At 41.5% G+C, this 72,089-nt stretch overlaps 1 protein-coding gene and 3 pseudogenes across 2 annotated transcripts; 2 read left to right on the top strand and 2 right to left on the bottom strand.

Moving 5' to 3' along the window:
- LOC147448919 (uncharacterized) overlaps positions 1–16,354 on the bottom strand; it is an 18,609-nt pseudogene extending 2,255 nt beyond the window's left edge.
- A 36,200-nt stretch (positions 16,355–52,554) lies between these two features.
- On the bottom strand, positions 52,555–53,033 carry LOC147448918 (uncharacterized; annotated as a pseudogene).
- Positions 53,034–54,538: 1,505 nt separating this feature from the next.
- Positions 54,539–60,363, top strand: LOC147448916 (uncharacterized; annotated as a pseudogene). The gene is made up of 2 exons (XR_015189383.1): positions 54,539–54,881; positions 59,941–60,363. The product of XR_015189383.1 is annotated as an uncharacterized LOC147448916 (transcript).
- LOC147448917 (uncharacterized) lies at positions 54,878–56,563 on the top strand. The gene is made up of 2 exons (XM_086521333.1): positions 54,878–55,141; positions 55,227–56,563. The coding sequence occupies exons 1-2, from the start codon at positions 55,028–55,030 to the stop codon at positions 56,277–56,279; spliced, it is 1,167 nt and encodes a 388-aa protein (XP_086377459.1). The 5' UTR covers positions 54,878–55,027; the 3' UTR covers positions 56,280–56,563.
- Positions 60,364–72,089: the final 11,726 nt, after the last annotated feature.

Below are 72,089 nucleotides of genomic sequence, written 5' to 3'. Positions count from 1 at the left end.
TACTAATGATGCTTCAATGCTTGTTAACTATCTTGTTTCTAGGCTTCAACAAGCCATGGGCAATCCATCTCTCCAAAGTGAAGTGCAACGGCAGCTCCGTGCTCACGGGATTCTCCAAGATCATCAACATGACAAGAGAACACCTAGGAAGCCTCCTTGTGAGACTACCAAAAGAGGTCTCTCTCCGATTTGGGAAGAAGAAGAGAATCCATATGAAGGGCTCAAGAATTTACTTCTTGATGATGCATCTCCTTCCCAAAGGAGAACTCAAGAGCCTCCACCGAAGGAACGAGAAAGAAGCGAGTCTCCCTCCACCTCGGCGGAGATGGCTCCACGAAGACGGCGGGCTAAACACTCTCCATCACCACCAAAGCGGAGAAGACCATCACACTCTTGTCCACGCCATAATTCAAAGAGGGATGATAAAAAGCAAGAGAAGAAAAAGGCGAGAAAGAGGACACCCTCTTCTCCATCTTCTTCGTCCTCTTCCTCTTATGAAAGCTATGGTGAAGACGACAAAGATCAAGACAAGAAAAAGGCGAGAAAGAGGTCACCCTATTCTCCACCTTCTTCAAATTCTTCACCTTCTGAAGAAAGTGATGGTGCAACCTTTGAACCATCAAAAAGAAGAGGCCATAGGAAATCCTATGCCGCATGGAAGAGGTCGTCCAAGTTGAAGAAATTCAAAGAGGGAGGGAAGAGCATCTCTTTCCTTACCTATGATGGTACCTTTGGTGCTACGGACAAAGTCTTGGCCTTTATCCAACAATTCGATGCGGCGTTTGGAGATGAGGGCTTCACGGAGTCCTCTAAGCTACGCCATGTAGCTATGCACTTTCAAAAGTCCACCAGACAATGGTGGTCTAGCCTACGAGCCAACGGTGAAGCTCCACGAACATGGAAAGCTTTAAGAGCTTCCATTATGAAGCAGTTTTTGGCCACCGATGCCAAAGACAAAGTACTCACCGAATGGCGAATCTTAAAGCTCTCTCCCAATGAATCTATCCACAAATATGTAGACAAGTTTTGGGACCTACAACTCAAAACCATTGTCTTCAAAAAGTTGGATTTTGGAGAGCAAAAGCAACAATTTTGTGCAGGCTTAACCGAAGAAATGACAGAGTATGTCAACTCCCAAAGACCACGTACCATATCGGCGGTAATACACCACACTATGGTCGCCTCTCGAATCAATTTCCAAACGGGGGCAAAAAGAAATAATAAGCCCCCGGAAAACAAGGGTTCCAATGAGCCTAAGGGGAAGGACAATGTCCAAAAGTCTCCTAAGGGCAACTCCAACAAAGCTAAAGAGAAGGGAGTTTACAAAGGTAAGAATAAACTCTCTCTTGAAGAGCTTGAGAGTTATCGTAAGGATAACCGGTGTTTCAAGTGCGGCGAACAAGGACATGCGTACCGCGCTTCTCCAAAAGAACAACCGCCAAGATCCTCCTAGAGCTTCCTTGGTTGAAATCCAAGAGGAGAAGACTCACCAAACTCACCACAAAGGATCTCCTCTATGCCATGCTTGGGGAAAGGTAAGAGAACATGATGCTTTTATTCTCTTTGACCCTGGTTCTACTCACAATTTTATATCTATAGAGTTGGCCACCAAGCTATGAATACAATCCTACGAGATGGGAGATGTGCTACCCGCAGACAGTGCCTTCAAGGGGCAAGAAGCTTCAGTCACTCCCTTAATCGGGAAATTGAGGCTTCATGTCCAAGGCTATGTGGACAAAGAGGACTTCTTTATCTCTCCTCTCAAGCATGAGGATGTAATCCTAGGGGCACCATGGTTTGACCGCCTGGCTGCCGATGTTAAATTTCCTGAAAGGACAATCTCCTTTAAGTTCAGGGAAAAAGACATGTATATAGATGCTAAGGAAATGGGTAACACAATCCCCATTGTACATACACCATCTTTCGACAAGTCAATAAAGAGCTCTATTTCCATGTACATGATTTTTGCTAAAGACTCTCAAAATGAACCTAATGCTTTAGCAAAAGAAAATAAAAGCAACCAACAGGAATTAGAGTTATCCAATTTTCTCAAGGGGTTTCAAGATGTTTTTATTGACGACATCCCTTGTGAGCTACCTCCTAAACGAGGTAATGATGACCATGCAATTGAACTTCTTCCAGGAAGTTCACCGCCTAATAAACCTCCTTATAGAGTTTCTCAAGCTCAACAAGAGGAGATTATGCGGCAAGTGCATGAGTTAGTTGAGAAGGGTATGGTTAGGCCAAGCTCATCTCCATTTTGCTCACATGTGCTATTAGTGCAAAAGAAAGATGGCACATATCGTATGTGTGTCGACTATAGAGCACTAAATAGGATCACTATCGAGAATAGGTTTCCCGTTCCACGGGTAGAAGACCTATTTGATAAGCTACAAGGATTGACCTACTTCAGTAGGGTTGACCTAAAAAGTGGCTATCATCAAATAAGGATAGTTGATCGAGACATTGTAAAGACCGCATTTTGTACTACATTTGGTCTTTACGAATACATTGTCATGCCTTTTGGCTTTACCAATGCACCAGCCACATTCAACCGCTTGATGGAGAAGCTGTTCAGGCCTCATCGAACCTTCACTCGAGTGTTCTTTGATGATATTATCATCTACTCTAATTCATTGGAGGAACACAAGCAACACCTCCAAGTAATATTTCAAGTTTTAAGAGAGAATAAACTTTATGTTAATCGAAAGAAAAGTGAATTTTTCTTGCAAGAGATTCAGTATTTAGGTCACATTATCTCTCAAGATGGCATCCAAATGGATCCATCCAAGTTAGAGGTAATAAAAGGATGGCCTAAACCAAGGAATCTTCATGAACTAAGAAGCTTCATAGGTATGTGTGCATACTATAGACGCTTCATAGAAAAGTTCTCATAAATTGCGGGACCATTACATGACCTAACAAAGAAAAGCGTTAGGTATACACGGTCTGCTAAGGAGAACAATGCTTTCCAAAAGCTTAAAGAAAAGCTTATCTCTCAACCTGTGCTTACACTACCGGATCTCTCAAAACCATTTGAGGTCCAATGCGATGCTTGTGGTGATTGCCTTGGAGCTGTTTTGCTCCAAGAAGGGCACGCCATAGGCTATGAGAGTCGAAGGCTCGACCCTGTTGAGCAAGCTCTATGCATATACGAAAAGGAACTCCTTGCAGTTCTACATGACTTAGACTCATGGAAGCACTATTTATTGGGGACTCCTTTCATTCTGCGAACGGATCACCAAAGTCTTAAGTACTTCATGACGCAGACCAAGCTCTCCGACAAACAAATGAGGTGGGCAAATTTCCTTTCGCAATTTCATTTTCATATTGCTCACATTGCTGGCAAGCATAATCAAGTAGCTGATGCACTCTCAAGATGGCCGAGAGTGAATGCGGTTTCCATAGCAACTCACAATGATCTATCTTCAATGATAGATGAGTATGCTATTGATCCCGATTTTAGAGATGTGATTTCAGCCCTTGCATTAGGGAAGAAAGAAGAACCATTTACTTTACAAGATGGTTATCTTCTCTATGGCAATAGACTATGCGTTACTAACTCACTACGTGAGAAAGTAATGTATGAATCTCATGCTCCACCTTATGCGGGGCATAGAGGGATTCAGTCTACCTTAAAGGGAATTGCAACATATTTCTATTGGCCTACCATGAAAGTGAAGATACAAGAGTATGTTTCCAAATGTGTGGTATGCCAAAAGACAAAATTTGATAGAGGGAAGCAACTTGGATTGCTTCAACCCTTGCCAATCCCTAATTCACCATGGGAGAGCATATCCATGGATTTTATCTTTGGATTGCCTAAGTCTATCCATGGGAATACGGGAATACGGACGATAGTAGATAGATTTAGTAAACAAGCTCATTTTATACCTGTCAAAAAGACTATCAAAGCCCATCAAATGGCAACCCTATTTATTTCACAAATTTTCAAGTACCATGGCTTGCCCATGTCCATAGTGTCGGATAGAGATCCTAGAATGACCAGTAATTTCTGGAAGGGTCTCTTTGAGAATTTAGGAACAAGGCTAAACTTCTCTTCGGCCTATCATCCACAAACTGATGGCCAAAGTGAAATAGCTAACCTAACCATTCTCGATCTACTAAAAGCCTATGTAACGGAAGTAGATCAAAGATCCCAATGGGAGAAGTACTTACCCTTAGTGGAGTATGCTTACAATAACACTGTACACACTTCCACGGGAAAAGCACCTTTCGAGGTAATTGAGGGAAGATCAAAAAGTCCCTTGCTACTTAAGGTACATGGGAAGATCTTCGTTGCAGATGAGTATAGCCGAGACCTACAAGAATCTTTCCAAAAGATTAAGGATGCTATCTCTATCTCACAGCAAAGGAAAAAGGCTGCTGCTGACAAGCACAGAAGAGCCCAAGCCTTTAAAGAAAACGATTGGGTCTTGTTAAAGTTTCCCAAGGCTCGATTAAGGCACACAACTTGCAAGAATCCTACGGGTCACCAAAAGTACTATGCTAAACTAGCAAAAAGGTACTATGGTCCCTTTCAGATTCTTAAGCCAATCAATGAGTTGGCCTATCAACTCAAGTTGCCCAATCATTGGCTCATACACAATGCTTTTCATGTGAGCCTATTAAAGCCTTACAAAGGAGAGCCACCTCAAGAACCAACTATTGAAGACCCACCGGAGATCGAGGACCAAGAAGAGGTGTTGCAGCCCGAGTCCATTCTCTGACATGAAGACAAGGTACTAAGAGGCGGTAAGACTATCCGACGATATCTTATTAAGTTTAAGAATTATCCTTTTGAAGATGCTAGATGGATGCAAGGCATACAATTAAAGGATAACCTAAACCTTTTCAATGCTTACAATGCTTCCCAAGAGTAAGCAAATGTACAAAATGTTAAAAATGAACAAATTTTTTTTCTTATAAGACTCTCCTTTTCTTTATTTGTGCACAAAAATGAAGTAGTATGCATGCTTAGATCAAGTTTGCGGAGACGACGTCTCCCAAACACCAAGTAGAGCTTGTCACTCTACTATGGAAGACTGATCGGACTAATGTGCAGACATGCTTGCGGCAGCCTCAGGCTCTCAAGCGCCAAATAGACTAGTCATCCATTGTGGAATGATGTCGTAGGGTAACATAGGGATCCTATACCCGCTAAGAAAAGGACTCATGAACATGTTTTATCTTCTCTACACCATAGTCGAGGACGACTATGATTTCAAGAGAGAGGTAATGTCATAATAATCAATATCTAATTCTCCTAAATGATTTTCTCATATTAAACTGATCATTTAATGTGGGGAAGGCCAGGGGAGAAGAACCTAGAATATTGGTTAAGCTAGAAGACCGGCCACAGTAGGGATCCAAAGGAGGGAAAATAGGGATCCAAAGGGGGGCCCATCTGCAAAAGAGCCATGTGCAACAATGGGCTAAAAAGACCCTAAGGTTCAGCCCATTAAGACTTCCAAAATGCTAAGGTTCCAAAATTCAAAGGTTGTGTCCAAAGGTCAACCCTAGGGAAAATTGGATGCTTTGTGTGTGCCCTAAAAGTCTTTGCACATCCCTACATGGGAGGGGGCGAGCCCTAAAGGTAGGGGATGAGAGAGAAAGCCACACACACACACACACACACACACAGGCTCCCTTTACACAAAGGGAATGAGGGACACATGTCAACTCCCTAGGCCAGATGCCCACAAGGTGTGCCCAATTTCTATTGGATGACCCTTGAAGTGGACCAATGAGAATTAAGCTAGAGTAAATCTAGTTTAATTAATTTAAAAACATTTAATAAAAGAAACCAATGAGAATTAAGTCTCCTAGAAGACTATTGGGCAGTCTCCCAAGGGGTCCAATGAGCATTCAGGAGCCCCATGGCTTGCCTGATTCCTATTGGCCAGGAGACAAAGGGGTCCAATGAGAGTTTAGTTTAATTATTTAATTACAGAAAGCTCTCACAAAAGGGGAAAGGGGGACACATGTCAGAAGGCTATCACTTATGCTGCTTAATTGTAATTGGCTTGACTTGGGGAGGGCCAATGAGGCTTCAGCAAGAGCAATTAGCAAGAGGGCTCGCCCAAGAGAGAGAGGAGGGCTGATTTTTGCAAGGCATTATCACACACACACACTCACACAAGCTCATGTGTGAAGAAAGAGAAGACTATCTCTTCCCAAGCTTTAATGGAGAACTCATCACCTACTCCAAGCTTGTGAGATAGAAGCCTACATCAACACTCTCTTGGCATGTGGATGCAAATCCAACCAAGAGCCAAGCTTCAATGCATGCTCATCTCCTCTACCAAGCTAATTACTAAGCTAAGCTATGCTACATATGAGTGATTATGTGAGGAGATGTACATCTTTCTCGTAAGATACTCCTTCTTCCTCTCAATCTACTCTCATACCCTGCTATCTCTCACCATCTTCGAAGGTGTGTGAGGTCTTGGGTCTGAGAACGGGGATAATTCAAGTTGTGTTTGTTAAGTGTTTTGCTTAGTGCATGAAGTTTCCATCTTCATTGCACTAGCTAGTTTTGAAGGAACACAAAGAATTGTATTGTACAATGTCTCTCTTGATGGGAGAAACCATAATACAAAGCCTTTTGGAGGGGGTACCGGCTCCATGAAAATCCGGTCCACAATTGTTGTCAATAGCTTAATTTCTCTCTCTTTTGAAAGTATTGTCGATGGTATCTAACTAGGTGTTATGCTTTTTGTTGCTCTCTCCACCCAAGCACTCTTGTAATTCTCATTAGGAATCTATTCTAATGAAATGCCCACTATGTTCATGCTAATTTCCACTACACATAAGTTATTTGGCCATTAAATGTTACATTGGTATCAGAGCTCAAGGTTTCTCTTTTCTTGCTCAAGAAGAGAGGTCCTCAAGCTAGCTACAAATGGTTGGTATTGTTAATTGCCTGTGAGTAAGTAGAATAGGGATTTTTCAGCCTTGCAGTGCGCCTGCCTTCGTGCAGTTAACGGGGCATCACCGTCGAGAGCTATGGTCTTAATAATGGAGTCCTACGGGGCTTGCCTACGGCTTAACCACTATTGAGCTATTAGAAGCTTGACAGGAGCCGGTGTTGTTTTGGTGTCGAAAGACCCTCTCTTCTATTCCTTGCAATTAATGGTATTCGAGCCACGGGTACAGTAGCTTCAGTGCTTTTTCTAAAGGGGTAAAGAGGAGTAGCAACTAGGGCTTGAAGTTCCAAAGTACACCTAAAAAGTTTACACCTAAAAGTTGTTATAATGGCTGACAATAGTAAAGAGAGTGAAATTAATGTTGATAACTTTGATTTTGCTCATGAGCAAGCTACTAATGATGCTTCAATGCTTGTTAACTATCTTGTTTCTAGGCTTCAACAAGCCATGGGCAATCCATCTCTCCAAAGTAAAGTGCAACGGCAGCTCCGTGCTCACGGGATTCTCCAAGCTCATCACCATGACGAGATAACACCTAGGAAGCCTCCTTGTGAGACTACCAAAAGAGGTCTCTCTCCGATTTGGGAAGAAGAAGAGAATCCATATGAAGGGCTCAAGAATTTACTTCTTGATGATGCATCTCCTTCCCAAAGGAGAACTCAAGAGCCTCCACCGAAGGAACGAGAAAGAAGCGAGTCTCCCTCCACCTCGGCGGAGATGGCTCCACGAAGACGGCGGGCTAAACGCTCTCCATCACCACCAAAGTGGAGAAGACCATCACACTCTTGTCCACGCCATAATTCAAAGAGGGATGATAAAAAGCAAGAGAAGAAAAAGGCGAGAAAGAGGACACCCTCTTCTCCATCTTCTTCGTCCTCTTCCTCTTATGAAAGCTATGGTGAAGACGACAAAGATCAAGACAAGAAAAAGGCGAGAAAGAGGTCACCCTATTCTCCACCTTCTTCAAATTCTTCACCTTCTGAAGAAAGTGATGGTGCAACCTTTGAACCATCAAAAAGAAGAGGCCATAGGAAATCCTATGCCGCATGGAAGAGGTCGTCCAAGTTGAAGAAATTCAAAGAGGGAGGGAAGAGCATCTCTTTCCTTACCTATGATGGTACCTTTGGTGCTACGGACAAAGTCTTGGCCTTTATCCAACAATTCGATGTGGCGTTTGGAGATGAGGGCTTCACGGAGTCCTCTAAGCTACGCCATGTAGCTATGCACTTTCAAAAGTCCACCAGACAATGGTGGTCTATCCTACGAGCCAACGGTGAAGCTCCACGAACATGGAAAGCTTTAAGAGCTTCCATTATGAAGCAGTTTTTGGCCACCGATGCCAAAGACAAAGTACTCACCGAATGGCGAAGCTTAAAGCTCTCTCCCAATGACTCTATCCACAAATATGTAGACAAGTTTTGGGACCTACAACTCAAAGCCACTGTCTTCAAAAAGTTGGATTTTGGAGAGCACAAGCAACAAATTTTGCGGGCTTAACCAAAGAAATGGCAGAGTATGTCAACTCCCAAAGACCACGTACCATATCGGCGGTAATACACCACACTATGGTCGCCTCTCGAATCAATTTCCAAACGGGGGCAAAAAGAAATAATAAGCCCCCGGAAAACAAGGGTTCCAATGAGCCTAAGGGGAAGGACAATGTCCAAAAGTCTCCTAAGGGCAACTCCAACAAAGCTAAAGAGAAGGGAGTTTACAAAGGTAAGAATAAACTCTCTCCTGAAGAGCTTGAGCGTTATCATAAGGATAACCGGTGTTTCAAGTGCGGCGAACAAGGGCATGTGTACCGCGCCTGTCCCCAAAAGAACAACCGCCAAGATCCTCCTAGAGCTTCCTTGGTTGAAATCCAAGAGGAGAAGACTCACCAAACTCACCACAAAGGATCTGCTCTATGCCATGCTTGGGGAAAGGTAAGAGAACATGATGCTTTTATTCTCTTTGACCGTGGTTCTACTCACAATTTTATATCTATAGAGTTGGCCACCAAGCTAGGAATACAACCCTACGAGATGGGAGATGTGCTACCCGCAGACAGTGCCTTCAAGGGGCAAGAAGCTTCAGTCACTCCCTTAATCGGGAAATTGAGGCTTCATGTCCAAGGCAAAGTGGACAAAGAGGACTTCTTTATCTCTCCTCTCAAGCATGAGGATGTAATCCTAGGGGCACCATGGTTTGACCGCCTGGCTGCCGATGTTAAATTTCCTGAAAGGACAATCTCCTTTAAGTTCAGGGAAAAAGACATGTATATAGATGCTAAGGAAATGGGTAACACCATCCCCATTGTACATACACCAGCTTTCGACAAGTCAATAAAGAGCTCTATTTCCGTGTACATGATTTTTGCTAAAGACTCTCAAAATGAACCTAATGCTTTAGCAAAAGAAAATAAAAGCAACCAAAAGGAATTAGAGTTATCCAATTTTCTCAAGGGGTTTCAAGATGTTTTTTTTGACGACATCCCTTGTGAGCTACCTCCTAAACGAGGTAATGATGACCATGCAATTGAACTTCTTCCAGGAAGTTTACCGCCTAATAAACCTCCTTATAGAGTTTCTCAAGCTCAACAAGAGGAGATTATGCGGCAAGTGCATGAGTTAGTTGAGAAGGGTATGGTTAGGCCAAGCTCATCTCCATTTTGCTCACATGTGCTATTAGTGCAAAAGAAAGACGGCACATATCGTATGTGTGTCGACTATAGAGCACTAAATAGGATCACTATCGAGAATAGGTTTCCCGTTCCACGGGTAGAAGACCTATTTGATAAGCTACAAGGATCGACCTACTTCAGCAGGGTTGACCTAAAAAGTGGCTATCATCAAATAAGGATAGTTGATCGAGACATTGTAAAGACCGCATTTCGTACTACATTTGGTCTTTACGAATACATTGTCATGCCTTTTGGCTTTACCAATGCACCAGCCACATTCAACCGCTTGATGGAGAAGCTGTTCAGGCCTCATCGAACCTTCACTCGAGTGTTCTTTGATGATATTATCATCTACTCTAATTCATTGGAGGAACACAAGCAACACCTCCAAGTAATATTTCAAGTTTTAAGAGAGAATAAACTTTATGTTAATCGAAAGAAAAGTGAATTTTTCTTGCAAGAGATTCAGTATTTAGGTCACATTATCTCTCAAGATGGCATCCAAATGGATCCATCCAAGTTAGAGGTAATAAAAGGATGGCCTAAACCAAGGAATCTTCATGAACTAAGAAGCTTCATAGGTATGTGTGCATACTATAGACGCTTCATAGAAAAGTTCTCACAAATTGTGGGACCATTACATGACCTAACAAAGAAAATCGTTAGGTATACACGGTCTGCTAAGGAGAACAATGCTTTCCAAAAGCTTAAAGAAAAGCTTATCTCTCAACTTGTGCTTACACTACTGGATCTCTCAAAACCATTTGAGGTCCAATGCGATGCTTGTGGTGATTGCCTTGGAGCTGTTTTGCTCCAAGAAGGGCACGCCATAGGCTATGAGAGTCGAAGGCTCGACCCTGTTGAGCAAGCTCTATGCATATACGAAAAGGAACTCCTTGCAGTTCTACATGACTTAGACTCATGGAAGCACTATTTATTGGGGACTCCTTTCATTCTACGAACGGATCACCAAAGTCTTAAGTACTTCATGACGCAGACCAAGCTCTCCGACAAACAAATGAGGTGGGCAAATTTCCTTTCGCAATTTCATTTTCATATTGCTCACATTGCTGGCAAGCATAATCAAGTAGCTGATGCACTCTCAAGATGGCCGAGAGTGAATGCGGTTTCCATAGCAACTCACAATGATCTATCTTCAATGATAGATGAGTATGCTATTGATCCTGATTTTAGAGATGTGATTTCAGCCCTTGCATTAGGGAAGAAAGAAGAACCATTTACTTTACAAGATGGTTATCTTCTCTATGGCAATAGACTATGCGTTACTAACTCACTACGTGAGAAAGTAATGTATGAATCTCATGCTCCACCTTATGCGGGGCATAGAGGGATTCAGTCTACCTTAAAGGGAATTGCAACATATTTCTATTGGCCTACCATGAAAGTGAAGATACAAGAGTATGTTTCCAAATGTGTGGTATGCCAAAAGACAAAATTTGATAGAGGGAAGCAACTTGGATTGCTTCAACCCTTGCCAATCCCTAATTCACCATGGGAGAGCATATCCATGGATTTTATCTTTGGATTGCCCCACAAACTGATGGCCAAAGTGAAATAGCTAACCTAACCATTCTCGATCTACTAAAAGCCTATGTAACGGAAGTAGATCAAAGATCCCAATGGGAGAAGTACTTACCCTTAGTGGAGTATGCTTACAATAACACTGTACACACTTCCACGGGAAAAGCACCTTTCGAGGTAATTGAGGGAAGATCAAAAAGTCCCTTGCTACTTAAGGTACATGGGAAGATCTTCGTTGCAGATGAGTATAGCCGAGACCTACAAGAATCTTTCCAAAAGATTAAGGATGCTATCTCTATCTCACAGCAAAGGAAAAAGGCTGCTGCTGACATGCACAGAAGAGCCCAAGCCTTTAAAGAAAACGATTGGGTCTTGTTAAAGTTTCCCAAGGCTCGATTAAGGCACACAACTTGCAAGAATCCTACGGGTCACCAAAAGTACTATGCTAAACTAGCAAAAAGGTACTATGGTCCCTTTCAGATTCTTAAGCCAATCAATGAGTTGGCCTATCAACTCAAGTTGCCCAATCATTGGCTCATACACAATGCTTTTCATGTGAGCCTATTAAAGCCTTACAAAGGAGAGCCACCTCAAGAACCAACTATTGAAGACCCACCGGAGATCGAGGACCAAGAAGAGGTGTTGCAGCCCGAGTCCATTCTCTGACATGAAGACAAGGTACTAAGAGGCGGTAAGACTATCCGACGATATCTTATTAAGTTTAAGAATTATCCTTTTGAAGATGCTAGATGGATGCAAGGCATACAATTAAAGGATAACCTAAACCTTTTCAATGCTTACAATGCTTCCCAAGAGTAAGCAAATGTACAAAATGTTAAAAATGAACAAATTTTTTTTCTTATAAGACTCTCTTTTTCTTTATTTGTGCACAAAAATGAAGTAGTATGCATGCTTAGATCAAGTTTGCGGAGACGACGTCTCCCAAACACCAAGTAGAGCTTGTCACTCTACTATGGAAGACTGATCGGACTAATGTGCAGACATGCTTGCGGCAGCCTCAGGCTCTCAAGCGCCAAATAGACTAGTCATCCATTGTGGAATGATGTCGTAGGGTAACATAGGGATCCTCTACCCGCTAAGAAAAGGACTCATGAACATGTTTTATCTTCTCTACACCATAGTCGAGGACGACTATGATTTCAAGAGAGAGGTAATGTCATAATAATCAATATCTAATTCTCCTAAATGATTTTCTCATATTAAACTGATCATTTAATGTGGGGAAGGCCAGGGGAGAAGAAGCTAGAATATTGGTTAAGCTAGAAGACCGGCCACAGTAGGGATCCAAAGGAGGGAAAATAGGGATCCAAAGGGGGGCCCATCTGCAAAAGAGCCATGTGCAACAATGGGCTAAAAAGACCCTAAGGTTCAGCCCATTAAGACTTCCAAAATGCTAAGGTTCCAAAATTCAAAGGTTGTGTCCAAAGGTCAACCCTAGGGAAAATTGGATGCTTTGTGTGTGCCCTAAAAGTCTTTGCACATCCCTACATGGGAGGGGGCGAGCCCTAAAGGTAGGGGATGAGAGAGAAAGCCACACACACACACACACACACACACAGGCTCCCTTTACACAAAGGGAATGAGGGACACATGTCAACTCCCTAGGCCAGATGCCCACAAGGTGTGCCCAATTTCTATTGGATGACCCTTGAAGTGGACCAATGAGAATTAAGCTAGAGTAAATCTAGTTTAATTAATTTAAAAACATTTAATAAAAGAAACCAATGAGAATTAAGTCTCCTAGAAGACTATTGGGCAGTCTCCCAAGGGGTCCAATGAGCATTCAGGAGCCCCATGGCTTGCCTGATTCCTATTGGCCAGGAGACAAAGGGGTACAATGAGAGTTTAGTTTAATTATTTAATTACATAAAGCTCTCACAAAAGGGGAAAGGGGGACACATGTCAGAAGCCTATCACTTATGTTGCTTAATTGTAATTGGCTTGACTTGGGGAGGGCCAATGAGGCTTCAGCAAGAGCAATTAGCAAGAGGGCTCGCCCAAGGGAGAGAGGAGGGCTGATTTTTGCAAGGCATTATCACACACACACACTCACACAAGCTCATGTGTGAAGAAAGAGAAGACTATCTCTTCCCAAGCTTTAATGGAGAACTCATCACCTACTCCAAGCTTGTGAGATAGAAGCCTACATCAACACTCTCTTGGCATGTGGATGCAAATCCAACCAAGAGCCAAGCTTCAATGCATGCTCATCTCCTCTACCAAGCTAATTACTAAGCTAAGCTATGCTACATATGAGTGATTATGTGAGGATATGTACATCTTTCTCGTAAGATACTCCTTCTTCCTCTCAATCTACTCTCATACCCTGCTATCTCTCACCATCTTCGAAGGTGTGTAAGGTCTTGGGTCTGAGAACGGGGATAATTCAAGTTGTGTTTGTTAAGTGTTTTGCTTAGTGCATGAAGTTTCCATCTTCATTGCACTAGCTAGTTTTGAAGGAACACAAAGAATTGTATTGTACAATGTCTCTCTTGATGGGAGAAACCATAATACAAAGCCTTTTGGAGGGGGGACCGGCTCCATGAAAATCCGGTCCTCAACTGTTGTCAATAGCTTAATTTCTCTCTCTTTTGAAAGTATTGTCGATGCTATCTAACTAGGTGTTATTCCCTTTGGTGCTCTCTCCACCCAAGCACTCTTGCAATTCTCATTAGGAATCTATTCTAATGAAATGCCCACTATGTTCATGCTAATTTCTGCTACACATAAGTGATTAGGCCATTAAATGTTACAGTCTCAACCATGTGAACCCTTGGTATGCGTGCCTTGCACGATGACATTGGCATGGATACATCACAGTGCACTGTTGCGTAAATTATGAGCTTATATCCACAGAGTGCCAAATATGGGTGCCATTATCATTGATCCAAAGTCAATCGATAATACTATGGCACATAGAGAAGACATGCTTCACACGAAGACAGTCAAAGCACTTTGCTTTATACAGTTGCTTCGTATGGAGGCTGCCCAAGCACTTTGCTTGGCACATCCGAGAGGTCTTTTCCAGAACCAAAAGTAAAACAGAAACAAAAACAAACATAACTTGAAAAGTGACTAATCTTGTCACCTCCTTGTAGCCAGGTTTTTGGTAATTCGGTCAAAACCGGCACATAGTCATATGTACCACCTAAGTGAGCTAGCGGATGTATCATATACATGCCCTTCTGATGTAAAAAAAATGTAGACATCTCAGCAGTTTTCCCAAGTTCGTATGCTCCTAGCATATTCCAACCATGGAAGTCTTGTCTTTGCATGATACTTCTAAGTACACCCATTTTGGATGCTACCATTCATACTCTTGCTCATAGACAAATGTCATAGCAAAAGAAAGTCGACCTTGTCGAGCAATTACAAATAATCGACCTTGTCAAATTGTACAATGTATTGAAAAGAAAAAAATAAAAATAAAAATGTCTTGCAAAGTATGTACCTAGTACCTACTTGGCTTGATCACGTAGACAAAGCCGTGCTCCAATGATGTCTAGAAAACAAGCCCTAGCAATTTGCGTGATAGCTTCTTGAAATGGTCGTTAATGGTCGGTCCTGTCGATCACTTGTTGCCTCCTTCATCAAGATTAGCAACAGACCGTGCCGATCTCCATGAGATTCTCGAGCACTACCATGCCCTAACCTTTGATAGGAATGGAGAGAAGCCTTGCTGTGAAATGAGACCATTTCTCACCCAAGCCTTGCTTGATGGGGAGTGGTTGTTGTATATTGTGTGAAAAAAAATAAAATACCATGATTTTGAGAATGCTCACAAGCATTGCTTGCACGGCAACATACATACCTCAGTAAGTGCTCATGCCGTCTAGTCTTACCATTGTACTAATCGAAGGAAGAAGAAAACCGAAAAAACCATGATGTCAGATGTTGTCGCCCTTTGCTTGATCCTTGGTATTGTTGTTGTTTGTGGCCCTACTTTGGCCGATCTTAATTCTTACTGAGGCTCTTTGCTTGATTTCAAATTTTCCGCTCCCCATTGGACATGCCTTGCATGATTTGTGTGTTGGAGTTGCCATGGTTCTTGAACCGGCTTATCCTCGGCAGGCCATATCCTTGTTATTAACATCTCACATGCCACATGATCATGCATATCCATGATCATTCATGCAAATACATCTCTCCAAATATGCACTTTGTAGTCCTTCTCCATCCGTAGTCATGCACCGGCCAAGGAATGCTGACTATCGGGTGTGTGCCCCGGATGGACATGCAATCAGAATTTCTACATTTTGTCTTATTACCCTGCTTCAAAATTCGACATGCAATCATATGGCTTCCCCGTTGCTCGTCGGCATGGGAACAGTCTCCTAAACTGGGGGGTGCCCAAATAGGGCGCCCCTTTTTAATTATGTGAACTCAAGGTCAGCCATGACGGATTTCTGCCGTTTGCGCGAAGGAGCAGGGGAGCAACATAGTCGACCACGGTGCTCGGATGGGTCACCGAAGAAACATATTTTTCTAGGTTTTTTGATGCGCACCCATCGAACCTAGCCTCCACCAATTCTGTGCACATCAACCTCGCATCCTTCCCCCTCCAAGGGTTGTATCCCGCGGTGTTCTCCGGCCATTATTCCTCCCGGCCCTGCAAGGATAGTTGCCCACGCTATGTGTCGGGTTATTGAGCCCGCCCCATGAAACTCCCCATATAAGGGGTTACTCCTGCGACTCTGCCCTTGGCTAGCCCTTTCATGCACACCCTCATGGAAACGAGAGAGAGAGAGAGAGAGAGAGAGAGAGAGAGAGAGAGAGAGAGAGAGAGAGAGAGAGAGAGAGAGAGAGAGCGAGAGAGAGAGAGAGAGAGAGAGAGAGAGAGAGAGAGAGAGAGAGAGAGAGAGAGAGAGAGCATGCAAAGCTATGCGTGACCGCATACCCTTCTCCTTCCCTCCTCCATAGATTCTCCCTTCCCCCTGAGCTCTGATACCAGTGTGAGAGACTGGGAAGATAGACATGCCAATAATCACCCAACCATACCTATATATAGGCCCTTGGCCCTCTAGCCCTTAGCTATATATAGCCCCTGTACCGCATGTGTATCCATCGGCCCTTGGACAGGGCCGTGCCCTCCTATAGTCCTACCCTTGGCATGACAATGTAGAACTCCAACACTTTGTTGTCGCATTATGTCCTTCATATTATTCAAAGTGTTCTGCAATTGCACAAAATTTGTCATGTTTAAGAAAGAAAGAAGCACATAGTGTGCTTCTTCTGAACCTCCACTGATGGACATCATCCCATTCAAGAGATCTTTGTATCGATCCTCATGCCAATGTGTGTTGCTCTTAAAGGCCTCTGATCTGTCCAATACACAAATTCCTATGGGCACTGGGTTGCGAAGGTGACGCTTCAAGTATGAAGAACCTTCAATATGAAGGTTTACCACATAAATCCTCCAAGGAACATCTTTTGCTTTTACTGCTCCTTGTGTAGATTGATTGTCCTTTCAACATACTTTCTTGCACTCTCTAGAAAGTCAATCTTCTTGATTCCTCGCTTTAATTGTGTCTTGATCCATACATCAGAAAGCTCAAGAAACTTCATATACACAACATCATTGATGTTATACATCAAGACAAGATCCTCCCAAGTATTGCACTTTGCATCTTCATTGAGAGAGTTAAACTCCTCAAGGAAGGCATCTTGAATGATACGATCTTGCTTGAGTTGTTTGATTCTTTCAAGCATGTCCATGATGTCTACGTCCTTTATGCCCTTTAATTACACAATTGTGCCATCTCTTATTTTTGCTTGTAGCTTCTTAACCTCTTCTTCATCCAAACCAGCTAGATACCTAAATATTGTGGCACTTGGTTTCTTATTCTCTTTTTCAAAATCTTGTTATAATATCTAGCCATTCATTAAAGATGGCATCAGAATAAGTCATCTTTGGACCCTACAACAATATGAGCCTTGGCCCTCTTTGCTTTTGGATGAAAAGATTTTGGCCTTGGACTCTTGGTGGAGGGCTTCTTATTCTTCACACTCTGGACAATGGAGTCATGAAGAGTGTCTGCAGTCACTTGTGTAGGATCCATGTCTGCATTCCAACCTCTAGAGAACATAGTTACCTCTTTATCTTTTACCATGCATTGAGCAAAACATGCCTTTGGAGATAGGCAATTCTCTATATTCCTTGGAACTTGAATGTTAATGCACTCAATGCTAGGATGCCCTTCAATGGTTGATACAGCTACTGCAACTACTTGGCCTAGATCCTCAAATGCATTGTTATCTTGTTTTGAGGCAAGAAACAAATGTACTTTATGATATTGAGCACCTTGTAGTCCATAAATATCGAGGTACCATGGACGAGGCTCATTGGTAGCAAGGTCAATGCTGACTGGAATGGTAGTTACTTTTTCTCTTATTTGAGGTCCTCACTTGAGACATTTTTACCCTAAAAAACATTTCATAATTACGTACTTAATCTAATTTGAGAAAAGAACATACAAGCACACTTTTCTAGGTGCAGATCTACCTATGTAAGAACATACACGTGTGTATGAAATAACATACAAGCATGCTTTTCTTTGGAAAGAAATATAGAAGATATAGAGAATTTGAGTCTGGATTGGTGGTCAATCTCTATGGAGACATGCACATACAACAACATATGACCATCACTTGACCTAGAATGAATAGGTGGTCAATGTAGACAACAATCTGACTATAAAGATAAAAAATAAACCTAGATTGGACATGTGGTCAATTTATATCTATATATACACATGTAACATAATACGACCATCACTTGACCTAGAATGAATAGGAGGTCAATTTAAACAACACATGTGTCTATTAAAGGACATGGTTATGCATGTCTTTCCTAGAAAAGATCACATTCACATACGACCATCACTTGAGCTAGAATGGAAAAATGGCCAATCTAAAGTGCATATATGCTTAACAAAGTGCATTCCACCATAACCTATCATGGAACGGACAGATGACTAAGATATTCAATACACATGAATATAAAGAACATACAAGCACACTTTTCTAGGAAAAGAAAGATAGAAAATATAGAAAAAATGAGTTTAGATTGGACAAATGGTCAATCTAGGTGCAAGAATACCTATGTAAGAACATACACATGTGTATAAAATAACATTCAAGCATGGTTTCCTTGGGAAAGAAAGATAGAAGATATAGAAAAAATGAGTCTAGATTGGACAGGTGGTCAATCTCTATAGAGAAATACACATACAACAACATAGGACCATCACATGACCTAGAATGGACAGGTGGTCAATCTAGACAACATATCTAACTATAAAGATAAAAAAATGAACCTAGATTGGACATGTGGTCAATTTATGTGTATATCTACACATGTAACATCATACAACCTTCACTTGACTTAGTATGGACAGGTGGTCAATCTATACAACACATGGCCTATTAAAGAACATGGTTATGCATGTCTTTCCTAGAAAAAATCACATTCACATATGACCATCACTTGAGCTAGAATGGATAGATGACTAAGATATTCAATAAACATGAATATGAAAGAACATATAAGCACACTTTTCTAGGAAAATAAAGATAGAAAATATAGAAAAAATGAGTCTAGATTGGATGAATGGTCAATCTAGGTGAATATATACTTATGTAAGAACATACACATGTGTATGAAATAACATACAAGCATGCTTCCCTTGGGAAAGAAAGATAGAAGATATAGAAAAAATGAGCCTGGATTGGACACGCGGTCAATCTTTGTAGAAAAATACAGATACAACAGCATACGACCATCACTTGACCTAGAATGGACAAGTGGTCAATGTAGACTACACATCTGACTATAAAGATAAAAAATGAACCTAGATTGGACATGTGGTCAATCTATGTGTATATCTACACATGTAACATCATACGACCATCACGGACAGGTGGTTAATCTAGACAACATATGTGCCTATTAAAGAACATGGTTATGCACGTCTTTCCTAGAAAAGAGCACATTCACATATGACCATCACTGAGGTAGAATGGACAGATGGCCAATCTAAAGTGCACATATGCTTAACAAAGTACATGTCACCATAACCTAGCGTAGAATGGACATATGACTAAGATATTCAACACACATGAATATGAAAGAACATACAAGCACACTTTTCTAGGAAAAGAAGGATAGAAAATAGAGAAAAAATGAGTTTAGATTCGACAAGTGGTCAATCTTGGTTCAAATATACCTATGTAAGAACATACACATGTGTATGAAATAACATACAAAGCATGCTTTCCTTGGGAAAGAAAGATAGAAAAATACAAAAAAAAAAAAGAGTCTGGATTGAACAGGTGGAAAATCTCCGTAGAGAAATACACATACAACAACATATGACCATGACTTGACCTAGAATGGACAGGTGGTTCATCTAGACAACACATTTGACTATTAAAGATAAAATATGAACTTGGATTGGACATGTGGTTAATCTATGTGCAGATATACACATGAGGCAACATACAACCATCACTTGACCTAAAATGGATAGGTGGTCAATCTAGACAACACATGTGCCTGTTAAAGGACATGGTTATGCATGTCTTTCCTAGAAAAGAGCACATTCACATATGACCATCACTTGAGCTAGAATGGACAAGTGGCCAATCTAATGCACACATGCTTAACAAAGTACATTCCACCATAACCTAGTGTGGAATGGACAAATGACTAAGATATTCAATACACATGAATATGAAAGAGCATACGAGTCTGGATTGGACAAGTGGTCAATATTTGTAGAGAAATACACATACAACAACATACGACCATCACTTGACCTAGAATGGACAGGTGGTCAATGTAGACAACACCTCTGACTATAAAGATAAAAAATGAACCTAGATTGGACATGTGGTCAATCTATGTGTATATCTACACATGTAACATCATACGACCATCACTTGACCTAGAATGTACAGGTGGTCAATCTAGACAACACATGTTGCTATTGAAGGACATGGTTATGCATGTCTTTCCTAGAAAAGAGCACATTCACATATGACCATCACTTGACATAGAATGGACAATTATAAAATACCTTAACTACACATATTGAAATCACCTATTTATAAGGAACAAATGCCAATGTTAAGAATGCACGTATGCCAAGAAGACCCTATTACAATCCATCTATCCTAGAATGGACAAGTGATGAATCTAGTGTGCACATGTTATTGGACATATGCAACTTATAGATTGGTCACTTCCCATGTCTAGCCTATTGGAAGGCCATTATTGCAACGGACAATGCACCTGAAGAGATAGCATTCCAACTACACGCATTTAAATTCAAATTTTCCTCCAAAAGTCAAATATTTGCCAATTTAAATTTAAACCAAGAAACCCTTATCTCCTTCTCTCTTCCCCCCAAAGGAGCCTATATTATCACTCTCCCTCTGTGTCTCCCTCTTCTCCCTCTAGATATCCTAGAATGGACGAGTGGTCAATTCAGTGTGCACATGTTATTGGACATATGCAGTGTAGATTGTTTACTTCTCTATGTCTAGCCTATTGGAAGGCCATATTGCAAGAAACAATGCACCCCAAGAGAAGATAGAATTCAACCTACATGTATTTAAATTCAAATTTTTCTCCAAAATTTAAATATTGGTTAATTTGAATTTAAACAAAGAAACCCCTATCTCATTCTCTCTTCCCCCCAAAGAAGCTCATATTGTCACTCTCCCTCCTACTAGATATCCTAGAATGGACGAGTGGTCAATCTACTGTGCACATGTTTTTGGACATGTGAAGTGTAAATTTTTCACTTCTCTATGTCTATCTCAAATTTCTCCCCAAAATTCAAATATTGAATTTGAATTCAAACCAAGAAACCCCTATCTCCTTCTCTCTTCCCCCCTAAGAAGCCCACATTGTCACTCTCCCTTTCTCTCTTCCCCCCAAAGAAGCCCATATTGTCACTCTCCCTTTCTCTCTTCCCCTCTCTCACTCACTTGTTTTCACTCTTTCTCCCTCTTTATCTTTCTACTTTCCTCTCTCTTTTATCATGTGCATAATGAAGGTGTAGCTAGTGGTGGTAAACAATCAAAACCATCAGTAAAACAGAGCACGCGCAAGCATATACAGGTGCATATCTAACTCTTTTTATTACATACATGTTTTTAAATACTCGATGTATGACGTTTTTTAATTAGATTATTGATTTGAAAAACTATGTATTAATAAGTAGCTAGTTAGAAATATCTGAGTCAATTAAGTAGGTTTTCCATCATTTTTTTAATTAAAAATAGATAATTTTTACCTAATTAATTACAAAATTTGATAAAAAATTATTAATTTTCCTAGCTGCTTAATAGTTTAATCCAGCTTTGATAATTATCTTATATTAATCTAAGTTTAATTAGTATATCTTAATTCAAGACTAAAAAGATTAATTTCAATCCTACTATGGCTTAATAATTATTTAAATTAATATCTCTGATCTTAATCTAAGTGATGAATAGAATATTAAGAGTTAAGAGAGTAATTTATAATATAAAGAGATTTAATATCCCTAATTAATTAGGTTAATTAGGAAAATAGTTTTAATTAGCATAATTTTACTAATTAAAAAGAGATTATGCTAATTACCATTGATAATCAGCTAGAGTTTCTTTCTCTATAGTGATTTTTGAGTAGAGTTCCTCTCTATGTGAGACGGAAATGGCTAGGACTCTGAGTCCGAATCATTTGTGAAGCGGTAGGGCCTATTTATAGTTTTTCTGGGCATCTGGAACTTTCCCTAGCTCGATCAGGCAGCTTCTGCCATCTCCCCCTACAGCCTGCTTGATTTAAAAGTCAACCCTGCTAATTTTCTACGCTATTTTTTGTTATTTTCATAAATATCTGGGAAAAATATATGGGAGGCCTTAGTAAAAGTCTATGCTTAAATGATTACTGCAACCATTCAATTTTTCTTAACAATTTAATTTACATTGAATCTTCCGGAGCGACTAGCAGGGTCCGTTTTAGTCCGAATTAAATTCTAAAAAAATTCTAGCCCTGGGTTTACTATGCTTAAGATTCCAAAATTACCATTTTTTATAGCTTTTCAGATAGTGTTTTTACCTGATTGTATGACCAATGCTTTCTCCTAAAGCTTTGAGTTCATTCCTGACAACTAGAAAGGTGTAGACCTTACAAGCAATGATAGTGTCGTCGTTGCTTGAGCTGAGAAAGAAGGTTTAGAGCCAAGAATGAGCTCATTTGGGCATATAAGGAAGGAGATACAACCATTCTGGAGGAGTAAAACACGTTCACTTCTTGGATGATGAAGATGAAGTCGAGACCACTCACAAGAGTTATTACTTGAAGAGTCATTGAGCAAGAGCAACTACTGAGACCTTGGTGAAAGTGGGAGACTTAGAAGAGCCATACATTGCATTGATAGATCATGGGTCAAAAATTAACCTCATATCAAAGAGTCTTTATCAAAAAAGGAGAATGGCCAATTGATATAAATCATGGATGGATGATTCGTGAAACAAACAACTCAGAAAGGGAGTTGTACCGAGCATGTCCAAATGTAAAGGTAACTATAGGGGATGTGAAAGATGACCAAAATTTCTTTGTACCTGAGATGTCTACATACCCTCTTATCCTTGGGCAGCCATACATCACTGCTACTCACATGGAAACCAAGGTGAAGGACGATGGGTCAGCTTATGCTAGGATAAAGATAAGGGATGGGAAGCATACAATACATTTCTTACTGTTTTGTGGACCATGAAAGGAACCGTGAAAGTCTTAGAGAGCAACCCTTGCCAAAGACAAACAAAGAATTCAAGGACTACAGAGATATGAGGGGTTTTGACCATGTACCATTGTAAAGCGGGATTTCACTGGTAGTTTTCTACAGGTTTTGTAAGATTAACAAACTATAGATCTATTGCTTGCAAAGTTTGAGGGCTTAAAGCGGGGTGAAATACAACATGTAAATAGTGTACAAAGGGTTTTGAAGATGAATATTTTGCTAAAAGATGATGAATGCATTATTGGTGTGTTTGATTAATGTTCATTTGCGGATACCATGAAAGACTTGATGTCTTTACTGGATTGCAATTTGCGCATTGGAAATGTGGTTCTGAAGGTATACTCAATAGAAATGTACAAAGTCATTGAGGATATCAGAAATGCTCAAGGTGTTTATGTACGAGTGGAGACCAAGTATAAGTATGTGGCAAACAAAGTGAAACCAGTGGCATTATCTCTACCAAAAGATTGCATGGATAAGATGGATCAAGTTTCTTTGCAACCTAGCCTTCATGACCCGAGCAAGATTGGGCATAAGTTTACACATGATACTTTGAAGGAGTTAAAGATTGATTGCAAGGACAGTTTGACAGAGGTTAAAAGAATATTCTTCAAAGAAATGCTTGCCAAACATGGAAAGGCTTTTGCATCCGAGTCGTATGAGATAGGGTGTGTTGATCTATCCGTTGTTGCTCCTATGGTGATCTTCAGTATCCCTCATGTACCTTGGAACTTGAGGCCTATTCCAGTTCCAAAGGTCCATTTTCCAAAACTCATTGAGTTTCTTAATGAAAAGATCAAGCTGGATATTTTGGAGCCTTCTTGTGCTCCATATGTTCAAACAGGTGGTTCAGAGTTTCGAAGAAAAAAGATTATTTACACTTTATTCAGGATATACAACCTATGAACAATGTGACAATCAGAAATGTGGGTACAAGTCCAGTTGTAGATGAGTTTGCAGAGACATTTGCACGAAGAGTCATATATTCTATGGGGGATTTGTACTCAGGGTATGATCATTTCCAACTAGCTATGGAAAGCAGGGACTTGATTGCTATGAGAACACCTTTGGGTTTGGTAAGGATGTGCACCTTACCTATGGGAGCAACTAATTCAGTTGCACATATGATGAATGGTATGAACAAAGTCCTGCGTGACTTCTTACCTCAAACTACAATGCCCTTTCTTGATTGTGCCGATAAAAGGATGTGATGTAAGTGATATAGATGTGGCTCTGGACTCAAGGGGGTGCCTCAAGTATGTGGAAAACCATATCAATGATTGTGATGAGATCTTGTCAGGGTGAAAGAAGTGAACCTTACCTTGTTTGGGCAAAAGTTAGTGTTTGGTGTGAACGAAGTTCTTATTATGGGACATATGTGCGAGCCATATGGTAGAAGGCCTTGTCCAACAAAGATTGATGTGATTTAAAGAATGAAAGAGACATGTATTCATGTAACTGAGGTTTGAAGGTTCATATTATTTGTATTCCACATTATGTGAAGGGGATCGGGGAGCACCACAGACGGAGAGTGAGAGAGAGAGAAGGAGACACACACACGATGTGGGTGGGGAGACTCCAAGAGTGAGCAGCCCCCTATACACTTATGCTATTTATAAGGTATACAAGTCAGTGGGCGCCCACACTCTGGGCGGTCGGGCAAGGCACAGACGCCTATACCCCAACAACCTCCCACTTAAAGGCGATTGTGCCTTTAAGAAAGGGAACCTAGTCTAAAGACTACAAAAGGTGAGAGAAAACCGCTCTCAACCGATGCCCACTGGCTGGCTGTGATCGTGTGCATCCGGTTGTCCTGCTCCCGTGTAAGTCCATACACCACCAGACGTACCGCACACGTACTGCAAGTATGTACGCAATACCTGCATATCTCCCTCGTGCACTATGCCATCATCAGTCAACAAACGACTGACAACCCCAACTGCAAATGCTCCCACTGCAGCTGCGATATCTGGTCTCAAGATCAACATCTCATACATGAGACCACCGAATGCCGATGCAATCCTAGCAGGCCCTGCTAGCTCTACGGAGCATGCATCAACATATATATCCCTGGCAATAGGCATCTCTGACTGACAAGGCGTGTCAGCCACATGCATCTCCTGACTGTCCACAAAAGATGCATCAACCTGTCGTGCAACCTCAGAGCAAACCAGCTGCTCTAGGTGTCTGCTGGAAGACATATCCTGCACAACTATATCCTCATGCTCACTGTCGAGCATAGAAAGGAATGACTGCATAATCGCTGACATCTCAGCCTCCTCTGCAATCATCCACTGCAAACATGACCACTCAATCTGTTGTGACTCACTAGAGCTCTCATGCTCTAACTCCATATGCATAGACTCTTGCACAACGTCCTCTTGTCGTGACTCACTAGAGCAAGACCGCTCTACCTGTCTATCCTGCATAGAAGTATCTCGCACAACTGACTCTCTGCTTTGCTCAGTCACTAGCAAAGCATGCATGTCTGACTCTGTCACCTCTCTGTGTGACTGCTCAAGTCGTGCCCCAACTGTGTGCACAACGAGCTCACTACTCTACACTCCATGCAAAGTACCCCTGCAACCCATGAGCAAAAGAGACTCGCCTGCTCTCTCGCTCTCTACCTGGCTGCGTGATCACAGAGACAACACCGTCTCTCCCGTGATCCACATGCAATGGGTAACCTGTACCACTCCTGGCGCCTCTCGCAATCACTAGCGAACCCAAATGTATCACAAAATCTCGCTCTCGTAGCGAAATCTGACATCCACTATCCCGTAACTGTCTGACTGAGATCAAATCCCGTCTCAGATTTGGCACATAACGCACATGACGTAGGGTAAATCTCATACCACTGGGCAAGGACAAACATACGTCTCCTGCACCCTCAATGTCATACACAACACCATCAGCCATGTGCACACAACCAAGTCTCCCACTAGAAAACGTGCTAAACCACTCACGATGCGACGTGACATGGAAAGTAGCATCTGAATCTAGTAACCAATGTGAAGACAATGTGCAATCCGATATGCAATCCGTAGACATAAGATCGTCTGAAGACAAGCTAGATGTAAATGTGACATCGCCGTCACAAGCATACTCAGTAACCACCGTACTGATCTCACTAGCATCTGTCATGCCCAAATCTGCATCACGCATCTGTCGCCTCCGTTGTCTCAAACGCCTGAAACATCGACGCCTAATGTGCCCTCTATGTCCACAATGCCAACATGTCAAGTCTCTATGCCGTCGAGACTTGCGTGTGGGACCAATCTCTCCCATGGACATAGAAGTGGGACTAGACTCCCCTGTAGACATGGATGTCGCGTACATAGCATGTAAACTCTGCCATAAAGCATGAGTTGTAATCTCCCTCGAGACCTGCCAGTCAACAGACTCAACCAGATGCAAATGAATCATAGACATTGCTAACTCATCAAGATCCTGTCAATCATCATCACGCATAGACTTGGGCTTCGCCGATAAACCACGCAAGGGTTTATCCTGCCCCAAATCCGCCAATGCAACAAGCATATGCTCCTTCCAAGCAACAAAATCTGCACCATCAAAGTGTGTCCGACCATAACACTGGAAGTCAAATGAAAAATCAGCCATAATGCTCGCAAAAGAGCAACCAACAATGAGTAGCAAATGTCAACCAAATCAGCCCTAAAATGGCTCGAATCGCATCAACAAAAGTCTGCAAATATGGTTGTAAAATATGGCTGCAAATCAGCCCCAAAATTCAGCTCTTAAACAGCTGCATAAACAAGTCACAAACGTGTCCCAGATTAGCCTATAACTGAGCCATACATGGACACCTGCAAAGAGGAAACAATGGCTGAAAATTCAGCGCCCAAATAAGACCTCAAACCTGCCTGTAAACTTGTAAACCTGTAGCTGAAACCTGCTGAAAAACCTCAAGCCATTAGTGCTCGAATCTGGCTACCTAGCTCGTAGCCACACAAGCATACATCACAATATTCACTCCTGTGAGTGTGCCAAGATAAATGTATGCCTGTCAAACCCGTGAGCTAATCACCAAGCCCACATTGTGCGGTATCGATGCATACACACGCACAAATCTCCCACCTGCAGAGAACACCGCACGCAAATGCTGAGTGCAACCCGCAATCTCTACCTAGATCGCATAAATGATACGCATAAAACTCCTGGGAAAATTTTGCCATAGTTTTGTCAGTAAAATGGCCACAAAACCACTAACCAAACTGACTACACGCTCAAAACCATGAGCAACCAAAGCGCATCAAACCGCACTCCAAATGCATGCACCAATCTCCACACTTTGCATACATCATTGCAAACACCTGCAAATCTAGTACACAAATATTTGCTCTACCTGTGACTGCCAAAAAACATGCTCGAGGCATACATTTCCGAGCTCAAAATGCAATCACATTAGTCTCCCTGAGCATCAAACCACATAAGGCATACATCGTATCCTCCCACCTGTGAGGAAACTTGCAGCAAATGTCACTCTCACATCTGAGAGCAAACCATGTGTGGAATCCTCGACACACAATAAACAACTGCTGCTGCAAAAAATTCAGCATTCAGAATTTTAAAATTCTGATATGACGAGCGCGTCCGGAGCGTGCCAAAACCCCAAGGTAGACTCCTGGATCACATGTATCCGAGTCCGGGTGTGAAAGCTATGCCAAAAACCTCCGTTTCGACCCAAAAACGCAGCATAAACTACCAAAAGAGGGCTGAAAATGCAGCTCCTCAACCGTAGCTCGAATGAGGTTTCTGATGGCTCGAATGGCTTTGAAAGGGGGGTAAAACGCCAGCACACCTGCTGGCAACGCTCTCGGAAAGCTGAATTTGCCAATGCTGAAGTCGAAACCCTGTTTGCACTCTTGAAAGTGCGCACGCACGGACACGATTTCGGGAATGAAACTGGCTCTACGCTGTCATCGTGACTGTGCACACACGCGCTCCCTCCGCACCTACGCTCTGATACCAATTAAAGGGGATCAGGGAGCACCACAGACGGAGAGTGAGAGAGAGAGAAGGAGACACACACACGATGTGGGTGGGGAGACTCCAAGAGTGAGCAGCCCCCTATACACTTATGCTATGTATAAGGTATACAAGTCAGTGGGTGCCCAGACTCTGGGCGGCCGGGCAAGGCACAGACGCCTATACCCGAACATTATGTACATGTGGAAAAAACTTTGTATCAACTTCTGAGAAAGAACCAAAAGTTTCAATGGAAGATATGCATACCCATGCCATGAGAAAACTAAAGAATTTTTTTCTTATGTCTCCAACTTTGAGGAAACTGAACTATGAATATGGAAGACATGTAAATGTAACAGTGGATACTAGCCCCACAGGAATTAGATGGGCGATTGGGAAAATGATGATGGCAAGCGATATGTGGTGGATTTGGAGCAAAGGTCCTAAGTGCTTGTCAATGCAACTATCCACAGGTAAAAAGAGAGTTATGGGGAGTAGTAACAGCATCGAAATGTGACAAAGAGTATTTGATAGGAACAAATGTAGTAGTGGAGACTGATTGTCTACCCCTTCTTGGAATGATCAAAGTTACTCAATTCCCGACATTGCAATGTTGAGATGGATTGCCTACATAAAATCCGTAAATCAAAAAGTTAAGCATATTGCATGGAAAGATAATCCAATTGCAGATATGCTTTGAAGAGCAAGGTATGAAAATGAAGAAACATGGTTGTTGAGGGTGACGATGTAGACACAAGGTTCAATAGTAGCTCTTACGCCAAGGTTGATCATGTTTGTCTGTCACATGCGCTTGAGTCATTTACAAAAACCTTATATCAAGGTGATTGGTTGCTCATTGGACGCTATTTGAGCACTTTGATAAGGCAAGAAGGGTGGACTAATCAAGAGTTCAAAAGAACATGGAGAAAGGCCCATGGATACCTTTTGAAAGATGGATACTTGTGGAAGCATCCAAAACAAAGAAATGGAATGCCATTGAGAATTGTGAATGATAAGGACACTCAAAATGAGCTTATAATTTTTTTTTCATGAGAGTCTTTATGCCCAAGACATAGAGGTGTATGGTCCACAGTTATTAAAATGAAAGAGAGGTATTGGTGGAAAGGTATGTATAAAGATGTATCTCCCTTTGTGGAGTCTTGTGAAACCTGTCAAATTTATTTTAATGTACTTCATCGTGATGGGTTGCACCCTACTTACCCATTGGCCATGCATTATAAGTGGGTAGTAGATTTGTTAACAATACCATTGGGCTTATGGAAAATGAGATACATAGTGCTTGCACAAGAAGACTTAACCAACCAAGTTGAAGGTCATGCTCTAAGAACAAAAATCACAAGAGGGATATGTAAGTTTCTCTTGGATGATATAGTTAAATGTTATGGATGTGTTGGAAAAATAACAGCAGATAGGGGTGAGTTGGATGCTGACAAAGCAAGGGAGTTTTTCTCTAGATTGGGCATTAAACTTGCTCTCACTACTACATACAATCTTGAGGGAAATGGTAAATCAGAGTGTGGGCATCCTCCTATCATTAAAGCTTTGGCTAAGGCCTACAAAGGTAAAATGGGAGAGTGGCCTAGGTTATTGCCATATGCTTTATGGTCTGATTGTACAGCTCATAGGTCAATTACTTGTTATATGCCTTTTTCGTAGCAGACCATGCTCTTTCCTCTCCTTTTGTAGACTATGTATATGTTTGCGGGAACCTCGACTCAAGTTCTCACATTTTAGAAAAGAGACATATCCATATTCTGTTAGACCTGTATAGAAATCCTCCTTATGTGAGAACCTTTCCCTTTTTGTACCATCGTAATCCCGCTCTACAATGGTACCTGGCCAAAACCCATTCTCTCTCAATGATCATAAAACTCTTTGCTCAACTTGGGTAATGGGCACTCTCGGAGACTGTCACGATTTCTTTCATGAATCACATAGACAGTGAGAAATTGAACAGCACATTTGTGAGGGTTTGTGCGGAGACTGTAGCTTTTCACTTAAGCAAGCTTAGTGTTTGTAGCAAATACATTGTGTGTAGCCATTGGAATCTCACACGCAGACACACACATACGCACACGTGAAACCCTCAAAACAAAACAAAGATGAAAACATCAAGGCTTTGATCGTATCTAATCAAAGGTAAGATGAAAGGCTTCACTGATGCATTTATAACAGCAAGTCGTTGTGCTCCAAATAGATTGCGAATGGTTCTTTGAAACTGTAACTTAGTGCTTACAAAGATGTAGATATTTTGCCTAGCAATAGGAGTGAGCCGTGTGTACAAGTCCTCTTGTTCATAGTAATATTAAGAAAGCAAGACTCCACCCCTAGAGGAGAATAAATATGTGCGCATCGAAAGAATTAGAGTAGTCTAGTAGTTGCAAAATAAGAGGACGTGGAGAAAGAAGAATTTCTTGCAGTCTTTCCGGCCCAAAGAGTAACACAATTCTCTGTTGGAAGTGGATTTTACGGCTAATATAAACATTAATTCTAATATGTTGCACGAAGTGAAAGGGTTGAAAAGTTACACCATCGGGGTTATTCATCTAAGAAAGCTCAGAAAGCCGTCCAAACAATGGAGGAAAGAGATAAGAGAGACAATCAACACACAAAGCCCCACACAAGCTCAATCCAAAGAAGTGAAGCACGCCTCAAGACTTGTGATATTGTGGCCAACTTGATGAAGTAGATGATGCGTAGAAGTCCCCAACACCGTTTGCAAGCCACCAACAATGCGTCTTTATTGATGAAAGAAGGCTACATAGAGTGTATGAGTATTACAAGTGAGGAGATAGAAGGCTCGATGCATGAAGTAGCAAGCTCAAGATGTGTTGGGCTGAAATTGAGAGAAAGTTTTCCTCAAGGAGATGGCTAGGAGGTTGGGTGATGGCTTGATAGAGTGGCTTGATTATGGGGATTACTTGAGCGCTTGGTTGCTTGATGGTTTGCTTGATGCCCAAGTGAGGAGCAAGAGGCTCTATTTATAGGTGAGGTTGCCTCTTGAAGAAGATATTTGCTTAGAAATATCTAAGGGATTTGTGTGACAAGTGTCTCCCTTTTCAAAAATATCTTGAAATTATCTTCAAAGTTTCTAGATCTTTCTCATCAAGAAATATCTAGAGGTTCTTCTAGAACTTTCTCATCAAGAAATATCTAGAGGTTCTTCTAGATCTTTCTCTTGAAGAATTATCTAGAGGTTCTTCTATTTCTCTTTAAGAATTATCTAGAGGTTCTTCTAGATTTTTCTCCAAATATCTTCTCCTTGCCGCCATAAGCCTCCAAGAGTAGCTTTATAAAAAAATTGAGAGAGAGCTTGGCATACATCATGGATGACATCAAACAAACTCGTAACCACTTTTCTAAAGGATTTTTCTAGGTCCATAATCACTCCAAAGTGCACCTACTATGTGTAGAATGACACCTCATGGGGTATACTATGACTAAGGCCACTTTTGGCCATGCTATACATGTCATATGCCACCTAGGATGCCTAGTAGATAGGAGGTAAGTTTTATAGGCTCATTTCATCATGGCTCCAAGAAGACGTTCACAAAGAACCCCGGGATCGAAGCCCATTCCCAACAAGAGTGACACATCAGACTTCGACTAGCTTTTTGCATGCTAAATAGAAAATGCATACTTAAAGTATACACATAAAATCCATAATATTGTAGGGCTTAGCTTCCGTTCTCACCATGCACGTGCCACGACACGACAGCACGCTGACCTTGCACGTTCAATCGACACTTTGCGTCCAAAGGTGGTATGGTAAAACCAGTTGAACATTTCTTGAAGATAGCATGAGTGCACTAAACCCCCTCCATGTCTTGTATTCTTGAAGTAGACACCCCTGGCACGATAGTGTGACTTCTCCATACCTTGCAAGCTCCAAAGATCCAATCCATAGAACAATCATTAATGAGCCGCCTACAATGATCTCCATCTTTTGACACCACACCAAAACAAGTCATCTTTCGCCCAAGTTCTGTTCTTCTTATTGCCCAAATTGACTTTGCTACTATTACCTCTAGATATGAGACATTCCTTCAAGGATTTTTTGTGTGTTGGAGCCCACCAATTGAAGTTGTCACTGTAACATATTCTGGTCGGTGGCTGTCCTCCACCAAGATAATACTTGCATCAACAAAAATTGGCCTCTTTCTTCTAATACTCTTTTCTTGGAGTATAGTTCTATTCATTTCAGGACTATTGACACCCATTTCATGCATTAAAGAGTGTGTTAGGTCAACTAGTTTCCTTCCTACTACTGTTGCAGAAGATGAAGGTTGGTTCATGAAGCGATCTGCCAAGTCTTCAATGCCGATACCGAAAGAGCTACCTAAACCTTTTAAATAAGCATTATATTTCACACTTTGAAGCACAGCCAAAGCCGTATCTGCACATGCTACCTCATACAAACTTATGTGACTCTTATAACCAATAGAGGCACGCATACTAGAGGAGACCAATCCTTTAGTAAGTGATTTAACAAGCTGACCTCACCACTAAGACTCATTGGACATATTTGATCATCATTAAAATTCTCCATTGCTGTCTTTCTTATCTTGAGCAACTTTGCCGATGCCTGCACCAATTTGATCATCACTTCTAACATCTACCTTGTAGAGCTGGTGCAACTCATGATCAAGCATAAAAGTTTGCTCACCATCATCTGATATTGTAACCTCTTGCTTTACTTGTGGTACAGAGAATGTTAGAGAAGATAGAAATTGGCATCACAAAGCTCAAAATTTTCTTGCACAGAAGCAACTGCTAGCGAATAAAATCTACTTTCAAACATTAGCACTAGCTTATGTCCACGTCGTGGCCCAAAAATTGTAATGCATCTCCCCATGGGTTAATAGTGTGACAAGCAGAATTTTTAAAATATTGATACAAACGACAAGGAAGCAATGGTGGTGTATAGATTGCTACAAAGGGTTGGATCAACGTTTCAAATTTCTTTCCAATTTTTTTACTTGAAATTCTAGTCATAACTACAAGCCGCCTGAGGAGGTTTTCACATTCATGTATCCATACTTGCCAATCATGGATCTCTTTAATATCTTATATCTATATTAAAAAGAGAAAGTCAATTGCTAGGTGGTAGCAAATCCCACTCTCCAGCCTAGGCGCTTCCCCTTCCACTCTCCAGTCTTATGCATCTAGCCTAAGTGGAGGTTTTCTTGCAACCACGCCTCTAAATTGCCAGTCTCAGCATCCCATCCCAATAGGGTCGTTGCTTTGGCATTGAGATGCGGAGGCGCACTGAGGCATTGGGCGCACTCATGATCAAGTGCATGTGTTGAGCTACGGGCTCCCACTCACGGCATGCACTTATAAAACGGGGGTGCACTATCATGGGCTTCTCTCTCTCTCTCTCTCTCTCTCTCTCTCTCTCTCTCTCTCTCTCTCTCTCTCTCTCTCTCTCTCTCTACCTGCTTGCAAATAGGCACTAATCTTTGACATTAGAGCTGTAATGCATTGTTGACAACACTTTGCTGCAGCATTCTCTCTCTCTCTATCTGCAAATAGGTGTTGATGAGTGGATGTGGACCGACTTGTTGATCCATTAGGCTAAGGAATCGCTCTTCCTTCTTGGCTAGGCTTACTTTCTTGGTGTGCCTCAATATCCACCTCATGATCATCAAGATGTGATCCCTTCAATACTACGTTAGATGGCTTCCAAATTTTCTCCACCAATACTGTTGGCCACCTCTTCGTCCTCCTCTATTTCCTCTTTTTTTGTGTACTGCATGTCCTCCTCTTGCTCCTCTTTGATTGCATAGTTCTTCACCACTGCAGGCCGGACCATGCAACTACTGCATCAATAGACTTACAGACTACATGTGATCTCTATCGTCGACCAAGTCATCACGACGACATGAGCCCAAGTGATGTGATGGGAGCATGGACGTCGATGGCAGGGATCTTGCCCATCCCCTCCAGCACAGTGTGCACCTTCTGTTAGATGGTTAGGGACAACCTGCTATCGGAGGGCTGCATAGTCACTGCACTTGCGTCCGCGTCCAATATGCAGGCATTGTGATGCATTGTTGATACTACTTCTTGAGAGAGAGAGAGAGAGAGAGAGAGAGAGAGAGAGAGAGAGAGAGGCTATAGTGCTCAACCTCCTTCTTTCTCTTGCTCTTTGACGTGCTTCACTTCCTCAAGCCGTCACAAACATGAGCACAGGCTCCTGTGGTTTGCATTCCACCAAGAGCTCGACTGTCTCTAACGGCATTGTTTAAGCTTCTTAGTGCGAAGCCGAGAGTCATCATCCACAAAGAAACCTCCTCCTAGGAACCTTTGAAAACTACTTGTAGTCATCCACGCTGGCATGGATGGCTACAGACAGTTTTTTTTACATAATTTTAAGGTTACTGTGCACGGTTGTGTTATTAATGTAGCTTCAGCTAGCGATAGATATTTTTTTACCAACTCCACGTCAGTTCCCTCACCTCTTGCCCCGCCGAAGCTTGCATGCGCTCTGTGTGTGTGTGTGTGTGTGTGTGTGTGTGTGTGTGTGTGTGTGTGTGTGTGTGTGTGTGTGTGTGTGTGTGTGTGTGTGTGTGTGTGTGTGTGTGTGTGCCCCTCCAAGACCGACATGATCATCTCACAACACCGGCCTATTGCCCCCAAGCTAGCTCCATTCGCATCATCAGGAATTAATGAGCTAAAACAGTGCTAGCTGAGATATAAGTGATAGCTGTGGCAGCTCGTCAAAGCTTTTAGCTCTTCATTTCATGCACCCACCAGGCACAGGTTTTAAGCATATTTCAAACTTGATCTAGCGGAGATAGTGGTGGCGAGCAAGAGCCGACTGGTTCCGGACGGCAGGACTCTTGGTGGTTGGACTCCAGATACTGGCCTTGGGTAGGTGAGGTCAGCACGGCCTGGAAACTGAGTGTGGCATGCTCTTAATAGATTTGCAAACTACTGGCCTTGGGTGGGTGAGGTCAGCATGGCCTGAAAACTGAGTGTGGCATGCTCTTAATAGATTTGCAAACTACCTGTAGCAATCCACTCCAGCGTGGATGGCTACAGGAAGTTATTTACCCTAAGCGTGCAGGCCTCCTCATAACGCCGGCTAGGTACTGCAGTTTCATGATCGCATGCACTAGCTTCTTCCTGCCCCACAGCAAGATGACTGGCAAAAGTTGCTACTAGTCATCAGGTTAGTGGTGGGTAGAGAGAGAAGTTGAGCACAAATAGAAGTGAATTAGGGCTCAAAAAGACCTGTAATCTCACACACGCTGCTCGAATCACTTTCTCGCTGTATTTAACAAACTCGCCACTTTTGGGTGGCATCGCACCCACCGCACCGGCCATGAATGCCCCCATCATGAAGAAGAAACTCAAGCTATTGCAGCGTGCAAAGAGTAGCATGCCCTTGTTGGATGAGTTTAATGGCATCCCCGCATACCCTTGCGGTGTCTGCGCCCACCCTTGGAATGCCAGTGCTGCTACCAGCACCGCCCCTACTAAGATTGTGTTGGAATATTCCACGTACACCTGCCAGTCCTCAATTAGTAGAATCCTCTTCACCTTTGCCTGTTCCTCTATCTCGGCCACCATTTGTGATCCCCTCAGCCCCTTTATCTTACTGGCTGCCTCCAATGGAGAGTCATTATCAGCTGATTGAATTATGCCGTAATGATCCGTGAATATGCTTGACCCTATACAAATATCACTGGCCTACCTTGATTACTGTCCAATCTGGGTTGCACCAGGGGACCATGGGTTTGGGCTGAAAAGGTGTCGAAGGATGCCAGTACGCACATGCTCTGTGGGTGCATAGGATATTCCAATCCAGACAAGTACCATGACTGGTAGACCATAATATGCTATTAGTGCTCTTAGCCAACCAAGCTTATCATTACAAGATTCTATTGCGCCTTAGTATAAGATTTCATTTGTCATGACAAATAGCCAGCTTTCGATTTACATGAAGCAAGCAAAAACACAGATAGCACATATACATGCCTGCTTCGTAGCGCCACGCGCAAGCCTGCCTGCTCCTTAATCGTGTAAGGAGAAGTCCAAAGGAAAGAACTAGACCAAACATCCCATTTGCAAAACGCCAAGCAGGCTGGGACTCTGGATGAGTTGGATCATCTCTTTCAGGTATTTTGAACTGCTCAATGGCACCCTTTGCAAGTCAAGCTGGAAACAGCTTTAGTGGCTTCCTTTCACATGCTTACAAGAGTTTGAAGTGCTAAAATTGAGCGACACTTACCTTGATAGCTTGTTGCAACTTGCTACACAAACAACATTGAGATAATGGTGCTAATCTTCACTACTACTGTACTCTAGTTCGCACAACTGCTACAAATCGGGATCGTTCTCATGATAGCTTTGCAATAGTACATGGCACGTTGTGACTGATCAGGGATGGCTGAGCTACTACTACTACTTCCATATTAAGCTAAGTATGATGATGCAGAGCTGGTTTCTTGGCCGAAACATGAGAAGAGACACCATTATCGTGAGAGCGATATTCCTGCTAATCATTTGCAAACTATCTATAGCCATTGGATGGCTACTAGAAGTTTTTTTCTCATGAGTTTTTAAGAACTATAAAATCAATGATGGGCCATAATTCTCAAATGTTTTTGAATCGTTACTAAAAATCAAAACGGACCACTGTGATAACACATGAGATTGTTTTTAAATTTATTCATCACTTGCTAGAATTTGTTAGCTCCTTCAAGCCATCCAAGGCAGCATAGATATTCCCGACATGGTTGGCTAGAAGGAATTTATGAGTTAGTTTTTTAAATTTTTTAATTGCAGTAAAGTTGGTTTGGTATTGGAGTGAAGTAAGGAAATTGGTTTTTGTTGTGTTATGCTACTCCTTCTACTCGTGGACGAGGTCGGAGAGGAAGACGACCTTCTTCAAACCAAGCTTCAAGTATTTTAGAAAGAAGTGATCAAATAAGTGCGATCGCTGTCACTAATATAACAGAAGGCTAGGAGACAGAAGAGGAGGAGATGCAAAGTCAAGACTTGGGGCTTGGCTCCATACATAAAGTTGATGAGTCTCTCACAAGAGGCATGCTTACAAATAGTGTTGTATGTCACAAGAGATGAAGTAGCAGTAGTGGCACAGAGTTGGGGGATGAGCACAAGCTCTAAATGCATCGAGGACAGGATATCCTTCAATCTACTTGCATTTTCAGTTGTTTTCATAGTCCACCAATTCCTTTATGTCGATTGATTCCCTATGCAAGGGTGAGAGGTTTAAGGGATGATGTTAGTGGATTGAAAGCTGCTTTTTAAAGGAGGGCTATATGCAAAAAGAAAGGAGCTTTTATTGTTTCAATTTGGAAATTGTAAGAAGGAGGAAGCTTATGTGACAGGTATTTTATTTTTCTACTTCGGTTCTTGTTTGGTTGCTAAGTGTTCTTTCTTGTTGTCATAAATAGTTGCTAAGTGTTCTTTTTTGTTTGTGCTTATGTATTTTGTAGAGGATCTTCTTTCATCATGGGACCCAATCTGGGTTGATATACACAAAGAGTTTGAGATAGAGCCTTCTAAAAGACCTAATCTTACAGTCTCTTGGATGGATGCTATTAAATAGAGTTTCTCCTTTGATCGAGAGAAACATTGCAGTGTGCTTTGTACAATTATTGATCCTACATGAGTGCCAGAGATAGCTCTACTTAGTAGCTTGCAAAGAATGAATTTGTAGGTTTCATGACTTTCTATATATTCAAGAACACAATGTCTTTTATATTTTTCTGACTTGGTATGTGTTCTATATAAACTTGGAATAGCATGAACACACATGCCCTTGTAGGAGATACCATTGGCTGGGTTGATAGATTTTGTCGTGCATCAGAGTTGGCTATTACTCGTCGCATTGTTGTCCTCCATCATGGAGCTTACAGGATGTCAATAACTTTGGTGGTCGGATTGACGTAATGCTCTTCTATATACTAACTTGTTTGTTTCTCATTTGGTGTGTTAAGTGTTATTGTTCTTATAATTGTCTATGTTGTGGTGTAGTGTCATTGTTTTCTCCTACTTATGGTGCATAGGACTGGCATACAACCACCTTGCTTTTTGCGAGCACACCACTATTCAATCGACGTGGCATGAATCCTTTGGACTCTTACATGATGCACGACTTTCTAGAGACCTCTCAAGTGAGATCATCATTAGGGAAGCCAGGGCATGGTGGCCTTCAACAAAGTCATTCTTTTGTTGCATGTTTTGTGGAGGTCTTTGTTTACAGTTGGGATGTGGTACAACTCCAATATTGGTAGCATGCTTAGGTACAGGGTGGGTGTGTGCAGCCATTGATAGTGATGATGCCTTGATTTCAAATTATGTGCAACCATTACTTCGTCCTATAAAGCGGAGCAAAGAGGGGGCTTCCACCTCTCTTGATGTTGATGATGTGGGTGACATGCCTTCGCGTGTCAACCCCTTTGTTGACTAGTGAGACTCCACCTTACTCTTCCTTTTGCTCTCTAATTATGTTCCCATCGTACTTGTATGATATTTTGTCACTATTTTGGTATCATTGTTCGTTATGTAGGAATTATGGATAATGATTCAAACAACAATTTCAATGTTATATTTCTTGTTTCTATGATGTATGTTCTATATTTCTTACATGTGGATTGTGAGTCTTATCCTCTCTTTTTTGGTATGTAAGTGTGTTGCCAATTTATGCTGAGGGGATTGCAAAAACCATAGTGGCTAATGTACGATACAATTTTGATATCCATGAGAAGTGTCAGAGGCATAATGTCTTTATTGATGATGAGTGTGACTCTTCATAGTCACTAGAGAAAACTGAAACATTTTTTGATGTTGTTGTTGAAACGGCACAACATGCTACTCTCTATTTGCATCAATATCACACTTTTTATCTTACAATTCTTAAAAAATCTCTCTTTTTTGGATATAGGATATGACAATTGTTTATAGTTTAGAAACTTTGTAGATGTATGAGCATTGTTGAATTGCATAAGATTTATTATTAAAATTTGAATTTAAAATATAGTGCTGATTGTTGTTGTGGATCATGACATGGTTTGCATACGTGTAAAATAACTTTGCTACTCGATTAGGTTTCTCATTGCTCGAAAAACTTGCATTAAAATTGTAGTTTTGATTTTTGTTGTCGATCATGACATGGTTTTCATACTTGTATAATAACTTTGCTACTCGCTTGGGTTTCTCATTGCTCGAGAAATCTTGCTCGGGTTATGGTAAGACTCCTTTATTCTCAAGTTCCATTGAAGACACCCTACTCTGTTTCCACAAAGTAGAGATACGAGCAATAGAAGAGAGGAAGTCCTCTATTCATTGTGATCGTGGACATAAGGCTCATACACCACATTGTAGGTCGATAATAGAGGGATTTCAATGGGAGCTAATTCTTATATTCTCAAGTTCCATTGATGACACCCTACTCCATTTCCACAAAGTAGAGATACAAGCAACATAAGAGAGGAAGTCCTCTATTCATCGTGATCGCGGACATAAGGCTCATACACCACATGCCAGGTCAATAATCAAGGGATTTTAATGGGAGCTAATTCCTATATCACAAAGATAAGATATCATTGACATACCTAGGATATTTTGAAAAGTACCCGACTAATTGGGTCCACCCGTTCATAGACATAGATTTGTTAGGATACTAGTCTCCCACTTTCCACACCACACTCACTTGTTCTTGTTTTTTAATTACTACCACAATGTTTTACAAACAAAGTTTCTTTATTAGTTCCGGACGCATGTTTGTTCATACAACCCTTCAAACATCACCAAAAAAATTCAAACAAGGCCTAATAAAAACAATCCTGTATTTTAACAAAAAAAGAATTATGTAATATCTTATATGAGTTATCACTACCCATGGACTTTCTTTGTCTAGCCAACAGAGCCTTTTTAAAGGATTTATTTATTCGCTAACCGCAAATTTCACAACCTTCCCATCTCGCTAACCACCAGGCATCTCGCCAACCCGAGGGATAAAAAGAGATCCGACAACCTCAGCTTAATCTCCGCTAAACCGCGGGATCATCCGCTAACCGCAAGGCATCTTACTACCCGCAAGGAACAAAATATATTCTTTCAACAATTCTTCTTCTTAAACAATTTTTCAAACATGATCAACCAACTCTTTATATCAAATAGTAACAACTTATTAAACAATAAAAATTTATCAAGCAATAAAAAATTATCAAATGGTGACAATTTATCAAACAATTTTTTCACTGTTCTACAAAAATATATGCTTGTTTTTCGTGATAGAATCACATTTCTTGGATGGTTTAAGGGAATCCCTATGCTTGGATTCCTAGGTCAACATGAATAGTAATACAGAATTATAGGTTTATCTTACTGGATTAGCGACGTGTTCGATTACTTCCTGTGTTGGAGGCTGGACGGCTTCAACTTCTTCCACAATCGATACATCCGCTTGAGCTACGATTGGAGTAGATGATATCTTCCTTTGCACCTTTCTTGGAAATGGAAAGATAGGATCATCCTTGGAGCTTCGATTCACTTGCTTTGGTGCCATTGTATCATTAAAGAGAAGAGGGAAAAACTTTGTCATGAAAAGTAGAGTTATGGCTTCTTTGCTTGCTGAGAAGATGGCAAAAGAGAGAGAGAGAGAGAGAGAGAGAGAGAGAGAGAGAGAGAGAGAGAGAGAGAGAGAGAGAGAGAGAGAGAGAGAGAAAGAGAAACAACCCAAGGGACAATAAGATGGTGGTAAAGATGGAGTTGGAGATGAAGATGGGTTGAGGATGAGAGGTTGAGGGAGAGAAGGTAACTCTGACGTTGTCAAGAAGTGCGCAGTGCGTCTAGGAAAGCATCGGGTCTCTGATTGTGAGAGTTCATAGCAAAGTCAAGCAAGTCGCAAAAGATTTGAAGCTAAAAACACACTCAAAAAGAACAAAACTCCAGCCATGAAAGCTCCACTTTAAAAGAGAACCAAGATTAACTCAAAACAATTGTGTGTGTGAAGATTAGGTGTAGCCTCGCTTCCAATTGCACAGATATAGTGCTCTTTCGACTTGTTAAAACCCTAAATTGATGCTTTGATTCTTTGTTGTGACCATTTCATGGAAGCTTCAGAACTTCATTGGAGAATTCCAAGTGGTTATTTGAGGAGGGGAAACCCTAATTAGAGGCCTCACAACCTCGAACACATAGTGGAAGCAACACGGGACTACACTAGCACCCTGGATTGAATGGTTGTATCTTCTTGCTTCTATGCCCAAATGAGCTCATTCTTAGCTCTAAAACTTCTTTCTCAGCTTGAGCAACGAGGGCATCATCATTGATGTGGAATTTTGAGCCATTTTTTCCTATTTTGAATATTTTATGGTCATTTTTAGTTCTTTTTAGCCCAAAAATACAGCTTTTTGTCTATTTTGAGAAATCATCTATAAAAGTAAGCATATACTTATTGCCAGTGAGTGAGTCAACAAGCAATAGACCACACTTTTAATGCATGAGAATTTTACTTCCCACCATGATCTGTGCAGACAGCTTTAATATGGCATCCATGTTGAGTCTCGACCAGTGCCTTGAAAGGTGTGCAAAAATGAGAGAAGGTTGAGGATCTTTCGTCCATGCAGTAATTGTGTATTTTGAGAAATCATCTATAAAAGTAAGCATATACTTATTGACAGTGAGTGAGTCGATGAGCAATGGGCCACAAACATCAGAGTGGATGAGGTCAAGAGGTGTAGTGGCTTGTGATGATAATGATGTGGGGAATGAGACGTGATGTGCTTTAGCAAGAATACAACGAAGTTCTTGGGAATACCTAATGCGAGTTGGCAATGAGTGAGTTGGTGAAAAACATATTGAGAAATATGTACTAGTCTATAATGCCATTTGAGTGTGTTTTCTTGTGTTTTTATGGATGATGCAGATGCCTGTGCAGGGGATGAGTCACATAATGGGTAAAGTCGCCCAATTTTGGAGACCAAAAGTGTGACATGCTGACCATGTTTGTCTTGTGCCAAAATGTGGCAATCTTCTCACATGAATTTTGATGATGACGTCGTTGTCGGTTAGATCTTGATAGTAGAGATGAGGTTTTTCTTGAGACCAGGGACATAATATACATGAAAAATTAATAATGTGTAGGCCATTAGGTAGGTTAATGACCCGTTAATGACAACATCTCCACAAGTTGGATGTTATTGTCATTGAGGCATACTTCTAGAGGGTGTTCTAGATCAGAGATGTTGGATATCCATTGAATGTGACACGTCATATGATTGGTGGCACCCCTATCAAGTAGCTAGATACTGGAATATGAAGCAGTACATAGTGGTGATATAATTGAAAAGAATAAGATGGGCTATCATAAGTAGATATGTCAACATAATGAGCTTGACCATAAATAGAAGGAGATTGTGGTGAGAGATAGGACAATTACCTTGATTCTGTGGTTGTGCTGACAATCCTTTGTGAGGTGTCCAAAGTGATGATTGCTTTGAATTTTGGTGATTGTGGTGGTTTTGAGACTACGATTTTCTTCTAGAGTTACTATATTGTCAAGGAGGGCCCGAATGGTGAGGCTTCTTACCGTTGTAAGGGCATGAGTTTCTTATCATGGTGACAAGTGTTGTAGACTTTTGTGAGTTGCTAGTGTGGTCACAAAATGTTTCCTCCTTATGGATCTTGGCTACAAGATTTTGTAGTTGTAAGTTAGTCGTGGTGGCTTGCATTGTGATAAAAGCTCTCCATGATGCAGGTGGAGTAAGCCAATAAGAGCATGCTTTGTAGCTCTTCAGGGATGGCAACCCCCGAGATAAGTTCTTCATCCAAAAGTATTTTCCATGTCCCCAAAAAGTTGGAGGATGATTGACCCTCTTGCATGGTAGTGCTTACCAGTTTCTTGATCAGGGAAACTTGGTAGACGAGGTCATTATGCTCATAGTTCTGAGTAATACTAATGCTAATTCATATGCTAATGCCAATAAAAAGAGAGTGCAAAATAGGAATGGAGCAATGGGATTAGATTTCGCTTGAGTGGAAAATCGGCCATGTACAAACGAGGGCAACATATGTGCTTTATATACAAGTTGAGGTAAAGGCTCAAGACATTGGATATCTCTCACATGTGGAATTTTAAGTAGGTGGGATAGCACACGTGGAAAGTTAGGTAGGTGAAATAGTACATGTGGGAATTGAGGTAGGTGGGTGGAAAGAGTGTGGGAATTGAGGTAGGTTGGTGAAGAGAGTCCACCTTTAGTTACTAGGTAACCTTTACAATTCTCAACTGCAATGTTGGCAACCCCTGCTCTCACCATCAATGCCTTAGCTTTATCCATTGGAGCACCTCTTCTGTCCTTAGCCTCCAAGCTACAATGCTAAGGAACCAATGTCAGCTCTAGGGTAATACTGAGGGGTAAACCAAGGGCCAAGACAGACATGCAGTCAAGGGGGGCCTATTATTAGCTGGTAGGGCTTATATAGGACGTGTCCAAGTGGAGAGTTGCATGCTCCAATCCCCTCAATCTTACATTGGTATGAGAGCTTAGGGGAGAGGGGAGCTATGGAGGAGGGGACAATTTTCCGTGCATGGCTTTGCATGTGTTTTCTCTCTCTCTCTCTCTCTCTCTCTCTCTCTCTCTCTCTCTCTCTCTCTCTCTCTCTCTCTCTCTCTCTCTCTCTCTCTCTCTCTCTCTCTCTCTCTCTCTCAATTCTTGAGGCGTGGGCATGGCCCCTTGTATACACAAAAGCGTCAAGGAAGGAAAGGTCTGTGTGCTGGGTCGCTTGCAATGAGGAAGAGAGCAAGATCGACCTGCATCAATGCAGGCAGGGTTAGGTTTGTTGTGATCACGATGCCATGTGGAGCATATTTCAACACTATGACATGCCAAGCTGAGCAACACATTTCTCTCTCTCTCTCTCTCTCTCTCTCTCTCTCTCTCTCTCTCTCTCTCTCTCTCTCTCTCTCTCTCTCTCTCTCTCTCTCTCTCTCTCTCTCTCTCTCTCTCTCTCTCTTCTTGCAGTTGATGTTGTTTTTGCTTTGCTGCCATAGCCCTTCAGGGTTTCTTTTCAAACCAAGGCGTCCAATTTTGGACACCCCTGGCCACCTAAACATCCATTCAAAGCTGCATGCCCACCCTGGGCACAACAAACCTTGACAAGGTGAATAGCTTTGAACGCAAAAAAATCTCAACAAAGTGTGGACCTTCACCAATATCTCAAGTCACAGAAATCTATGAATCAACGGGTAGCCGTAATCAGCATAGTAACACACATGGATTTGGCAACACACATAGTATGAAAGTGATTTTGACAAGGTTTGGATTTCATAATCGGAATCAAACCGATTCAACATATACACAAAGTGGTATCTGACACTAGTGGCAAGTTGTACAACAACAGAGCCCAATACAAGTATCAAGACCTCAGCAATCGAAAGCAATCTTTGACAAGCAAAAGCCCCACATCTTCATGACAATGACGTATGCATATTTTTTCACTTTCCTTGTCTGCTTAATTCCAATCATGCAGCTATCATATGCTATGTTGGAACAAGGTTCACTTGGCCTCCAGGATGATGCTTTGATCATTGAGCAAGTCTCACTAAGTGAATACAAATAGCTACATTCAGTACAACACTCAAGAGTTGGCCCTTAAGACTTTTCATATACATGGCATGTGCATATCTATAAGGGCAATGTTAGAAGCAAGGCTTCCCCATGCTTATGTTATAATACCTACACCCAATCTGGAGTATGCTATGAGCATATCGATTTGGGGAAGATTTACCACTGTATGGCATGACCATTCAATGGATATTGTTGTTATATCTAAGATAAGTTTAGGGAAAATGTGCTCGACATGGCCGACCACTTGTTACAGCTTGAGAATTCAACAGGCGTTTCTCTACTTTTGTGTTCTAGTTTTGCATTTTTGCTAGGACATGGTTCCTAGGCAAAGTTTTCCAGAGGTTTCATCGATTGAGAAAAATCAATATGGTCAATGAAAACAATAATCAAGCCAAGAAGATGCGAGGTACATACTTTGCAAGTATTTTTTTGGCTTTTCAATACGTGGTACAATTTAACAAGGTTGGTTATCTGTAAATGCAAAGACAAGACTTTCCATGTTTGGAATAAGTTATGAGCATACAAACTTGGGGGGGGGGGGGGGGGGGGGGGGGTCTGCAGGTTATTACATTATGTGCCAAGATGGAGTATATAGTGCATACAACAACTCTCTCTCTCTCATGTAGTAGATATGGCTATGAGCTAGATTTAAGCAAGTTTTGATTTCAAAAACTCAAGACAATTGGCCACAACAGAGGAACCAGGTTAGACAATTTCAAGTTTTCTTGTTTTTCTACATTTTAACCAATAAGTTGACAAGGATTTCCTCTTGTACAAAGCAGAGTGCTTTGACAACATTTATAAGAAGCAAGGCTTCTAACTTGTGCCAAGATCATGCCATTGACTTTGAATCAACAACATTGGCACACACAGTTGTGGGAATTTAGCAAAGTGAGGAAATAAGCTCACAATTTACGTTGCCAATGGCAAATTGTGATGTATCCATGTTCGCTTGTGCAAGGCACTTGTCTCAATCTATAGGGGCCATCATTGTCTCCAAGGGTTTACACCTCCACGTGCACGGCATGCTAGTGAGGTAGACATAATCCCATCTCATTATTGTTTACAATTTCTCAATAACAATGCCTATTCTGTCAAGGACAAGGTAAGTTATTGATGTCTTAAAACAATTTTTTTATTTATGTTGATTCGTAGAAAAAGTGCCATACTTATATAACCCTGGTACAGTTACGGCCACATGCAAGGTAGGTGGGTCAAGATGTGACTTATGTTACCTCTCTCTACGAGAGTGTTATACGAGCACAATGTTGTATACTTATAAGATAAGGTACGACACAACCATTGTCTACATAGAGGCATATGCAAGAGGCATACAACACAGTAGAATAAGGGATTTTTCCTCATCCCAACATTATTTCTCTCTCTCTCCTAATTCTCTACGAGAAAAGTGAAACTAGGCATGATTTTACAAAAATCTTTCTATGTTGATATGGTAATAAGAAGGGCTAAGAGCCATCTGTTTTCAAAGGGCTAAGATCCATCTATTTTGGTATGGCTATGACCCATTTGTTTATAATCCATTGATGATTGTTTTCAAGATCGAACAATTCTATCCAGTTGAGTACCCATCAATTCTAATGGACAAGCAAGAGTCTTGCCATTATTGAATTTTTTGGGTGTTATTTTAGCACTACATAATTTAAGTGTGAAGATTAAGTTGATTTTTTGAAAGTCCTAAACTTGTAAAGGCTTATCTCTACCAAGGTGTATAGATGAATCCTCGGGGGTCACTTAATAATTATGTGACTATCACGTGAGTGCAGCAGAAGGGGTTATTGCATTTTATTTTTTCTCACATTTTCACATACAAAAGGATACAGTATAATGGAATTAAAAAAAAATTACAGATTGAATAGGAAAAGGGTGTATTTTATTTGTCAAAAATTTACAGATAAGGAGTTTTAGAAATAGTCCTAGAATGCATACGATATACACAATTTATACATAGCAAACCCCTTGAGGATAAAGCAAGCAGTTCAAACAGCACAATTGTTCACAAAAACCTAGGATTATGGACTTTGAGGTTTAGAAAAGATCCAGTTGTGAATATGTTGATGGCTGGGTCAACAACACGACATAACTCAACAAAGCCTTATTTTTTTGAGAAATATGGAATGTTGAGGATTATGGTCATAAACATCATTTGTAATAAGTAGCTAATCTAGTTGCAAAAGCCGAGGTGCAATGGCATTTCCAGATTATGAATACCAAGCCATTTGACCCCTCAAACTCTATTTTTGGTTAACCTAAGGTAGCCTTAGTATATAAGGTACCTAGGTCACTTTTGTAAAGACAACTTTTAATCATAATCAAGTTCTAGTGTTGCCATCTACTGTGTGTGAGAGAGGAAGAGAGAGAGCGTGAGCTTCATCCTGACGCTACTCCCTGCTCGCTCATCACACTGGAGAACCGACAAGACCATTGCGCTAGCCTCGGCAAGAGCTATGCGACAACGCCAAGCATTTCTCGTGGAACGAAGCAAACATGCTCGCATATTTATGAGTTATTTGCCAATGTAAGTATATCAAACGATGTCTGTTTTTTGTTTGCAAGTAGTCATTAGAATCGTGGCGACATAAGCTACACATAGGTACTCATAGCTTTCAGTTTTGGGCACTTTCAAAATATTGCTTTGTCTTTATACGTATTTTTTGCATATGGATTTAGAGCTAGGGTTTTGAGTGTAGAGGCTTAGGGATAGGTGTATCCTAGTGAGGGGATGGTATTCCTTAAGTTCCGTAAGATTCTGGCATGGTTTAGTGAGTTTCCTTCCAGAGTGTTTTATGTGTAAGATGGTCTCAGCTTGACAAGCTAAAGAGATTTCCTTTGTGTGCCTATCATGTCATCTGTGTCCTCAAATCACATTATGTTGATCTAGTTTGTGTTGCATGCACTTTATGGGTCGTGTGATTTTCTCCCGCAACATTGGCGCCGTTGCCGAAGATACAAGGACTTAGGTAGGTATTCCTACTAACACTCGTGTGATGCTTGCTTGCTTTAGTTTCGGCTAAAGAAATCATTTTTCTTAAGTGGATCTTGAAGAGGTTATTCCGAGATTAAGTGGATATCCAGGAAGCGTGTCTTGCCGAGGGAATGGTGGGGGAATCCAGTTTCCCTGTGAGTAAGACTATTCTAGGTAGGGGGCACCAAGCATACCCGCCTGCACCCAGCATCCCCACTCGGGGCAGCTGCAACACAAGGTGGGGATGAGGATCAAAACGAGTAGTAGCCCAAGGGCGGCACACGCATAGGCTAGGGAGCACACCAGGCGACCCTTCTCGACCCCTTTTCATGAAGCTTGCATTCGGAGTGAATTTTGGCTTACCACACAGCCTCAAACACAGAGCGTCCATATTACTTTCATTTGTAAAACTTAAACGAAATTAGGAGGTCATTCCGATGTCCAATGCCCTCGAAAACAACAAAAATGGTTTTTCAGTCTACTCTCAATAGCACCGGCTTAGCATCCGAAGCCAAGAGGGAGCAATGCTGCTATCATGCCTGTGACTATGTGTGTGTGTGTGTGTGTGTGTGTGAGAGAGAGAGAGAGAGAGAGAGAGTGAGTGATTTGTTGCCATGTGTCCGAAGCCAAGAGGGAGCGATGCTGCTATCATGCCTGTGACTCTGTGTGTGTGTGTGTGTGTGTGTGAGCGCGCGCGCACGCGCGTGTGTGTGTGTGTGTGTGTGTGTGTGTGTGTGTGTGTGTGTGTGTGTGTGTGTGTGTGTGTGTGTGTGAGAGAGAGAGAGAGAGAGAGAGAGAGAGAGAGAGAGCGAGAGAAAGATTTGTTGCCATGTGAACATAGGTTCTCTCTACAGAGCAGTAGAGAGAGGAAGCGTTGTTTCCACGCGTGGATAGCTGCTATACCCCAGCAAGACACACCCAATGCTCCCTGAACATCCCCACCATCTATGTGTGTGTGTGTGTGTGCATGCACGCAGTGCACGATGCCACTGCACCCTCGCTCCCCATGAGCATATGTCAGGACATCGGTTGTCCACCAAAAAATATTGAAAAAAGGAAACCATTGAAGGTCACCTAGTTTTTTATTGAAATTTTCGGGTTATTACCGGTTTTACACCAAAATCTTCCAGATTCAGCTCGCTTCCTATCTATAATGGGAAAAAGAGAGGAGAGGCCACGTTGCATCATATGCCACCTCCGGTCCCCCCACTCCCCTCTCCCTCCAGTGAACCCTGATTATAGCAGTCTGCCCCGGAGGCTGTGGACTGGAGTCCCAATCGAGGCACCTAAGACTCTCTCTCTCTTTGCCTGCTAGCAAGTGGGCGCGCCCACTCTCTGTCATCATGGCGCATGGTGGCTGCTCTCTCTCTCTCTCTCTCTCATCACGTGTCATCTCTCTTTTCTCTCATGATGGCATTGTGTTATGCAAGGTCTCTCTCTCTCTCTCTCTCTCTCTCTCTCTCTCTCTCTCTCTCGTGATTAACATACATCAGCAGCGGAGGGAGAATTCAATGCCATCTAAGTAGGACTATTTGAGGCAGGGGGCACCAAGCACACTCACCTGCACCTAGCATCCCCACTTCATAGGTTAGGGGGCACAACAGGCGACCCTTCTCGACGCCTTTTCATGAAGCCTGCATTTGGAGGCAAATTTTGGCTTACCACACAGCCTCAAACACAAAGCGCCCATATTAATTTTTATTTGCAAAACTTAAATGGAATTAGGCGGTCATTCCCATGTCTGATGCCCTCGAGAACAACAAAAATGGTTTTTCAGTTGACTGTCAATAGCACCGGCTTAGCGTCCCAAGCCAAGAGTGAGCGATGCTTCTATCATGCCTATGGGAGTGTGTGTGTGTGTGTGTGTGTGTGTGTGTGTGTGTGTGTGTGTGTGTGAGAGAGAGAGAGAGAGAGAGAGAGAGAGAGAGAGAGATTTGTTGCCATGTGAACGTAGGTGCTCTCTTCAGAGCAGTAGAAAGAGGGAGCGTTGTTGCCACGCATCGACAGCTGCTATACCATGGCAAGACGCACCTGATGCTCCATGATCTCCCCCCCCCCCCCCCCCCCCCCCCCTCTCTCTCTCTCTCTCTCTCTCTCTCTCTCTCTCTCTCTCTCTGTGCACGCGCATAGTGCACGATGCCATTGCACCCTCGCTCCATGTGAGCATATGTCAGCGTTTCGATTGTCCACCAAAAAATATTTGGGAATCAATTGAAAAAAGGAAACCATTGAAGATCACCAATTTTTGGTAAAAAAAAATTGGGTTATTACACTAAAATCTTCCAAATTCAGCTCGCTTACTGTAAGGTGACCCTCCAAATTGACCTTAAAAAATATGCTAAATGCCGATTCTAATGGAGTCTTAAGAACATAGGGGAAAAACAGAGGATGGCTATGCAAAAACATTTGACTGTCGCTAGCTTGTAATCAGATGTTGCAGAGCTATTGTGGAGGGAGGAGATGAGATAGATAGGGGGAAGAATAGACCTCAGAAAAATATGGCGAGCAAATAAAGAGCACAAAACAGAGGAGGACTCGTAGGGAAAAACAAACATGGTAGAGCCATAGAGGTGTCAAAGCGGCAATAATGAATGTACAATAGAGAGCAATAGAGGCAATGAAGTTGCACTAGAGGTGTCAAAGCGGCAATAGCGTACAATAGAGGTGCGGAAGCACCCAATGAATAGACAATGAAACAAGTGTCACACTATGATGCGCTAAAGCCTAAAAGGAATGTGTGTGTGTGTGTGTGTGTGTGAGAGAGAGAGAGAGAGAGAGAGAGAGAGAGAGAGAGAGAGAGAGAGAGAGAGAGAGAGAGAGAGAGAGAGAGTATTGTGTGTGTGTGTGAGGTTAACTTAGAGAATTGGAATCCTCAAAAGAAACAGGGGCTCCTCTATTGATGGGAAGAGATCATGGTATGATGATGAAATGGGCAGCAAAATGAAGCCATGTAACACACTAATAGAAGAGTAGTGGTGGTGGTGGTTCCGTGATGGTGTAGGCATCACGATGAATAACAATGATATCTATTATCTATAAACAATATAAAATTTAGGGAAGGGATCCCCCCCCCGCCCCCATGTCCCTTGATTGTCCGGTTGCACAGTAACCCACTAGACTCGCACACAACATGCAACAACCCACAACGTCTCTCTCTCTCTCTCTCTCTCTCTCTCTCTCTCTCTCTCTCTCTCTTTTCATAGTGTGCAATGCAGCTAGGCATCGAGCATTACAGCAACCAGCACACATGCTACGTCCATGGAGCACATCGTCTCCACATGCAGCACCCCATGTGTGGACCTACACACAGGTATGAAGCATCTCTCTCTCTCTCTCTCTCTCTCTCTCTCTCTCTCTCTCTCTCTCTCTCTCTCTGTGTGTGTGTGTGTGTGTGTGTGCCCAAGGTGTGCGGTAGGGTGCCATGTATCTACTAAAACATATAATGCGGGGAGAAATCCCATCCCCCCCCCCCCCCCCCCCCCCCCCACCCCCCCCCAAACACGTGGTGCCAAATTTGCCACTCTCGCATACCCCTCCCCCCATGCTTCCAGTGTGCTCTGAGCACCGGCGTTTTGTACCCCTTGCAGGTGTGCATGAGGACACACACACACACACACACACACACACACATATATATATATATGTATATATATATATATATTATATATATACATATATATATATATACATATGTACATATATATATATATATATATATATATATATACATATATATAGAGAGGGGTACGCCTTGCCTTCCTCATAGTAGCTCACAGATGTGACACTATGCCATTGTAAAGGGCAAAAAGTAGGTAGAAGACCACTACAACCCGGAAAGAGTTGTCAAACCCCTAAAGAGAAAGAAGCCATATCTGTCCCCACAACCCCAACAAACATAAACAAGCCAAAACAAATAAAATTAAAAAAAAGACAAAGAAAAAAAAATCACACACAACAAAAGAAAACAAGTGATAAAATCACAAGGCCCTCCCTTGAGAAGAGAGGGGACCATTGCAATCTTTAGAAAATAAAAAAAAGGAACAAACGTTACAAAAATTGCAATAACAATGGCTTTATTGCCAAATTTGGGCTAATTAAATCTCAAAAATACCTTTACATCTCAAAATCAAGAAATTAACATTTCAAAAATGCATTTACATCTCAAAATTGAAATATTTTCATCTCTAAAGAGTAGGAAGGCATGTTATGTGAATGTGGGAGACGAAAAGCGATGAAGAGGGTGACCTAGCAGGAGAAAAAAGAGTAGGAAGGGATAGTGGTAGTTGTGAGAGGGGTTGGCACGTGAAGAGCACTACAAATTTTGTTGTTTATCTTTAACTTTTATATTTGAAAACTAAAAAACTTCAAAATTTAAAGAATTTGTGTAAATTCTTTAAATTTAATTATTACTTCTAAAGTTTCTCATACATAGATACATAGGTTACATAAATTTTTGGGAAAAAGTTAGCATATTAAACAGGCAAACTACTTTATTCCTTCCCTTCACTTTCTCTCACCAACTTTGCCCTCACTCCCACTTGCAATCTCTATCTAACGGTTCTCTGTCCCACTTGCCATGCCTTCTCTCTCTCTCTCTCTCTCTCTCTCTCTCTCTCTCTCTCGCTCTCGGCTCTCTCCTCTTGCCTACGTTTGTCCACCACTGTTGACGAGCTCTGTTGATGCCATCGACAGTCGACGACCACCACTCAGGCCACCTCACTCTCTCTCTGTGTCTCCTTTCTCTCTCTTCCTCGGTGGGGCGAAGATTGTGTATGGCACTGCAAGCAGAGTAGCAATAGTTTGAGACAGATCCATTGAGCTGGCTAGAATCCCAGCAAGAAAGAGGGAATCTCCACACTTGCATGACAGGAGGTTGCCATAGAATCAAGAACGACCAGGCACCATCGTCACTTACCCCTTCCAAATTGCATGCATATGTATGTGCTCCCACCATCTCTCCTGCTACTTCGGACATCCTGCCCACTGGTATTGCATAGCGCCACTAATTAATATTCAACCATTGGAGGCAGCTGACGTCCTCACTGAAGATGCCAGCGTTGCTAAATGTAGCGGCCTTTTTAGCGGCAGTAAAGCTAGCTTTTTCTTTAGCTTTAACAGCAGTACTACTCCCTGCTTTTGGAACACGGTTTTGGTTGCAATTACAGCAGTACAGAGGGGTGGTTTTTCCTGCACAATCTCTGACTTGTCGTTATTGAGGAGAGCGCCGATAGCGGGGCCATCCGGTCGGGGGCTAATTCCGTTGACGGCAGTGGCTGAAGGGGGGAGCAGGGGGCCGATGGCATAAGTGCGGACAAGGAAGTTGGCGACAAGGGTGTGAAGGCAATCGGGCTCCAGCTCAAAGAAAGTATTGAGGAGGACAGCGGCCGCCCACAACGTGGGTTGTAGCTAGCGGGATAAGAACTGATAGATGAAATCAGTAGGGTCGCTTCTCACAATAATGGGCAGGTCGTTGAGATCCATTGGTGGCAAGACCGGGATGCAGGAAACCATTTCCGTGTTACTGTCCTCAAATACAACGTTGGCAACTGTAGGTTATATATGACAATTTTAATCAGAATTAATTCTGCAGAATATACCCAGTGTAATAAATTCTTGCTTTACCTTTCAAGGTTGGCATTCCTTGCGAGATCAGCCCATACATATGCCAGATCACATGATAAACAGCCGCAGAGGACGTCCAGAAGGCCACCCGTGGGACGCCCGCCACACACACATGCGCTCACACACACTTTCAACATGGTGTCATCTCCTTCCCCATCGCTGGGTGCTATTCCTTCTCACTATTGCCCCATCGCCCTCATAGTTCTCTTCAAATCCCTCACAATGTAGGGCAGCTCTACCTGGCCCAACCTAGTCCAACTGTACGTGATGCACCAACAGGGCACTATCACGCAGGGCAGTACGCAGACTGAGATATAGGGAGAGACTCTCTCTCTCTCTCTCTCTCTCTCTCTCTCTCTCTCTCTCTCAAAACCATTGCTTGGCAATGCTTTCACTTGGTTGCATCCAGCCTGACGACAACATTGTGAGGGAGCACTATAAAAAAACCTCTCTCTCTCTCTCTCTCTCCTCGCTGTAGGCGGCTAAGAACGACTTGACTCTCTCTCTCTATCTCTGATCAGGTGCAAGGACGACGATGTGGAGGGATCTCGAGCAGAAGAGGGAAGCTCTGTTTGTTGTGGACATTTATCCTTGTTTTCTTCTGATCAACCAACTCTGCAGAAGCCATGTTTTCATTGAGTCGGGAGCTTGTCTTCCTCATTCTGCAGTTCCTGGATGAGGAGAAGTAGAAGGAGACAATCCACAATAGGCAGTGAGAAAACAAGGATGGCGAAGCTAAGCTCGAGCGTGTACTCAACACAGGAGGTGTGATGCAGTATGTAGTGAGTTAAAACTCCACGCAAGAAGATGATGAGGCTGGGGAGGGATGCAGAGGTTTGGGTGTGATGGCAACTTCTTGTTTCAATACTGAATGAAATCAACTTTTTGAATTTGCACTCATTATCCCAAATGGCTTTATTAAATACTCAATTCTTTTTAGGACTCTCCCCTTGTGACTCCAAGGCCCCAACCAGTCAAAAACTGTTTATTTTAAAAATAAAACTATGCATTATAAATCAAGGAGTTCAAAATCTTTTTCACTTCATATTTCAAAACTCAAGACATGATCGTAACATTTACAAACTCTTCATTTAAATGAGTACCCACTATCTTATTTCAACCAATAAGCATTTTTGGCCCACTAAAAATGCTTGAAAATAGAACTCAACTTTTTTTTTATATTTTAGTTAGCAAAAAGAGAAGTGATCTCTATAGCCTTTGCCCTTTGGGCAGGCCAAAAAAAGACAGTCACACACTCGCAAACACACAGACAGACGCACACGTACACACACATTCACACCGTTCCTCCACGTGGCATACTAGACCCTACGAGTTGTTTATAAGATTCAATCGTCTAAGTATGGTAGGGTTTGTTCAAGATGAGCTCGGCAAAGCGAAATCGGGATGCAGAGGCATAGAAGGCCGTGCAATTGGCAGATGCACAGAAGCAGCTCTTGCTAATGCAGCGCAAACTTGCCAGACGTGACCAGCTTGACGAGCAGATAAGAGATCTTTTTTCCGCTGTGGTTACTCATACATTAAATTTAGTAAAAGCAGAAAGTGTGGAGCGTGAGGAGTTCCTCCTTAGGGAACGAGAGGAGGCCGAATCTCTACAAGAGAAGATCGAATCTCTAATACAAGCAGAAGGGCTTGATGAAGTGGGGACCATCCGTTCGCAGATCAAGGAGATTAAAACTCTAATACAAGGTAACAAAATGCTTGGCTGCATTAGCTTTTAATGCGTATGTCTAGCTCTGCTGCATGCAGATCTCTCTGCTCCGACCTACATTGATAGGGTCCTTTCTGAGGGGCCCCCTTCGACTGTGGAGGAAGAGGGACTGTACAAGGTTCAGATGCGGGCTGACGAGCCGTTATGTGAGTGTTGCTTCCCTGCTGTTGCACAGCCGGCTCTTCCCCTCTCGTTAGCCCACCCCTTGTTTGGGGAGTTTCTTGATGATTTCAGCAATGTGAGTGCTCCACTTGATGATGATGTATGATGATGTGTGTAACTTTGTCGTAGAGCTTTACTTCAGTGTGTTAGGGAGGGCGCAGGTGTTTCATAATGAAGCAGAGTTCCAGTTTGCTTTTAACCGGAAAATGGGAGGTTTTCTTGGTCATCCTGTTGCAGTAGATATGATTACATGTCAAACGAGAAAAGTTATGACCGATGCAACAGTAATAGCAGGTGACAACTGGGCAGCCTTGGGGGAGCTAAAGTTGGAAAAGGGAGGCACATTGGCACTGGGGCTTCAATCTTTTGCCTTACATGTCGGCTCACCACATGCTGAAACAGAGCTGCTTCCATGCTTCTTCATTGAAGTCATCGGTGCCACCATCAGGATAGGATGTCTCGTTTTTTTTGAGAAAGTGGCATGGCAGCCTCTCACTCCCTTCATGAACTGCTTCTACACTGAGCATGACCGGACGGATATGGCTACACTCTGCAGGGCCATGTGCGCTTTGAAGAAGGGACTAACTGCCTTGCACTCCTACTATATAGAAGCACATCCATCGGTTAATACAATCACCCCCAAGGATATTCCCTATCCTTTGCAGGGGAGGCGGAGTGTCAGGATTGGCAACAAATTGATCTTCATTGTCACTCGTGACGATGGAGAACGCAGGATCTTTAAATATTGCAGGCAGTATGGAGAGGAAGTCCATAGGAGCTGGGCAGAGGCAGGCTGGGCCCCCCTTCTGTATGATTGTAAGCCAATCGCAGGGGGCTGGCTGGAGGTGGAGATGCAGTATCTTGCAGATTGGAACCCTTCTTTGTCTTTGCTCAAAGGTATGGATGGGGCTGCAAAGCACGAACTACAAGCAGCAATAACTACAGCATTGAAACGAGCTTTATCCATTCCGATTGACGGCTGCCAAGTAGCACATGGCGATATGAGGCCACCAAATGTCATGATCAAAAGAGACGATGGGGGCGGCTTCGACATCAAATTCATCGACTTTGATTGGGCCAGGAAAGATGGTGTCGCGAGGTATCCTCCTTTTATGAATACAGAGCTGCCATGGCATCCACAAGTGGGAGCAGGAAAGCTTTTGCAACAAGACCATGACACATGGTGGCTGGAGGACAAATCATGTGCCATATGAACCTCAATTCCACTGGATGAGGAGCCATATGAATCTCAATTTCATGTACGGCTTCAAATTCAAGGTGGTGGGTGAAAGTTATGGCATTTTTTAAGAGATGTCCTAGCGTATTTTGGTGGGGAAATCCACCTGCAAGGTACCTCTACCTCTAGGGTGAATGCACATACAAGGTACCTTTCCCCCGTGAAAGGCACGCCGCACACCTAAAAGGAGCTCTGCCTTGGGGAAAGGCACTTGTAAGGCTCCATTTATCAAAGTATACATTTAAAATGGGGGCTTCCTTTGCCGTCAATGTCGGGGGTTGCTGATCCTGGCCGTCTATCTAGTTGACTTTATCAGCCGTAATGTACTGTGCAATCATTAGGTGCTTGCCAAATCAGCATGCGTAATAATCTGCATGATATTGACCTATCAAGGCCTCCCCAATTAGCACACGGAATGTCAGCTGCTTTTGAACAGAAGTTCTCCAGGGTCCTGCAATGAAACTCAGCCAACTCAGCATTCGGAATCTGTGCGCTCTGCAGGCCACTGAGTTGTAGTAGGTGTGACGTCATCATTTTGTGCAGACAAATTCCTTGTAAGTTCTTATGCTGTTTAGATAAGGTGCTTGATATGCTTGAGAAGCTTCGCGGAAGAGCTGGTGACAGACTATCTTGTGAAGGATCCATCTTGCGACGAGCCTTTCTCTGGTTCAGAAGCGTGCAAGTTGATCTGTAGCCAAGTCAACGAATGATGAAGTGGCCCCCTGACTGCCTACCTTGATGTCCTTGTCATCGCTTTAGAGACCTCCACTGCTCTGATCAGTGCACTCAGTTTTCATTGCTGGCCCCCTTCCCCCCGACACTTGCCGCCAGGAATGGTCCGTCAGTGACCATTCCCTCGCTCCTGCCATGGCTCCCGGCTCCCCGCCGGTCGCCGTGTGGTCGTAGTGATTACGGGGAATTGTCACTGACGGACCATTCCCTACCCCATGAAGGTCGTGGGTCAGAGGGCTGTAGATCTTGGCCCTCCATCCACTCATCTTCAGTGGCCGGAATGTCATCCTGCAACCGCTCGATGCTAGACAGCTCAGCAGGCGGAATATCAGGCATCACAAACAATCTGCATGCCAATCGCCTGCCTCCAGCTCAGCATGCAGAATCGCAAATGCAGGGAATTTTGACAAGTCAGCCTATGGAATTGATCGCGTGTCTGCCAGTGCTTGGGTTTGACCTCCTAAACCGGTGGCCCTCTTCCCCACAGCCGTTGATGGCAGGGACCATTCCTTGCAATCCTGCTCCCGTAGTAGGACTCCCGGCTTTGTCGGTCCCCCTTTGGTCGCAGGGATTCCAAGGAATGGTCCCTTAGGTCCCTACACCTTAGCTATTAAACAAAGTTGCTTCAAGATTTTCCCATGATTAATCCAAATTAAAATTTTCTTTTTTCTTAGGGAAATATGTGAAACATGTAGTTTTTTTTTGTTTTTTTTAATAATAATTGCTTAGGGAAATATACAAATTTAATTATTTATTATGTGTTTGGAGTGAATCCTAATCTAAGGGCATCCCTTGTGTTTTCTCAACGTTATTAGAGCATGGGTCTTTCAAGCTGCAGCTGATTTACGAACAACACCCTACCCCAAGAGCGCGTGGCTCTACGTCCATTCTTCTTTAGCTTAAAAGGCATGACCATAGAACCATTCTCTAACCCTTTAGTACTGGCTTCATCTCATGGTTGTAACTTGTGTAGAAAGTTCATCTCATTGTTGTCTACATACAGCACGATGTGAGTTTTGATACAAAAGTTGAGTCTTGACAAGGGTATTTTTATTGGTTTCTTTTGTCCCTAGTCAATTTGTTGTTAAGTTGTAATTATGTGTATGTTGTCATATCATGTGAAAGAACACTAACCAAGGTGATGGTGCTATTTGTTTATGTTAGAGTCCCATGCATGAGGTGGCAAATTGTGGCTCTAATGTAATGTTTTCTTGCTATGACGAGATATTTGCAGCATCAAGAAAGAAAGATGTTTACCCTAAGCTTTTTGTCAAAGGAGAATTTTTTGGGAGCAAAAACATGGGAATGGGATGTTGAAGAGGTAAATTTGTAATGGAAAAATTCTAGGGAAGGGTTGGAGATTGGAAGATTTCCAGTCATAAAAGCTTATTTTGTAAGAATCCTTGTGTAATCAAGCTAGCCACGTTTAGGCTCATTTGGGATCCTATTTGTAGTTAAGCTATCTCTTGGTTTTTATTGTCCGGTAAGCCAAGTGTGTCTACTAGAGTAAAGGGTTATTAAAAGCTAGTAGAAGCTAATGGATAGGGCTAAGTGTTAAGTAGTATATTGAGAATCTTGGCAGCCTTCTAGCCTCATCGTCTATCTATATGCATATTGATTTAATAAGGATTTCTCTCCATGTGCGTCTCTCATTGTTAATTATGTTGTGATTAGTTTTAGTATGTGTAGCTAGAGACTTGTTGGCATGATTAATTGTCGGTCCATTTGTACATTCAACTCTTGCTTCCATAGATAGTGCTTGCAACTCATACTTGTTGTGCTTGGGGTTTGAGTAGAGAAGAATGCATGCTTGCAACTCATCCTTGTTGTGGTTGGGGTTTGAGTAGAGAAGAAAACATGCTTGCTTGAGTTGAATACATTTTGATTACCTTGATGTGCAGTCCATTTGTACATTGAATTCTAGCTTCCATAAATAGAGTGCTTACAACTGATCCTTGTATGTTAGGAGCATAGAATGCATGTGGGAATGGGTTTATACTTCTATTGTTTTTAGGCAAGTCATTATTGTGTAGATAACCTTTGCCATGGGATAGGTTGATAAGTTGCGAGTATAGTGGGCCCTGCAAGCTTAGGGTTTGAAATTGTCAAAACATGGGGAAGTTAAAAAGGTCTTGGAAAAGGTGTTTAGGAGGTGCAAAGAGTTGTGTACGAGCAGGAGGGCATGTGCAAAGTGACTATCTTTGACGGGGCCTCTATGAGGCCCATGTCGTGGGATCCATGAGGTGAGCATGTTAAGAAAGAAACAAGTGACTTGTTACTACGTAACTTGTAATACTAGCAATGACTCAATCGGACGTAGCAACACCAGGGGAGGTGAGTTCGATGGATATGACTGTGGATATGACCGGGGTTTAGTGGGTGTGAGAGTTGTTAGCCCTAGTAGGGTTAACATGGTCGTAGTGCTGAGGCGCTTGTAGTGGTGCTAGAGAGTATTACTAAGTTAGGGTTTGCACATTATATATAGGCACGAGGGGTTGGAGATCCCTCGTAATCTCTACAATCTATGGTTGGGTAGTTTTCTCCATCATCTTCCCAAAGCTAGGGTTTCTCTTTCTAGCTTGTTGGTTTCTTCACAATGATCTTCTAGACCACCCTACCTTTGTATCAAGAATATAACACTTGGTCTGGAGACAATTCGTCCTTGGCTTCTTAGTTTAATCATCATGGCCTTAGCGCTTTTAGGCACAATTTGTTTGCAAAAGCATAGCGTGTGGTGGTTTGATTGTTTTGGTCCCTTGTCATTTTGTTATTAAGTTGTAATAATTATGTGTGTTGTCTTATCACATGAAAGAACACTAACCGAGGTGATTGTGCTATTTGTTTATATTGAGTCCCATGTGAGGTGGCAAACTATGGCTCTTTTGTAAAGTTTTCTTACTATGAAGGTGATTTCTTTGAGATGGAAGATATTTGCAACATCAAGACAGAAAGATGTTTACGGGAAGGTGTATGAGTTCTTTTTGTCAAAGGAGAATTTTTTAGGAGCAAAAACATGGGAATGGGAAGCTAAAGAGGCAAGGATGTAATCTACGGAAGAGTTGGAGCCACATTTTTTGGAGAATTTTCAGTCATAATGCTTGTGTAATCAAGCTAGCCACATTTAGGCTCATTTGAGCTCCAATTTGTAATTAAGCCATCTCTTAGTTTTTATTGTCCGGTGGATAAGTGTGTCTACAAAGTAAAAAGTTAGTAAAAGCCAACAAAATTAATGGATAGGGCTAAGCTTAGAGTAGTATATTGAGAAGCTTTGCAAAGAGTACTCTAGCCTCATTGTCTACATGCATACTCAATCAAAGAAGGATTCTCTTCATGTGTCTCTCATTGTTAATTGTATTTTGTGATTAGTTTTAGTTTGTGAATGTTTAGCTAGAGACTTGTGGTCCACTTTACTCTTCACTCTCTTTATGTGTGTGTATGCTTGGGATTTGATTAGAGAAGATTGTGTGCTTACTTGAGTTGATTACATTGTGACTACCTTGTTGTGCCTGATTTTTTGTAGGTCCATTTGTACATTCACTTCTTACTTCCATAGATAGAGTGCTTGCAACTCATCCTTGTGCTTGGGGTTGAATTAGAGAAGATTGTGTGCTTGCTTGAGTTGAATACATTGTGATTACCTTGTTGTCCATGATTAATTGTCAGTCCATTTGTAAATTCAATTCTTGCTTCCATAAATAGAATACTTACAATTGATCCTTGTTGTATGTTTGGAGCACGGAATGCATGTGGGGATGGGTTTATACTTCTATTGCTTGTAGGCAAGCCATTAGTTTGTGGATACGAAGATTGTGTGTCATTGTTAATTATGTTTTGTGATTAGTTCTAGTTTGTGAATGTTTAGCTAGAGACTTGTGGGACCCACTTTAGAGACTTGTGGGACACCCACTTTACTCTTCACTGTCTCTAGGTGTTGGACTGTGTGTATGCTTGGGGTTTGATTAGAGAAGAATGTGTCTCTCATTGTTAATTATGTTTTGTGATTAGTTCTAGTTTGTGAATGTTTAGCTAGAAACTTGTGGGGCCCACTTTACTCTTCACTCTCTCTAGGTGTTGGAGTGTGTGTGTGCGCTTGGGGTTTGATTGGAGAAGATTGTGTGCTTACTTAAGTTGATCACATTGTGATTACCTTGTTGTGCATGATTAATTGTAGGTCCATTTCTACAGTCAATTCTTACTTCCATAGATAGAGTGCTTGCAAGTCATCCTTGTGCTTGGGGTCTGATTTGAGAAGAATGTGTGCTTGCTTGAGTTGAATACATTGTGATTACCCTGTTGTGCATGATTAATTGCTAGTCCATTTGTACATTCAATTCTTGCTTCCATAAATAGAGTCCTTACAATTGATCCTTGTTGTATGTTGGGATCATGGAACGCATGTGGGAATGGGTTTATACTTCTATGGCTTGCAGGCAAGTCATTACTGTGTAGATAAGAGGATTGCTTAGCCTATGCCATGGTTATGGACTCCAAAAAGGTCTTGGAACAAGGTGCTTAGGAGGCGCAAAAGAGTTGTGTACCACCATTATGGCACGTGTAAAGTGGAGGATGACGACCTTCAAGACTATCTACAATCAGGTATCTATGAGGCCCATGTTGTGGGATCCACAAGATTGACTTGTCATGCAAACTGTAATAGCAGAGCATTGATTGAATTAGTCATGAGAGTCTAGACGTAGCAACACTAGGGGAGGTGAGTCCGGTGGATATGACTAAATTTAGTGGGTGAGTTGTTAGCATAGTAGTGCTACATAGCCATAGTGTTAGCGGGCATCTATAGTGGTGCCAGAGAGTATTCACTATGTTGGGTTTGCACATGCATGAGGGGTTGGATATCCCTTGTACTCTCTATGGTCTTTTGTATCATCTTTCCAAAGCTAGGGTTTCTCTTCCTATCTTGTAGGATCATCTTTCCAAAGCTAGGGTTTCTCTTCCTATTTTGTAGGTTTCAAAGTCTTAAGTCTAATTAATTATTTTATTGAAGAGAAGAAGAGTAAAACGTTCACACACTTATGCACATCAAGGTATGAGAGCACAAGCCTCTACAAAGAATGCCACTTAAATCATTGTGGGAAGCTATTTGAAGTTTCAGAGCTCCCACATATCACTTAGTACCCTTATTACTAATTGAGTAGATTAGCTATGGGGAAGCTAATTTGCTCACTCTTAATCACTCAATCACACTCTCAAACAATGACATAAGCTACCACTGATTGCATTCTTGGATTAAACATGCTAGAGGCATTCTTGCCTCTAGCTTACTAATGATAGTCTAGTAGGGAGGGGTGATCCCCCTCAATTGGTGAATCCATCTCTACAAGTTTCTTCCTTTGCAAGCTAATGAAGTAGGTATTGATTGTAAGTGCTTCCCTTGTGCGATTCAAGCAATCAACGCATCAATGTGTTCAATTTTTGCTCACAAATTCCCGGTGGGTCCCTTGGGTATCTTAAAAAAGTATGCTGCCAAAGACACATGAACTGTTAAGAATGGAGCAACATTCTAAGGCTTATGAAGCCATCAAGAGAACAGAAAAGGGTGAGAAGGTCCCCACGAAAACGACCATAACTTGATATTGGGTTGTGAGAATCGTGCAATTCGGGACGCTCTAGAAATATCTTTGAAAGGATTACCAAGTAAGTAGTGCTTGAATTATTGCAAGAAATCCCTTATCGTAAATTCCTAGCACTTGTTCTTTATCCAACTTCCCTTGTGCTCTAACTATTGCATAAATATTAGCCATGAGAAGATAAACTGGTCCATCGCTTTTATCTAGCTTAACTTCCTGCTCAAATGCCCATCATCTCGCATGGAAATATTCCCGCTGCTAGAAAGCACCCAAGAGGTAAACCAACTATGGAACAATCATAAAATGGCATGTACGGGATCTCTTATTTCCTTCTCTAGAAGCCTAGCATGCCCAAATATAGTTGAGAAAGAGAGACTCTTTTTGGTGTTTTGTTGGGTGGCGATCTTCCTAGAATAAGCTCAATCTTATGGTCATCTTTCCCTCTTGAAAGAGGTTATTCACTTGGGATAGTGTGCTTGAATAGTAAACAACATTGTGTGCCCATGTGCTTGAATAGTAAACAACATAATATATATGTGTACACACACACACACACACACAATGCTACAAAAAATATTATACTAGTTTAGCTATGCTCGAAGAACAAAAATACTATGAAGAAGGTGCTCAATGTGTTCAATTGAATGCACGTAGATATCTTCTGTGAAGATCTCAAGAAACAATAAAAGGTATTCTTTAAATGCATGGCTCATTAGCCCGTTGAAAGGTAGATGGAGTGTTCGTCAACCCGAAAGGCATAAATCTATAAGCAAACACTTCCCACTCTGTGGCAACAAGCAAAGCTCCTTTCATTTTATAGCTTGCATACTTCACATCCAAAACTGGAACACCATAATCCACATCTTTTACATCGACATGGGAGCATCAGGATAAACACAAATCCTTGTATATTATATTGCACAAGAGGATACACCCATATGTTCCCCTCATAAAAGGGGAGTCCTTATCAAACAAATGTGATGGGAGAACTTTGAAAACACCTCCAAAAGAGCATGATACACAATTTGAAAAATGGTGCAAGAATATGCTTGAAAACACTAGATCAAACCACGAGGCTATGTTAGAATTAGGGGATTTAAATCGCTTCAATCAGATGCTCATAGAGGTTCAAATGGGCAAAAAAAACAAAATAAGTCTTCATACACTTTAGGTGTGCATAGAGTCCTTGGCAAATTGCCAAAAAGGCTCTATGAGGGCTTGAAGGTTATGAAACCATTTTCCCCCTTTTTCCACCATTTAGATCACTCTAGGCGTCCAATGATTTACAAGTTGTATCCTCTGAAGGGTGGTTAATTTAAATATCCTATGTTAAACAAGATGTCCTACGAGTTTATGAATTTTAGTAGTTGTGGAGATCTATTTAACACCAAGAGGATCTATAATGTTGGGTATTCTAAGAAAAGGCATGTTTTATTTGATCATAGAACTCATACTTCCTCCCTCACAGGATGCATGTCAGGCTATATATATATATATATATATATATTATGTATATATAATCCAAGAAATTCTACACAAGAGTGTGTAATGACCCACACCTAAGCCTCTCCATCAATATATACTTCACCCATGATTTTACCTTTACGACTTACATCCACACTTGATAGGATCACAATGATTATATTGCTCATCTATCACACATGGCAATAGGAGAGATATAATGATTCACAAGCATAAATTCACAATTATGTTATTGCTCATCTGATACATGAAGCAACAAGGAGTTTAACATAATAACAAATATTTAACATATTATGCTAGTACCCACCGTTGCATAGAGCACCAAGGGGCTTTGACACAATCCAACATGCAATAAAATGACTACACATTAAAAAAAACATTTACACTTTGTGAGTTTGCTGATCAAACGCATGTGGTAGATTGTAGTAGGGAGTGGTTCACACTCACACAATTTAACATTTAAAAAATACCAAATATTTAACACATTTTGCTAGTACTACCCATCCATCGTATAAAGCATTAGGGGACACTAACAAAAGATAACATGTAATAAAATAACTACACATTTAAAAAACTATTCACACTGCAAACTTGCTCATTTAATGTATGGGGCAATATGGAGTTGTTTATAGACACATAATTTAACATTAAAAAGAAAGAACCTTTACAAATTTGCTCATCTACCACACGTGGCAATAGGGAACAATTTGCTAATTGATAATTAAAGAACTTAATTTAAAGTCATTATTTTTTCTTAAATTTACGTGAAGTAAATAGTTGTGATGACCTAGATAGTTGATTAAAAATAAAATATTGAATAGATGTAGAATAATAGCTCTCTCTCTCTCTCTCTCTCTAGTTAATTGCTTTGATTAAAATAATCTATTCAATGTTTCTATTTATATAGGGCTTATGTTTTGGTTAAAACATGTATTATTTGTATAGTTCAAATTATTCAATATTTATACATTTTTAATGCATTATATGTACAAAAATTGTATTATGTAGAATGCAACATAGCTCAAGAGAGCAATGTTGAGTTGGAGAGACAAGCTGTCGAGGCAAAGGTTTATGACTTTGTTATGGCCCAAGTGTTTTACTATGTGATGTGTACTTTGAAGGTTTATTATATTGCACTTTGTATTTAGCATTTGGAATACTAAAAGTCATACGATATTATATTTTATTGTGTGTTTTGTATTTTGCAATCTGCATGTTCTGTAATACTGTCTTTACTTTGTGCCATATAGCAGAGCGTTATATATGTATGCTATATTATATTTAGCATTTGGAATACTAAAAGTCATACAATATTAGATTTTATAGTGTGTTTTGTATTTTGCAATCTGCATGTTCTGTAATACTGTCTTTACTTTGTGCCATATAGCAGAGCGTTATATATGTATGTTATATTATACTAAAAAATTATGTAATGTTGTATTGTTTTAACTTTGTGATACATAGCATATTGTTTCACATATCATTGTACTATTTTGCTATATTTTTTGTCCTTGTGCTAATAACACATTGTACTATAGTTTGTGTTATTGAATATTTGCATTACATAATTTGCTATACAGCTGATACAACCTACATAATATGATCTATTGCTTTCCCTTTTTTCTATATAAAAATATCAGTACTAGTAGATAACCTAAGACTCATATAGTATTGTAGTTTGTGCTGTGTGGCATACAATGTGCTATATTGCATCTTTCTATTGTATAGTAGGCTCAGCACTAGAAGATAATCTAGGATTTATATGGTCTTATATTTTGTGCTATATGGCATATATTGTGCATTATATTGGTATAGCCTACATAATCTGCTATTATATTTCTTTGTCTATGTGCTTTATAGCATGCTCAATACTAGAAGATAACCTAGGAGTAATACTATATAGCAATTTCTGTACTATATAGCACAATCATTGGACCATGTGAAAACCTACCATTGCTATAAGCTTACAATGTGGAACCTAGCACACAATATATCAGTGTTTCGGTTTAATAGCTCTTCGCAAATGCCATATAGCAATCTTACCTTTATACAAGCAATCATTATTTGACATAAAAACCTCAATGAATTAAGATGTATGGTGATACACTTATGTATTGTCTCAATTTCACAATGGATAAGGCACCAGTCTAATAAAAAATCTGTGTTTGTACTAGTAGCAGGCTAGCTATTCCCATAGGACACAACTGTTGGAGATTAGTTTGACCTAGAGCACACATCGCTTTTGCACATGTATTATATGTAGAGTATGCGTGACTATGATGCCATTCATTTTGTTGTTGTTATATACATACACCATCACCGTACACATGATTGTTCTCACTTGATTTTGGCCAAATAATTATTTAGTTTTGCACCTGAATATCTTAGAACAGAAAAAGGTGTGAGACCGGGGGAAACTGGAACATGTTTATATCCACCCAGCTATGCTCTATATAGGCCCTTGGCCTGCTAAACATAGAGACCCCCTTGATTGCATGTCCATCCTGGCCCTTGGCCTTGCTACCCTTGGCATGACATTACTCCCCCCTTGGAGAAGTGTTTCCGTCCGTGAAAACAAGTGATGATACACTAATGTGGTCCACAGTGGCATCCCTCATGGATCCAGCTGTTTGCTTGACCAAAACACGGTTCAGTAGGAGGTTCAATGAAACCAAGAGCAACATCTTGATTTTCCACATTGTTGTCCCATTTGCAACCATCTTGTGTTACCGGTTCTAGCCAATCATAGTATGTAGACTCCATTTAGAACGCACATGAGCATGCTGAAAGAGTTATCACAACAAAGATGTACCCAAAAGAGTACCTCTTTTCACTTTCCATGAAGTAACTTGATGACATAACTCATCAGCCAAGTGTAAGTCCTTGACTTTGTTTGCAAATTTCATCAATAAATAACCCCACCATAACTAATGTTCAAGGTTGAAAAGCTAACTTATACATGAAGAGACTAAACCTAGTCGCAAACATGCTTTAACTGATGGTAAACAAACTCCAAGTAGAGCAATAAATGCTTATTAATTGGATTGCTTGGTGCTAATGTACACACTTTGCATATCCTTTAGCACAAGATTACACTTTGTAATTTGCCTATCCCCTTGATAACTGACAGTACTGAGGTGTGTTTCCCCCACGGATGATTGGTAAATGGGGATCACAATATCGTATAACATTGTTGAGGAATCAACAATGGCATGAATAACCATCGTGGTTAACTTGAAAAATCCACAAGCACCCAAACCGAGCCATGACCTCTATTGGTGATTGGTAGACTCAAAAGTAATCGCATAGAGATACTGCACATAGAGTGCAAAATGCTTCATAAGCAACAACTTGATGAATACGCATGCCGTTCCAAATCATTTGTTGCTAAACACTAGGGCCCATAACACCTAGTGTGCATGCATTTAGTAAAAAACAGATCTGAACCTGTATATCCATTATCATCCTGGGCAATACTTATGGTGAATGGGATGCTCCTAGCACACATTGAAGAGGAGTGTAAATAATTGCAAAAAGAAACGAAAGACTTTCTATTGCAATCATTTGCGAGCCTTGCTGAAATTTTTGAACCATAATAGAAGGTGAAACAGAAGTCACTCCTAGGTAAAAACAATGAAACATTTTCATTAACAACTCATAGCCTTGCTATATGGATAAACAACCATCTGCAATGTTGTTTAGCAGCACTTGTGCCGTAACAAGTCAGTCTAAGTATACGACAATTTCTGTCCATTGAAAGTGCTCTTGATACGTCGTGCTAAAAATGGTATAGAAAACAGATTTGACCAGTACCTAGGGACTTTGTTGTGGCACATACTTGAGATAGTGGGCACCAGTGTCAGTCTCAGAGACTCATATTTGCCACATGTTGAATATGTATTAACTAAGGATGTCTGAAAAAAGATCATCCTACAAGTACAAGATGTACTTGTGTGTGGAGGAAATTACAAACACTCTACGACAGGAGTGAGAGGGACCCTCATTAGCTTTGCTCCACACTAGCTAAACCGAACTCCTTGAGTCCCTAGACCATGTTGTATCCCATGTGACAACATGTGCCAAATAAACCCTACGAGTGGGTCTATAATTGCATAATGCAGAAACTTATTTTGGACACTATAGCCCAAATGTCTTTGGCTCTTACATGACCTTGTCATCTCTTTGAAGAGCAAAAATGGATATGCATCCTACGTAGAAAAAGCAAACCAAAAGAAACAAAACCAAAACAGATGCGTACCTGTAACGGAGTGAAAAGCACCTACCCAAATTTCTTGCCGGCAAAGGCCTAGGAACACTAATTGAAAATTAGTGAAAGGCAAGTACTATTGCACATGGAACCGTGGGTGTTGCCTTTGCAAACCAGATCCCTTGGTTAAAATCAACATTGTCAAACCCCTTGGTTAAATGTTGCAGGAAAATTGCTCAACCAGCAGCCGATAATATCTTAAGTCATATTTGGAAGCTGAAATTATCCACGAGCCCTTGGTAGCTTATGGATTTCTATCCTTGGAAGTGCAGATGTGAAGATTCCAATAATTGACCATCACATGAGCTAGTCTTACCCCAAAACTGGAGTTGTACAGACACTCTTAGTGCTGTAAATAAAATAGAAGATCCACTCAAGTTAGAATCATATTCACAACCGGATCTTGTCTAGACTCAAAATCCATAATCGAGGAGTTTTGTCAACAGCCGTACTGTCTGAATTGCTTGCTGCATCTATACACCTTGGTAGAGAGACACATTTTAGAGTTTGAGACTTTTAAAATCTCAACTTGATCTTCACACTTAAAGTGTGTAGTGCTAAAATAACACCCAAAAAAATAGTAATGGCAAGATGCTTTTTGTCCATTGAAATCAATGGGTACTCAACTAAAGAGATTTGTTCGATCTTGAAGGCAATCACTAATGGATTACAAAGAGATGGCTCTTAGCCATTTCAAAATAGGTGGCTCTTAGCCCTTCAAAAACAGATGGATCTTAGCCCTGCTTGTTACCATATCAACATAGAAAGATTCTAGAAAAATCATGCCTAATTTCACCTTTTCCGCATAGAAGTTGGAGAGAGAGAGAGAGAGAGAGCGAGAATGCTGGGTTGAGGAAATCCCCTGAGGTGATGTGTTGTATACAACTACACGCTCTCGTAGAGAGAGGCGTAGCATATCTTATAAGCGTACACTTGTGTACTTGTACCACGGTCGCGTAGAGAGAGGTACCAGAAGTCACATTGTGACCCACTGACCTTATATGTGAGCATGACCGTATCAAGGTAACTTTAAACACAACATGTTGCCTGTGAATAACATAAAAAATGTTTGAAGAGATCAATTACTTACCTTGTCTTGACAAAGTATGTAGTGTTATAGCGGAAGCGTATGAAATGATGGGTGTTGTACGACCATCGAACTAGTATGCCATGCATACATATCAAAAAATGAAATGATAAGTCCTTTGCTTCAATAATAGTCTCAACCGTGTGAGTTGCTGGTAGACATGCCTTGCACAATTACAGAGGCATGCATACATCACAATGCACCATTGCGTAAACTATGAGCTTATATCCACATAGTGTCAAAGATGTGTGCCATTATCATTCATCTGAAGTCAATCGATAAGAATATGGCACATAAGAGAAGCCGTGCTTCACATGAAGATAGGGAAAGACTTTGCTTGTACAATTGCTTCGTATGGAGTCTGCCCAAGCACTTTGCTTTACATGCAGAGAGATATGTTCCAAAATAAGAAATAAAACATAGACAAGAACAAACATAACTTGAAATGTACTAACCTTGTTGCCCACTTATGGCGAGGTTTTTGGTAGTTTGCTCGAAGCTGGCTCATAGCCATATATGCGAATAACTTGAGAGCTGTCGAATATCTTGCATGTGCCTTCTTGGCTTGGTTGAATCCGCTCGCTAGTAAGAAAACATGCAGGATTGCTGCAAAGACTTCCAAGTTTGTATGCCGATAGCATATTCCAAACACTAAAAACTGCCATGCAATATGTCGTAACATGAAGCCTTGCTTCCTTGTCAAGCTTGCAAAGAAAATAGCCTTGCCAAAAGACAACTTTTTGAGAATCATGTGATTGCTCAATAGCAAAAAAATGAGCTGCAAAACTTAGTTAGCAATGATCATGTAAATGCCAGACACCGCTTGAGCAAAGCAACATTTGCTTGTCAAGGTGACATTGGAGAAAGTCCTACCAAAATGGAAGAAATTCAAAATGGAAACTCAAAGGGAACATGTTGTACCATGGACATGCCCCTAGAAGTCATGTGATTTCTGTGTATGAGGAGCATAACCCTAGTTGACTTCATCGATGGCAAACAACATGCCTAGAAGCCCTCTTCGAGCATTGCTTGCCAACATCGTGAAATAATAATTAGCGAACAGCCTTGCCGAGTACCTTGTCCGCACAAATCACAGACCATGCTTGACTTGTTCATTAGGATGCTATATTGAAAGCATATAATTTTGGTAATCCATACTTAGTGCAATCATGTAAACAAAGCGTACCTGTATGCAATCTTCTAACAATGCCAACCGCGTATCTGGCAATTTGGCATCTCGTTGGCGTGGAGCCTTGCTCCTCGCTACATGATGCCCATGCACCGTGTGCCTCTTCCAAAGGCAACAAAGAGTTGATCTACATCACGTGAGAGATTACAAAGCCTTGCTTCCATAATCAATCTCTTCTTATCTTAAAATTTTCTGAGAGTGCATAATTTTTACAATATTGTTGTGCCTTGAGAACCACGTCACACAACCAAAAAGAGGATGGAGGTTGTGGGGAGGGTCGGCTCGTCATCAGCATGCCTTGCATGCCGAATGTGCCCAATGTTGCCAATTCTTGCCGTTGTTAAGCTTTTTCATGTGTGTGCTGCAATTGCATGCGGCCTTTAGGACCTTCACAATCCTCGAATGTGTCACAATACTCCAAATAGACATTTCACCTCCTTGCCAACCATGGTTGTGGAATGCAACCCTTATCTGGGTTGGGGTGCCCCAAAATTAGGGTGGCCAACAAAATTGGGAGCACTGTGAACTGAAAACATGGCGGCCGTCTGCAAGCCGAACATGAAGAAGACACGCTCGCGCTGGGCGTTACGGTTTGTTTCGGAAATCCATATAGAAACAAAATATCTTCCTCATGCCGGGGCGCCCCTCTTTGGTATTAGTCCCACCTGCAACGACATTGCTCGCCTCCCTGCATCCTTGCGTACAAGGGGTGTTCCCGCGGCTCTCAATTCCTTGGCTTCTGCATATACAAGGGACGGCTTCTTCATCGACTCTTGACCCCACCTTTTGCATGGCTACGCCCCTTTTCTTCCATGGAACCTTGATAATCAAGCCCAAGAAAGAACAAAGATCCATGCCAAGGAAAATAGAGAGAGAGAGAGAGAGAGAGAGAGAGAGAGAGAGAGAGAGAGAGAGAGAGAGAGAGAGAGAGAGAATCGAGACCATGCTTCTTCCCCTCCTTCCTGGATCCCCTCTCCCCTGGCTCTGATACCAATGTGAGACTGGGGGAACTGGAACATGCTAATCTCCACCCAGCCATGCTCTATATAGGCCCTTGGCCTGCTAAACATAGAGACCCCCTTGACTACATGTCCGTCCTGGCCCTTGGCCTTGCCCGGTCCTACCCTTGGCATGACAAAAGGGACCATCATAACGGTTTCCACTAGTGTTCTTGATGACAAATAAAGATAAATTATATGTCCATTGTATTGAAGATAGTTGACCACATAGGGTACCATCACAATGAATCGAGCAATGGTGGAATGAACAACTTGCGTGTGAATGGGGCCTTGAACCTAAGCGCTAGCCTAATAACTAATAAGCTTTGATAAATCAAAAGCATCTTAGAAGAAGAAGAGAGCGTTACTTTTCTGGGGTGGTCCTTGATAGCTGTGAGCATACACAAAAGAGAAGAGTAGAGTTGGAGGCACTATTGCACATGTAAG

The sequence above is a fragment of the Adiantum capillus-veneris genome, chromosome 10 (assembly GCF_014529385.1).
Source record: "Adiantum capillus-veneris isolate H3 chromosome 10, ASM1452938v2, whole genome shotgun sequence".
NCBI classification, from domain to species: domain Eukaryota; kingdom Viridiplantae; phylum Streptophyta; class Polypodiopsida; order Polypodiales; family Pteridaceae; genus Adiantum; species Adiantum capillus-veneris.
Note: the sequence above shows the minus strand (reverse complement) of the source record. Positions and strands in the feature narration are given on the sequence as shown.

What these genes read in the sequence shown, in the direction of transcription:
- LOC147448917 (XM_086521333.1), top strand. Translation starts at nt 55,028, where the DNA reads ATGCGGGCTGACGAGCCGTTATGTGAGTGTTGCTTCCCTGCTGTTGCA. An exon ending in TTCTTGATGATTTCAGCAAT is followed by an intron (nt 55,142 to 55,226) that starts GTGAGTGCTCCA and finishes GGGAGGGCGCAG; the next exon opens with GTGTTTCATAATGAAGCAGA.